This window comes from Diceros bicornis (genome assembly GCF_020826845.1).
Source record: "Diceros bicornis minor isolate mBicDic1 chromosome 13 unlocalized genomic scaffold, mDicBic1.mat.cur SUPER_13_unloc_1, whole genome shotgun sequence".
Taxonomy (NCBI): domain Eukaryota; kingdom Metazoa; phylum Chordata; class Mammalia; order Perissodactyla; family Rhinocerotidae; genus Diceros; species Diceros bicornis.
The window spans coordinates 16159243-16231331 of record NW_026690866.1 but is presented as its reverse complement, the minus strand read 5'-3'; the positions used below and the strand labels follow the sequence as shown (position 1 = coordinate 16231331).

The 72089-nt window shown below is 38.4% G+C and overlaps 1 protein-coding gene across 1 annotated transcript; it reads right to left on the bottom strand.

Moving 5' to 3' along the window:
• Nucleotides 1–25810: 25810 nt before the first annotated feature.
• LOC131401661 (centromere-associated protein E-like) lies at nt 25811–60374 on the bottom strand. The gene is made up of 12 exons (XM_058536907.1): nt 60371–60374; nt 58801–58890; nt 58564–58682; nt 57811–57930; nt 57291–57372; nt 57063–57130; nt 56920–56985; nt 46195–46246; nt 44614–44701; nt 44131–44236; nt 31199–31285; nt 25811–26143 (listed from the first exon to the last, which is right to left on the bottom strand). Exons 1-12 carry the CDS (start codon nt 60372–60374, stop codon nt 25811–25813), a joined length of 1215 nt encoding a protein of 404 aa, XP_058392890.1.
• Nucleotides 60375–72089: the final 11715 nt, after the last annotated feature.

Genomic DNA, 72089 nt, shown 5'->3' with positions numbered 1-72089 from the left:
AGGACAGGAATGAGGCATGGCTGCCCACTCTCACCACTCCTGTTCAACATAGTACTGGCGGGTTTGGCCAGAGCAATTAGGCAAGAAAAAGGAATAAAAGGAATCCAAATAGATAACAACGAAGTGAAACTCTCACTATTTGCAGATGACCTGATTTTATATGTAGATAACCCTAAAGAATCCGTTGGAAAACTATTAGAAATAATCAACAACTACACCAAAGTTGCAGGGTACAAAATCAACCTACAAAAAGCAGTTGCCTTTCTGTATGCTAATAACGAACTAACAGAAAGAGAGCTCAAAAAGATAGTACCATTTACAATTGCATCACAAAGAATAAAATACCTAGGTATAAATCTTACCAAGGAGGTGAAAGACCTATGCAATGAGAACTACAACACATTATTGAAAGAAATCCATGATGACATAAAGAAATGGAAAGATGTCCCATGCATGTGGATTGGAAGAATAAAACTAGTTAAAATGTCTATATTACCTAAAGCAATCTAGAGATTCAACGCAATCCCAATCAGAATCCCAATGACATTCTTCATGGAAATAGAAAAAAGAATACTAAAATTCATATGGGGCAGCAAAAGACCCCGAATAGCTAAAGCAATCTAAGAAAAAAAACAAAACAGGAGGCATTACAATCCCTGACTTCAAAACATACTACAAAGCAATAGTAATCAAAACAGCATGGTACAGGTACAAAAACAGACACATAGATCAATGGAACAGATTTGAAATCCCAGAAAAAAAACCACACACATAGGGACAGCTAATTTTCGACAAAGGAGCTAAGAACATACAGTGGAGAAAGGAAAGTCTCTTCAATAAATGGTGTTGGGAAAACTGGACAGCCACATGCAAAAGAAAGAAAGTGGACCACCTGCTATCGCCATTCACAAAAATTAACTCAAAATGGATCAAAGACCTGAAGGTGAGACCTGAAACTATAAAACTCATAGATGAAAATATAGGCAACACACTATTTGACATTGCTCATAAAGGAATCTTTTTGGATGACATGCCTACCCAGACTAGGGAAACTAAAGAAAAAATAAACAAGTGGGACTTTATCAGATTAAAGAGCTTCTACAACACAAAGAAAACCAGAATCAAGATGAACAGACAACCAACCAGCTGGAAGAGAATATTTGCCAAACATATATCTGACAAGAGGTTGATCTCCATAAAATATGAAGAACTCACACAACTGGACAACAAATAAACAAACAACCCGATCAAAAAATGGGCAGAGGAAATGAACAGACACTTCTCCAAAGAAGATATACAGATGGCCAATCGGCACATGAAAAGATGTTCAACATCACTAATCATCAGGGAAATGCAAATCAAAACAACACTAAGATATCACCTCAGGCCCGTTAGAATGGCTATAATCACCAAGACAAAAAACAACAAATGTTGGAGAGCATGTGGAGAAACAGGAACCCTCATACACAGCTGGTGGGAATGCAAACTGGTGCAGCCTCTATGGAAAACGGTATGGAGATTTCTTAAAGAATTAAAAATAGAGATGCCCTATGATCCAGCCGTCCCACTACTGGGAATCTGTCCAACGAACCTGAAATCAACAATCCAAAGAGGCTTATGCACCCGTATGTTCATTGCAGCATTATTCACCATAGCCAAGAAGTGGAAGCAACCTAAGCGTCCCTCGACTGACGACTAGATCAAAAATGTGGTATATATACGCAATGGAATACTGCTCAGCCATAAAAAAAGACAAAATCGTCCCATTTGCAATAACATGGATGGGCCTGCAGAGTATTATGTTAAGTGAAGTAAGCCAGAACTAGACAGACAAACACTGTATGATCTCACTCATATGTGGAATATAAACCAACACATGGACAGAGAAAATTGTATTTTGGTTACCAGAGGCAATGGTGGTGGGCACAAGGGGTGAAGGGAGGCATATATATGGTGATGGACAAACAAAAATGTACAACCCAAAATTTCACAATGTTAAAAACTATTAAAACATCAATAAAATATAAATAAATAAATACAAATAAAAAAAACAAAACAGCACTGGAGCTCATGTGTCACTGGATGAGAAAAGAAACTCTGTGTCACAGCATGAAATTCTGAACTATATGATTTTCCTAAAGGTCTTGGACTTCAGGTGAAAGTAAGAGAGTTTGTTCCCTAGGATCCACGTGGTCAAGGTTTCATTATATATAAGGAGCTGATAGACTGAGCTGTGGGATTCAAAAAAGTTGCAGAAAATTCAATCTTGGATTAATTGTTCATCTGCATCACAAGATGGAGACCACATATGAAAACAACGGTGAAATTATTTAACTCATAACAAAATCCCAATTAATTGATATAAGTTTTCTTACTGTCCTAGAGATAGTGAAAGGACACTTTTAATTAAGGAGATATTGCTGAATTTTGAAATTCTTTATATACTATAGGCAGGAAAGTGAGGCTACCAATTTAACAGGATGAGCTGATAAAAAATTGATGATTTAAATTCCCATTTAAACTGAAAAAGTGTCAATCTCATTGCTTGCAAATTTATTGCTCTGCATGCATTGTGCCTCGAAGACATAACAGATGCTGATGATCTAGACTCTTGATGACTTGTAGATACAATTCAAATTGTCTTTGGCCATTTGGTTTTCTTCCAGAAAACAGATTTTATTCTCTTTCACTAGAATCAAAAGAATTGACATTGAGGTTTCTTTTTTAATATTTCAAAATTTTATTAATATTCCTCATATTTCCATCTCTTCATCCCATCTTTATACAATCTTGTAGAAATATTCACCTTCAGAAAAAAAGATTCCTTTTTGCTCTTCCAGGAACTACATTCTTCCTCTTCATCGAATTTCCCTTTAAAACTCAGTCTTGTAAGCCATCTCTCAAGATGCTATATTATATCATTCAAGCCTGTCCATGTGTCTTTGGTGTAGAATCTACCTGACATTAAATATATTACTAAATAAATTCAGTAATTGCAATTTGTACTAATCAAACAATTCTCATGTAAATGTATTGTATGAATTTAAATATTATTTATTATTAAGGTAAATTCTGCTTATAGTTCAAAAAAGTAATCCAGGAATATCATATTCAGAATCACATTTGGCAATAACAAATATGATTCATGTTCAAATGCCCCATTTCCTTAAAACAAACAAGTGTCCTAGTCATTGAGATGGAAAAGGTTTTAAATCACTATGTATCTTCACGTTGGGAACTCTTTTCTGCAGATTGACCTTGATTTTATTTTGCTTTCCCTGGGTGCATATATCATGTCACATCTTAGAGGTGATCTTTAGGATAGTTTGTGAGATAATTTAAACAATATTATCAATTATTCAATATTATAAAATAATAAAATATTATCAAATTTTATAGTATTGTTCAGTATTATCAATAATTCTCTTCTTTCAAACTCCCCCTTATGGGTGTAGGATGTTCTGTCAGCCAGGATTCAGGAAAATCCCTCAGGAAGAGAGCTACCTGCTGCTTTGACTGTGTATTGTGCCCAGAGAGAGAAATATGTAATCAGACAGGCATGAACTGGCAAAATTACATAATTACAATCACTTTCTCTCAGAGCTTCTTTGTCTCCAAATAAAATGTAAAGGGTCTGGGAATAACCTATAGCATCACATTTCTTCTTTATTTTCAACTATTTCATTCACTCATTCAATACATTCATTTAGGTAATCAGTACATCATTTCCATGTTGGGAGTTACCTTGATCTGGCTTCTTTATACTCACATTGTTAGGTTCTCCTGAAGCAGCTCTTCTCAAGGGAATACAGCTCTTAAACTACATGTTGTGTTAAGCAAACACTTAGAGATTCTGTAGCACCATATACTCATCTTGATCACAGAATAACACACATGGAATTATGATGGAAGTAAGTGTGGGTGTCTTAGGACATGACCCCTATTCATATCTTTACACCCAGGTGACGAGCACTATGCCTTACACATAGTAGGTGTGCAAAAACCAGAACTAAAGATTCAATAAATGAATGGATATATTATATTATTATTACTCTAGTAGAAGATATGAACAATGAATTGAACATGCAAACTTGATAAAATAAAGGCCCTGCTTTCCAAGAAATCATAGTAAGTTACATGTGAAAAAAGAATAGCAGGGCAATTTGAAACGTGCCATAGTAAAGGTAGTTAGAGGTTAACAGAGTCAACAAGTGTAGATAGTCTTACTTGGATAAATCAGATAATTCTTCAGGGAAAGCCAATGTTTTGTTGAGTTTTTAAAAATATGTGGGGATTTGTCATTTCAAGATGAAGAGGGAATTCTCGGCAATAGAAGTTTGAACAACAAAGTTTATGCAAGATGAATAAGTTTTGGAGACTTACTCCCCAACATGGGCCTACAGTTAACAATATTATATTGTCAACTTAAAAATTTACTAGGAGGGTAGATTTATGTTGTCTTCCCACCTCAAAAGAAAAAAAGTATTTTAAAAAAGGAAGTTAAATTAAAAAAATAAAGAGGACAGGAGGAAACATTTGGAGATGATGAGTAAGTCTAAGAACTTGATTGTAGTGATGGTTTCACGGGTGTATATTATCTCCAAACACACTAAGTTGTATACATTAAATATGTACAGCTTTTTGTATGTCATTCATACCTCAATTACGTGTTTTTAAAATATTTTATGTGACATATTTAGACATTTGGAATTAGACTAATATGGCTGGAATGAGATGATAAAAGACTTATCATGGATGATGATGGAATAGGTAAATAACGAAAAAAAAAACCATCATATTTAAGTAAAATATTCCAGTCTTACCAAACAAAACAACAAACAATTCATACATACTTATTACCAAAGTGATATCTTGACATTGCTAAATGTTCTGTCCAGTAAAATAATGCGTGAAATAACATATTACAGAATAAAAAATGGGCTGAAGGGCAGAACATGTTTAAAAATTATGTTTGTTGTTAGAACGATTCTGGCTATAAATTAAAAAGAAAACAAACTAAATGTGTCGTTTAAAAAATATTTATTATATCCCATAAAAAAGACCAGACTACTTTACTATAATGATTGTTTGTGCCAGAAAACGTAAAGCACAGTGTTGCATTATAAAGATGGAGAAGGAAATATGTTTTATTCCATCTGTCATTTACTTGATGACTGTTGTCATAAATATCACTTTTTACAAAAAAATAGTGAAACAATTTAACAAAAGAAGGCCAGTGATAGAATGACTCCAGGATTAGAGAATTCACCAGCTCAAAACTATAATCAAGCACACATGATAGTCTCATAATTTGCTCTGTCATCTTTGGTTCTCAGCTTTGTCTACAGGCTGGGCTCCTTATGGTCTCAGAGGCTGAGCTGTTTAAAGTATTATACTATAGCAAGTGAGCAGAAAGGTGAAAATGTGTGGGCATCTATTCCCCCTGACTTTGTAAGAGTCACTCAAAAAACATCCTCCCATTGGGGCCAAATATAATTGATTTAGAGCTGTCAACCTCCCCTCAATCACATGGCCTCATGGAAGAAGTTGAATGTCAAAGCAAAACTGAGCTGCTGGTAGGAAGGGGACAGATGGGTCATGAATACGCAACCAGTGGAATCTGCTTCTGTGTTTACTTACATAATCCAAAAAAATATTTTAAATTAGAATGCAAAAATATCTAATGAATTAGGGGAATCTAAAATAATATAACAGGCCGGCACTGTGGTGTAGTGGTTAAAATTCAGCGTGCTCCACTTTGGTGGCCTGGGTTCATGGGTTCAAATCCTAGGCATAGACCTACACCACTCGGCAGCCATGCTGTGGCGACAACTCACATACAAAATAGGGGAAGACTGACACAGATCATAGCTCAGGGTTAATCTTCCTCAATCAAAAGATAAATAAATAAATAAATACATACATACATAAATACATAAATACGTAAAAGAGAAAATAATGTTTCAATAGTAATGCTTTTCCTACATATCAGTAGGAAAGTGTTTGATAATGCAGTATTAAAATCTCATTTCTCACTCTCAAAAACAGTAAAATGTAATGCACAAAGCACATTAATTAGAATGTGTTCAGCTGAAAGTGATAGAGAACCTCATAGTGGCCTTAAATCATGACATTTGTTATTTGTTACAAGAATTTCAGAAATAGACAGATGCAAAGTTTTCTTTTTTCTATCAACATTTTGATAACAAAGACTCAGGCTCCATATAACTTTTGCTGCAATATGCTTAGTGTGTTGGATTTTATTTTTACAAGTGTCTGCCACTGCTCATCATCCACATGGGAAAGAAAGAGGACGAATCGGCTATAGCATCCTATTTGATGCACGTTTAATTTAGTGCAAGAAAGAGACCATACAATCAGATTGTCATTGATTTATGTCCATGGCGCATAACCCACAAGTGAGGTGGAGCACACTCTGGCAAAAATTAGCTTAGATCTGTCACAATTGGCTTAGTTCACTCAAAATTGGGGTTCTAATAGCTAGGCATAATGGAAGAAGTGTACTGAGTAGGTAGTTACTGTATGCTATGCGAAGTATAGTTTTAATTTTGGCTAAAAATTTGTTTGAGAAATGCAGAAGAAAATGAATAAATTTAGCACCATTAAATTTCCCAAATAGAATGTCTGAATATTACAAAAGTCTGTATCCTTGTCTAAATAAAATTTAGCTTTAACACAATTCAAACCACTTTATCAAATGAATTTACTTTGAAAGTTCAGAATTTTACTACATTTTTTATGAAACAAAAATCGAGTTAGAAATATCGAGAAACAGGATTTATATAGAAAAGTGAGTCAAAAAGAAAAGCTGTAATTACGGTAATTGCACTGTTCTAATATTATTTGTAGAAATAAGGACGAGAAAAGAATGCCCACTTTCAACAATAAGAATGGCTGCTTCATGTTCCGAGGTCAGAGTTGAGTAGTTGTGGCAGAGACCCTATGGCCCACAAAGCCTAAAATATTTGTCCTCTGTCACTTTACAGGAAAAGTTTGCCAAATACAAATTCATAGCCCAGGGTGCAGCCCTTGAATGATGGCTGATGGGCATGCCTGTGTATGTGTTGCAGCTGCCTCATCCTCAGCTAAGATGACTTGTTCCCATGTGTTCTTCTTGTCTCACAGTGCTCCACAGAGCGATTGAACTTTAGTTGAGCACAGTGGTAAAGCACCTGATGTCCCTGATGCTCCGCCGTCCTTTCCCTGCTTCACTTTCCCAGTACCTCACTGGTGTGTTGCAAAATCCCCACCACCGAAAATATTCGCCCCTAAACCCACAAGTTTATGGACACATCCAACTAGCACAAGACCCAAACTTGGAACTTTTGGAGGTGGATTATCATTTACTTGAAGCTAAGAGCATTCTGACATAGGACGGGACTGTTTAATGTGAATATTATTAATGTAAGTCTCTGCAACTTTGTGTCTCACAACCAAATAAGGTGTGGGCTGTGGGACCTATAATGCCAATGAGATTTTGTTTTTTGTCTTGGGAATATGAAAGAGTGGTTGACTGAAACACCAAGACTTTTCTTTCCTTTTCAAATAGAGATCAATGTATAGGGCATCCAGGATATCAGTATGAAAACAATGAAAGAAATTGCATCCTGCTGAAAGTTGTCACATTTCTGGCATTTGAAGATTCTTTAGGGAAAACTCTGGCTTGCACAGCTCCTTGTTTCTCTGTTGTCACAGCAGTGGTCCCTGAGGTCTTTGTGAAGCACCGAGACACTCCTGTAATCAAGGCCAATAATTGGAATCTCAGCAACATCCTGCTCATCTCCCTCACCCTCTGCTTCCTCTGCCCCTTACTCTTCATCGGCTGACCCAACACAACCACCTACATTATTCAACAAATCACATTTAGAGTTGTTTTTACTGTGGCTCGTTCCACTGTCTTGGCAAAAACTATTACTGTGGTTGTGGCCTTCATGGTCACTGCACCAGGGAGAAGGATGTGACAGTGATTGGTATCAGGGACACCTAACTTCATCATTCTCATCTGCTCCTTTATCCAGCTGAGTCTCTGTTGGATCTGGCTGAGAACCTCTTCTTCTTCATTGACACAGATGCACACTCTGAACACAGTCACGTCATCATCGTGTGCAACAAGGACTCAGTCACTGCCTTCTACTGTGTCCTGGGATACCTGTGATCCTTGGCCCTGGGCAGCTTCACTGTGGCTTTCCTGGCCTGGAACCTGCCTGACACCTTTAATTAAACCAAGTTCCTGACGTTCAGCATGCTGGTGTTCTGCAGCATCTGGGTCACTTTCCTCCCCATCTGCCACTACACCAAGGGTAAGATAATGGTGGCCGTGGAGAGCCTGTCCATCTTGTTCTCCAGTGTGGAGCTATTATGCTGCATCTTTGCCCCCAAGTGCTACATTAACTTCCTAAGGCCAGAGAGAAACCAATCAAGAGGGTTAAGGAATATAACTGGTTCAGGTGAAAATAATCAATATATATATTTTTTTTGGCAGAATTTGCCTACACCTGAAAAATAAACTACCAAATTTTTGCAAGCAGACTTTAAGTACCAAGTAAAGGGCCAGCCCCTTGGCTTAGCGGTTAAGTGCATGCGCTCCGCTACTGGAGGCCCGGGTTCCAATGCCGGGTGTGCACCGAAGCACTGCTTGTTTGGCCTTGCTGAGGCTACGTCCCACATACAGCAACCAGAAGCATGTGCAACTATGACATGCAACTATCTACTGGAGCTTTGGGGAAAAAATGGAGGAGGATTGGCAATAGATGCTAGCTCAGAGCCGGTCTTCCCCAGCAAAAAGAGGAGGATTAGCATGGAATGTTAGCTCAAGGTTGATCTTCCTCACACACACACACACACAAAAAAAAAAAATATATCAAGTAAATTTACCTTACATCTCAAATTAATTTATTGCTTTACATATCTTTTGGCTTTGTACAATGATCCTCCGGCATTCAAATGCACAAATACACAAATATGAATATTACTTCAGATTAATTTTTCTCTAAAATTATCTGTGGTATCTTACATAAATGTCCACACATCAGTTCTCTCCCTCCATCTGTGTGTTTTGGTAGAACCCTCCCACTTTGACTCCGTGTGGACTTGGCCTTGTAAATTGCTTTGGTCAATTGGACACTAGTAAATGACAACAACACATCTTTAAGAATATATATTGAGAATAACTTTACTAATTTTATGATCATAGATATTCTCCTGTATTGTCATCCACCGCTGTTATGCACTGAGCATTTCTACTTTTAATTTTAGCCCTTATAATCCATTTGGAGTGATTTACTTGTGAATAATGTTAGTTGATGGTCCAGTGTTATATTTTGCAAAAGGATATCTTATTGTCTATAAAACAATGACTGTATCATTTTAAAAGTTGATTTTAAATACAGTGAATCTGAATGATGTTTGAAAAATGGATATTAATTTCATTCATAATTGTAGTATATCTCTCCATTTCTTCAGACCTTTTATGTCCTTTGGTATATCTTTATAATCTTCTTCATTTATCTTTCATAACTTATAAATTATATAACTACATATGGCATCATGTTGCATAAATCCAATTACTTTAAATATTTTATTTCTCCTAAGATTAGAATAATTACTTATAAGTTTAAAATAGTTCTTGCTAATATAATGATATTTTTATATGGTTATCTAGTGTCTTTTCACATTAGTCAATTTATTTAAAATTCTAATTTTATAAGTTATTTCCCACTAAAATAATAGATTTTTCTCTTCTTCTCTAATATTATTTATCTTATTCTTTCTATTCTCATTTTTAAATGACTAGGCTCTCTGGTGCCACACTGAATCACAATAATGTTTGCCAGGAGCATTTTCCTCTTCTGAAGTGTAGCATAAACACCAGATAAATTCTTTGTCAGGGCAAAGCAATCATCTAAGACAGAGAAAACAAAAACGTGAAGGGGAACCTTTTCTACCTGGAAGTCAACAGACTTCCATCTCTTGGTTATTTAATGCTAGAGATGTTATGACAATGTACCTACTGAGAATTAGAGGATCTCACTCTAGTTCCAGGAATTAATCTTGGTCAAATAGTTTAACCTCTTTAGATTTTCTTCATCTTCATTATGAAGAGCTTGAAAAGTGTTTTTGAGTTTTAATGTCCTATGATTCCAAGGTACCCTTTACCCAGATGCATTTGACAAAGACAAGAGTGAATTTTCAGTTATCTACATCTCCATCAACATTGTTATCCACATTATCACTTAGGGAAGAAGAATGTCCCTGAGCCAACATCTGAGCCAAGTCTCCTCTAATTTTTCTCTGTGGGATGCACCACTCCTCAAGAATGGCTTGAGGAGTGGTGCATTAATTGTCGGGTGGTGCATAGGCCTGTACCCGGGATCAGAACCAGTGAACCCTGGGCCACGAAATCAGAACACAGGGACTTGACTACCAAGCCATGTAGGCAGGCCCCAATATTATTTTTGTCTGAGGAAATGGATGTATGGAAACACTTAACTATGGTTTGTAAATAGATAGTTCATAGGGGAGTTTTGTCTGCAAGAATGCAAAGAGAGGGTACATAGTTGCAATATGTCTTTGTATATAAATATCTAGATGGAAACTTAACGTGGCTGTGCCAAGGAAGGACATGACAACATGATACATCTAGAACTAATACGTCTACACATACAAAGAAGAAAAAAACCCACTATATATTCGATCGGCATACATAGCATTAGGCTAGACTTGTTCAAAGACATTGAAACCCTGAGCCCAAATTCTCACTTCCTCCACCCAACAAGGGATCAGCTTTGGGTTATTCCAGCGATCCAGAAGTCCCAGATCCAGCTGTTGCCCAACCTGGAGGGTTTCCACAAAGTCCCTTGACTTGTCATCATGAGGTTAAGGGTAAGAGTGTGCTAGAATTCAGACGAGGGGGATAGGTAGGGAGACCATGGATCTCAAAATGTTAGCCGCTGTCCTGGCATCTTTTCAGCAGACTAGATGCTGGACTTCCTGCTGGTTCAGCGTCAGGCCATCAATGGAGCACTTGTGACTGCACCAGAAGGGAACCAAGATGTGCACAGGAAGTGGACCGAGATCAGCACTAGAAGCTGAACACAGGCTTGCAAGTGGGATGTGGAACATGGCTCCCACCAGGATGAATTGTGTGGCAAGTGGTACTATCTTAATGTAGAATGTGTGTGTGCCAGCAGTTGGCAGGAAACTGGAGTTGTGTGTTTGCTGTAAGGTCTGAGCGGAGGGGATCTTTGAGGCCTGGGGACCACTGAGTTGTAGTTTGAATGGGTCTGTGTTCTCAATCCTGGTATGGTAAGGTGAGAGGTGAGATTAGCTTTTGTGAATTTTTGTTTGGTTGACTAAGACAAACTCTGTTCTCAGATGGACTGGTAGGTGGACTTGGAGCTAAAACAGGTTCTTACAGATTGTCAGGTGCCCACACTCACCACTCCTATTCAACATAGTACTGGAAGTGTTAGCCAGAGCAATCAGGGAAGAAAAAGAAAATAAAGGACGTCAGAATATGAAAAGTAAAATTAAAATTGTCTCAATTTGCAGATGACGTCATGAATTTTTTTCCAAAAAACTAAGATCTAATCAATGAAATCAGTAAAGGATACAAAATCAACATCAAAATCAGTAGCATTTCTGTTCACTATTGTTACGAGAGGTTCGAGGATTTGATCGGAGACGTAAAAGACACTTTCCACTCCAAACAAATGGACTGAAGGTATATTTTATTATATAGAGGATAGTAAAGGCGATAGTCTGCAAACAGATCCAAATAGGTCAAATATTAAGAGGGAAAAAACATCAGCCCGACTGGAAAGGGAAAACACCCACATCGGCTGAAGAGAAATGACACAAATCAACCAGAAAGAGAAACACCAGGTTAACCGAAAAGAGAACACATCAAATCACTTACTACACATCAAATCAATTACTTCATATCAAATCAATTACTTACAACATCCACGCCCCACTGCCGGGAAAGCCCTGTCAATCAACGCGGCTGGGCAAGGATCACACGTCCTGGGCAAGGTGTCCCTTCCATAGGTGGAACTCTCTCTGGGTCTCAGTTTCCAGCGGTTTTTATACCATCAGTAATTTTCAGAGTAAGCAATTACAGAGTTTGCAGAGCAAGCATTTAGTGTTCCCATGCACAAAATGGTTATCAGTGGCGTACGTGCACTGAGCCCCCTGGCTAACATCCCAGCCCAGTAGTTGTGTACGTGCATTGTTCTCTTTGGTTATCGTCCCAGCCCGGCACAGATGGCCAGTCCATCCTGTGCTACGACGCTCCAAGAGCCTTGAAATGTTACAACTTGCAACTCCCTCTGTGAGAGAAGGGCCAGTTTCCACCACGCAGAAAGCAGCTTTTATATTTCTTTTTGTGCTGGTGGCTGTAGGTCAATGGAGCGGCCAAACATGGCTGTACTCATGTCAAGACAACTATACATGTTTCTGTACATGTTTCTACATTTTGGGGGGGACCAACTCAACCCATAATAGTAGCGTTGTCTCAAGTCAGAGGAGGTGGGTTTCAGTGTGGTAAGTCATAAGTTTATGTGGTGGTTGCAAAATCTAGAAGCCCTTGTCTCAGCCAGAGTCTCATGTCTGTGTGTATTTGATGCATTTTGCAATTCCAAACTCAGTAGTCATGTAACTTTAATATTTTTATCTTAATAATATATTTTACTTAACCCAGTATGTCAAGAAGTATTATGATCTCAATATATAATCAGCATAAACATTATCTTTGAGATGGTCTATATTCACTTTGTCACACAAATTTTTTTAAAATCCATGCATATTTTACATTCATAACATATCTCAATTTGGACTAATCATATTTTAAATGCTAAATAATGACATATGGCCAGTGGCTACCAGATTGGTTAACAAAATTATTAATAGATGTTATGTTTTTAGAGCTGTTTTAGATTTACGGAAAAATTGAGATGAATGTACAAAGTATACTCTGTATACCCATATACTCCTCCTCCCTGCTCACATGGACGGTTTCCATTATTATTAACATCTTGCATTAGCGTGGTATACCAGCTATAATTCAGGAACCAAGATTGATACTGTCGGGGGAAGAGGAAGAATCACCCTCTGCCCTTTTCCTTGAGGTTCTTATGGCTGGCCATATAATTAACAAGACAGGTTAGCAGGAGAAAATAATACCAAGGTTAATAACATGTATACATGGGAGAAACTCAGAAATGAGCAACTCGTCCCTCTGTCTAAGCTGCCCGCTTAAGTATTGCAGCTAAAGACGAGGAACGTGTTGGGGGTGGGTAGTGGTCTGGGACTTCAGAGGCCAGGAAGACAATTCTTTTCAAGGTCATCTATAGATAATGTGGTCAAGGAGAGACAGAGTTTTTGATAAAAGAGGCTTGGTGCCTTTCCTATTGTAACCTCTATCCTACATTATCTTTACAGCCATCATGATAATAACTCCTTCCTGAAGCAGATCTTTCGTTTTAAATACTTTAGGCAGTTTGGGAGGGGAAACTCAAATACTCTTCCAGAGTTCTCTGAGTCCTTATTGTCTTCAGCTGAAAACAATCTGCATACCAGAGTGGTGCCTCCTGTGGTAGCTTGCCCTGAGCACCATCAATACATTATTGTTAACTAAGAACTATAGTTTACGTTAGGGTTCACTCTTTGTCTTGTACATTCTGTGGGTTTTGGGAAATGTATCTTGTGCCCACCGTTACAGTATCATACAGAATAATCATTTTCCTGCCATAAAAGTGCCCTGTACTCCAGGGCCAGATAGATGTATACATGTGGCCCTTGTCATTGATGTTTGGGGTGATGGAAACATAGGTGTGTTCCAGCTTGTATCCTCCAATTTAGGATGAAAAAATAAAGGAATTGCCCACATAACCCCATATTCTCATAACAGCATTAATAGTGCAGGAAACTAATGCTGAAGGTGTAGAAGTAGATGATCACACCATATTGATCTTTGGGATTAACAAGGTTAAAAGAACTGAGGAAGAGGAAAGGAGGAAGATTTTTAAGAATCAAAAATGTAGCTTTATTTTTGCATTGATCTTGAGCTATGGATTTGGAATTTTCTGAATTCAGCCTGACTATTGCTTCTCCAGACAGGGACTCATGGGCTTGTGGTGTTTCTGCACTCATGATTGGTGTGCAGCCCTGCATGGGTGCCACATGGAATGTCCTGTGGCTGTCCTCGGCCCTGGGTGTATGAAGCTGCCCCTGTCTATCTTTGACTTTGGAAGGAGAGATGCTGGAACGTTCTTGGCTGAGCCCTGACAGACATGGATACTTTGTGAACCTTTCACCTTACACTTGATATCACATCCTCTGATGCAGTTATTTTGCAACATCACAAATGACATTCATGTGGATAGCTTGTTGACAAAAGTTTGGGATCCCATCTGTCCAAGAAGAGGTCGTCCCTGGAGCCTTACTATCCATGGACGTGGATGAAATCATAGTGCCTAAGACTGGAGAGGATGTTCCTCAAACATGTTTTCCAACTGGTGTTTTTCAACTGGACGCGAGACCTCAGATGCAGAGCCCCGCAGCAGAGTGGGGTCTGGATCTCACCAGGGGAGAGGAAGAGACTGCTGAAAGGAGTCAGAGGGCATTAGAATTGCTTTTTCAGTCCACAAAAACCACATATGTCTGCGTGTGTGTGTTTGTTACTATACGTGACATGTGTAGATATCTCCTTAGGCTGCATGTTCCACGTCTGCTTCTGCTGTCTCACACCTCACGCAGACACAGGGCTTTGCAGAGGCTTCTAAGATGTTCCTTTTGATTTTCTTCTTCCTGTTGCTGCAGTTTCCTCTCTTTGTGTATCATTTTGCTTATCCTGACAGCTTTTTGAGAATGTAACCCAGTGCATACAGGGATGGAGATGTGGTTATTGGTGGGTTTTTCCCCCTTTATACTTATTTCTTACACAGAGGGATCAAGAAGCCTAGCAAGGATGTCACTTTGCAGTGGTAAGTGCCTCTTTATTATATTCTGCTTGATTATTATGATGAGTGATGCCTATAGGATCTGTGGATGGATACACCAAGGCGCTCTGCATCACCTGTCTTGTCTTTCCCCGGCATCCCCACCTTCCCAGAACTGTCCATTATTATCTCTGTCTCGTCCCACTGACTTTGTTGCTTACTTCAAAGAGAAGAACAGTGTTTTTATATTTTCCAGTTTTCTTCCTTTTAGTGTGCAATTTTTAGTGTTGGGAGCTTATGAGACAGCACTCTCCACCAACATACTCCACTGTCTCTGACCTTCCTTCTGCCTCATCTGCCGCTGTATAGTGCTCTACCTTCAGATCTGTTGGGGGGAGAATCCCAGACTGTACAGAGGAGCCCCTGGGTGTGGGTGATCCTGTGTGCCTGCCCATCACCCGTCTGTAGTTGTGATTTAGTGTCTTTGTTTTAAGCATGGACTCGAGAGGGCTTTGTTTTGGTGTTAGTTATTTTTACAAAAGCATGTTAAGGAAGCGTCCTACAAAAAGAATGTATTTTAGTGAAGTGGATCCTGAATTTTATCAAATGCCTTATATACTTCATGAGCATATTGTGTTTTTTTCCTGGCAGAAAGATGAGGACATTAAATGTGAGGATATTAAAAGTTTATCTAATTTCTAAAGTTTGTTTAAGATGATTCCTTGCTCACATCTTCTTTTTCATGCTGGAACAGGCTCATGTTAACTTCATAAGTAATAGAGATATACCGTCTTATTCTATATTCTGGAATAGTTTCCTGGTAGAGTAAATATCTATTCTTAAGTTTTAGAAACAATTCATCTGTAAATACATCCAACCCACCATATATTTGTAGTTTTCTTTCTTAAAAACTATCTGGAACCCATAAAGAACATTTGTATAACTGTCTATTTTCTATTTGAGCCAGTTTGAGTAATTCCAGTTTCATTTAAAAAGAAGCTTTATCACTGCGATCCCAAAGACATCTCCATGTGCAGATGCACAACATTCTCTCTGACTTCGCTCCTGGTGCCATTTTCTCACCTAATATTGTTGATGTTTGTTTTCCCCAAATAGTTTTTCTTTATCAGACTTGTCTGAATGATGCCTATTTTATTGAGCGTCCCAAAGAATCAGAGTGACTGATTACTTTTCCTCTGGACTTATTTTATATTTATTTTATACTCTTAATTCTGTTTCAGTCTCTTTTCCCAAATTATTTTTTTATGTTTTCTTTCTCCATTCTCCTTGTTTTGAGTTGAGAGTTTAATTCACTTTCATTTTTATTTACTATTCAAGATATTTAATGCTCAGATATTTTCTTTCAGAACAGACAGTTTTCTTCTCTTCTTCCTTTCTCTCTCCTCTCTCTCCAGGGCTCCTTGCTACTCCTTTCTAATCATTGGTTTGATTTCCTGTTTCACCAAAGGGTTATTCATGAGAGTGATTATTGGCTTATAAATTGTCTGATCTGTTTAAGATACGTTGGCAGTTAATGAGCATTTTTGCGTGCAAGTTGGTTAAGGAACTGGATTTCAAATCTGCCTGTTCCTCTGATGAGCTAGTGAGTCAGAATTTCTGTGGTTGGCCATGTATCTCTCTTCTGGTGGCTTCAGGAAATGATTACTATGTAGAAATTGCTTGCTGGACGAGGATAGGACCTAATTTTATAATAATATTATTTCTTTGCTTCAGAGTAGGAAGTTTGAGATTTATATGCAGGCATATGTGTGTGTGTGTGCTCCAAAATAATTAATGATAAATCAAGATTAACAACATATACGATTCCTATATTGACTTTTTTTTAGATAAAGACTGAGATGTTAGTTGAATACTCTTACTATTGTTGTAGTTAGGTTCACTTTACTTCATATATTTAAAATTATTTTTTTTAATATATGATTGAACATATACTTTTTGACTGCTAACCACCTTTTAGTCCCTAAATCTTTTGCCTTCAAATATGTGTACCATTATACACATTCATATATAAAAGTTTCATATTAGTTGTGGCTTTACTTTTGTGAGCACGTGTATGGACTATTACTGACAATCCCCTTTCTTTCAGCATCTATGTTCAGTGTTAGTTTCCTATGTCTTCGTGGAATGTAGAGTAACATTCAATATTGAAAAAGTGATTTAAGTAACTTCAGTATAGTATAACTGATATACGTAGCATTATCTCTGTGATTCCATTTTTTTGTACTTCGCTTTTTTTCCCTAGTTTTGTTCCATTTAAAGTAATTTTTCTTATTAAACTTTTCTTCACTATGTTGGATATATAGACCTTTTCCTATTCTATTTTAGGTTTATTTTATTTTTTTTTTGCTGAGGAAAATTGGCCATGGTCTAACATCCATGCCCATCTTCCTCTACATTATATGAGATACCGTCAGAGCATGGCTTGATGAGCGAAGCATAGGTCCGCGCCAGGGATCCGAACCCATGAACCCTTGACCACCAAAGCAGAGCATGCAAACTTCACCACTACGCCACAAGGCTGGACCCTATTTTACAATATTTTTAATTTGAGAAATAAGAAGAACCCAGAATCTGAAGTCTTGCCTCACTGACTCATCAATGTTAGATGAAAAATTAATTAGTATTTTACTTCTTTTCTTTTTCTCCAAATCCAGTGTCTCTAGGTATAGATTAAGCACTTGTGTCAAGATGGTTTTAAATTTTATGCACATTCTTTAAAGTTGTCTGTATTTTGCATTTTTTATAAATCACATTAACACAAAGTACTTAAACAATTGTTTTACTTTTTCAGTATTCACTTCTTTGGTGTGTTGCTTTTTTTTGAAACCCGTCATCCTCAAACTTGATTAAGGATCTGAATGATCTGCAGGGCTTGTTAAAACACAGAAAGAGTGCTGGACCCCACCCCAGATATTCTGATTCAGTAGGTTTCGGGTGGGGCTGAAGGACTGGCATCTCCATATTGTGATTGGAAGCTCCCCTGCCTAATATTCCTTAATTTTTTTTTTCATTTCACAGGCAGTGTAATCCGTGTCTCAGTGTGAGGGCTGTCCCACTCCAATCCTTTGATTCTTCACAGGTGTTATGCTACAATAAACTTCTTGTAATCCTAACTCCACCTCAACAATTGGAGGCCCCAGTTGACACACAAAAGTTCTTCATTTTTCCTCAGAAAGGGGTGCTTTATTTTCAGAAAACTCACACAATCTGCAATAAGTTTAATATGGATGCTGCTCTCTGCTCTTTAGAGATTGCATTGTATTTTTACAACACCTGCACCATTCTTCCTTGTTCTCAGCATTTACTGCTCTAATATTGGAAGCACATGGGGCTTTTGGACATTCTGGACATTCTCCCTTCTTCAAGTTTAATTGATCATATCACATCTGAACTAAGTTGAACTACATTTGGCCATATCATGGCTTGTCACTTGACCATCAGGTATATGTATCGTATGTGTGCACCTCACAGAAACAGAATGGTCCTCGAGTGTGTCTCTCAATGATTCTTCTCCTAAAGTTTGATTAAATATGTTCTAAATAGAGGTTCTCAGTTTAAGTTTAATGTACCTAATCCATACATACATTATTGGTCTGTAAAATTTTCTATATCATAAACTTATTTTGTTGAATAGCATGTAAATTATTTCTATGCCTCAAGCTCACACATTTGATTTTATCATTTATTTTCTTTTCAAATGAAAGAATGAATTTCTATTAAAAGAAAGGAATCCAAAGGAGTACATAAAAGAATGAAATACTATGAGTATGGAGGACTAGATACCTTGAAGAGGTTTCCCTCCATATAACTATATCTTCCATAAAATATAATTTTATTGCATTCTTGAGTTCACATGAAGTAAGCAAAATCTCAAAGGACAGAAGAAGGAAACTGTAAGCACTAGACAAATTTGGATTCACCCAGTGGTCAAAGATCAGTACGCTCCTCTAATGAAAGGATTTGTCTTTTTGTCACAAGTGACTTGAGTGAATGAACCTGGGAGTCACAGATTAGTTGTGAGTCACACAAAAATGTCACTTAGCTTTGTGTCAGCTCACACTACTGTGAGCCAAAACCAGTGACATTCTTCTCTGGAGGAAAAGATGTAAACTAAAGCCTTACATTCTGTACACATTAAAATCATACAAAAATGAGCTCCTAATCAAAGTTCACCAAACAAATATGGAATACATGCCATTGTCGATGTGTCATCCACACATAAGAAAATTAAAAATAAAACAATAAATTTAAACAGTGAAACTTCATATATTAGATTTACCAACTTCAATTTATAAAATAACTGTGTATAAACTGTTTATAGAAAATGGAACCAGAAAAATTGGAATAACAAAATCAAACAGGAGACTCTAGTAATGATCTGACATATTTGACAAAGGACTTTATAGAACTTTTAGAGATGAAAAAGACATAACTGTTGAGTTTTAAAGCTCCATAGATAGGTTCTAAAACAGAAGAGAGAATACAAAGCTAAATTTGAATTCTGAAGGAAACAGAATGCAGCAGAGAAAGACAAGGAACTAGAAAACATGACAGATAAGGTAGATATGGAGATGATGAAAGAGAGTAAATAAAAAGGAGAAATAAAATACTGTACAACAAAAACGAGTCGTGAGGGTAAAACTGAAAGTTAAAGGGTCTATAAATTTCTCAGGAGATGAGAAACTATATCCACTTCAGGCAATCTGGGCTGGTGGTAAAATAGAAGTAGAGAATATAACTCTCACCCAAATAGAGGAGACACAATAGAATATGGAAAAGAAGTATAAATCAATAAATTCTAAAGGGAAATAACATAATAAAACTTGTGGAAAAAATAGAAGGAAAACATATAGATAGTGGTGGCAAAACAAGGACATAAATAATCACAACATATGTAAATGGAATAAATTCTCTAGTTAAATACCGATTGTTAAATTTGATGGGACAATGACTAATGTAGCTGTGTCATGTTTACAGGACTTGTGAAGACTAAAAAACATGGAAAACTAGAAATTCAAAATAGAATAGAAGATATAAAGATATGCTAGGAAAATACCAATCAAAAATCAACGCAGGGTCGCTATAATAATATGAGATAAAACAGATGAGGAAAAAAGCATGATTAGGAATTAAGTGTTTAATTCTCACTGGTATATAAGTTCAAATGATCATGAAGATATGGTCGTTGTTATACTACACACGATGTCATGAGAAGATAATATAACCTCAACTAGGAAAGGGAGGAGGAGAAGGAAGAGGAGGAGAAGGAGAAGGAGGAGAAGACAAGAAGAAAAAGAAGGAGGAGGAGGGGTAAGTATAGGAGAAGGAGGCAGAGGAAGGGGAGAAGTAGAAATAATATATCTTTATAGTGAAGAATTTGAACTTTCCTCTGAGACAAAGAATAACATATATCTATAAATAGAGTATTTGAAAACAAATTAGCAAGTTTGATTTAGTGGATACACATCGAACCCTATACCCAACAAGTGAAGAACACCTATTCTTCACAAGCACACGGGGAGCATTACCAAGCAGTGAGCATGAACTAGGGTACTGATCAATCCTCAAATAATAGAACACTTGAAATAAGTACAAGTGACTGCTCTGTTTATTCTTGATGGTCTTACAGACCCCAGGCAATAGAAATGCAAAGAATTTTCATACTCTTAGGAGTTATTTGTGTGTAGAAAGTCTGTAGAAAAGATGAAGACAATATGGGCTATCAGGAATAGGTACCGCTAAAGATGTTAATGATTAATTTTAATTTAATATTTTTTAAGTAAGAAATGAATGAAAAGCTTTCTAAACTTTACAATTCTGTGTCTCTCAGATTCTTAAGTGTTTCTAGTCCTTTGATTCCATCTAGATTCTTTCAATTGTTCCTGCCTGTAGGTGATTCCTCCTTCATTGGATCTCTGAAGTTCACCTTAGTTTCCTGGTTTTTGATGGTGGCAGATGCACAGGTTTGAGGAGGCAGAGGCTTAGGCAATTTGATTGACAGCTTTCTGTTGCACCATTCTCAATCTGCACATGTCATGCGTCTATGCCTGTCACGTGTATTTCAGTTGCAATTATTCTTCCTACACAGGGCTATCTCCAATCTCATGCTAATATTGTTGCTCTTCTAAGAAGGAGTTAATGGTGTGCTCATAAAAACAAGCATTTTGCCTCCTGAACCAAAGAGCCATTTACAAATCTACTCTGAATGTGATCTGTTTTTCCATTCATTGTACTTTCTTTTGTGTACTTAACCAGTTTCCTTCACGAGTGTGGAATTCACTAAGGACCTTCCACAGCTAGAGTCAGGTTATTTTCTTTAGTTATAAATTATAAGGCTTCAGGAAAGCCATCAATTGCCACAGATGTTCGAGTCAATAGCAAATTCCTTTTAATGAAGTCATTGTATTGCATTTGAAGGAAATCATTTTGAGTATTTTCCCTAAGGATCCCTACCCCTCTATGCAGGTTTCAGTACAAGAACTACCAGTATGTTCTGGCCTTGGTTTTTGCCATTGAGAAAATCAACGGGAACCCTCATAATTTGCCCAACATGTCTCTGGGATTTGATCTCTATAATGCTCTGCCCAGTGAACTGAGGACATTGGAGAGTTCCCTGATTTGGCTCTCAGGGTTGGGCAAGGACATCCCTAATTAAGACTGCAGGAGAGAGAGCAAGTCTCTAGAGGTCCTTACAGGAACCACATTGGCAATTTCTGCCCAGATTGGAACACTGTTGTAACTGTACAAATTTCCACAGGTAAGGCTGGGTGGGATGGGGAAAGATGAAACCATGTCTCCTTTGGTGCCATTCTCAGGTGTCTAAATAGGAGGAGAGGAGGAGACTGGGTTTGTGCATGTCTCAAAGTATATGATCTCAAAAGGTATGTGTACAGGAACTTGGTGGGGTATGACATTTCCTTTCTTTGGACTAGAGAGAAGGTTGAGGGGGATGGAGACAAAGCAGTTTCCTGGAAATCTACTGATCTTATTTTCTAGAAAGCTTTCAGGGAGTGGAAAATGATTAGAAAATGAAATGACCAATTGTCCCCTTCTACCACTTCCAGGTGTTGCTGAACAGCATTCAGGACTGAGAATGTGGTTTTTGCCAATCCTCGTCCTCATATTGCTTCCAATTGTCTTTCATTTTAGCTTACATATGGTCCTTTTGATCTTATCTTGAATGATGATGAGCAATTTCCATGTATCTATCAGTTGGCCCCCAGGGACACATCTCTAGCCATTGGCATGGACTCTTTGCTGCTTCATTTCTGTTGGACCTGGGTGGGGCTGGTCATCTCGGAAGACAAGAAAGGTGTTGAGTTTCTCTCAGACTTGAGAGAAGAGATGGACCGGAATGGAATCAGTGAAGCCTTTGTGGAAATGATCCCTGTCACTGAAAGATCATACTCCTCAAGGACCTGGCCATATGATTGCAAGTAAAGGAAACAGAAGGGAATGTGGTTATCATTTACGGTGATGCCAACTCTCTCGTAAGCTTGAGCTTGTCTAATTGGGAGTATTTAGTTATATGGAAAGTCTGGGTCACGACATCACAGTGGGATTTTATCCACAGTGAGAGAGATTTCATGCTTGACTCATTCCATGGGACTCTCATTTTTTGACACCACCGTAGTGAGGTTCCTGGCTTTGAAAATTTTATCCAGAAAGTTAACCCTTCCAAATATCCAGAAGACATTTACCTCACTAGGTTGCGGTACCCCTTTATTCTTTGCACCATTTCTGAGCCTGACTATAAAACACTGGAGAATTGTCTACCCAATGCCTCCTTGGGATAGTTGCCTTGGCAGATTTTTGACACGATCATGACTGAATGGAGTTACAATTTGTACAATGCTGTGTATGCTGTGGCCTGGAGACTTCATGAGATGTTCTTCAACGTGCAGTAATTCAGGCAATGGGAAGCGGGTAAGATCTGGTCATTTCTCCCTGGCAGTTAAAGTCTCTTCTGCATAACAGCATGTACACTCTTAAAGTGACGTTCTTATGGGGTTCCACAGGTGTTCAAACCAAGCAGTTAGGATTCTTTCTCCAAGAAAAGCACAGGAGTTTCTGTACTTGTTTCACTCCCTAGGAGGTAAATCTAGTCTTGGGTTGTAAGTCATCAACAAGAAGGTTCTAGTGGTAAGGAGGAAGTGGGCTATGAGTCAATATCAATGCTTTGTGTTACAAAGGATCCCAACATACTGCATGCCTAATGTTTCAATAGGGATTATCCAGCCTTCTCCCATGCAGCTCCTTAATGACAAGAAGACAATTTGTCCTTTCCGTGCCTATCTGGTGCTGAACATGATGGTGAATAATTTACATAAATGATCTCATTTAATTCTGCAACAACTTTAGGTATTGTTAACATGATTTTGCAGATTGATGGTCTGGGAAAATTGAGAGAGTGCATGAGCTTGGCTAGATTGGACTTTGTACTTGAGATTTGTCTGAATCCTATCACCACTGATCATCTTGATATTCTTGTCTTTAGGCATTTTCTCTTGAAACTAACTGATGTATTGGAAACATTATGATATTGTAGTTCTCCATATGCTTTCATTTGCTTTACTTCATTGGATACTTGTAATAAAGTTACATTATGTAACAAGGATTACAGACAACGAAAGGTTTTCCCCAATTCAGGGTTTTTCTCTTTAACACCCAGGCCCACTTCCCCACAGGATGATATGTCTCTTTTAGCTGCACCCCTTTCTGAGGAACATGGAATTTAACATCCTTGCTGGTGACTCAGTGAATTTTGCCAAAGAAGGAAAATCAGATTCAGATTACACCTTTCTCAACTTTTGGAATTTTCCAGAAGGTTTTGGACTGAAGGTGAAAGGAGGAGAATATTCCCAACATGCTCCACGTGATCAGGAATTGTTTTTATCTGAGGAGGTGATTGAGTGGGCCACAGGAATTACTGAGATGTGTGGAACCCAATCACAATTACTCACGCCACACATGAATAACCAAAATCTTGTTGGGGTTTTCTGCCCGCTCAGAGCTTCATAGAGGGCCACATATGGGAGTTTAACAATTCACTTCCAACTGAAGTAATTTTTTCTTTTACAAATAATCCAAGATCGAAGCAAGACCTTCACAAGCAAAAAGATTGCAAGTTGCTGAATGTTCAGAAGGTGGTTAGTAATTTTTAGGAATAATTTTTTTTAAAAAATTAAGTTATGTACATGTTTTTTAGAGATAATGTTTTGCACATTTAGTACACTATAGTGTAAACATAACTTCTTTATGCACTAGGAAATCAAAAAATTGTTGTGACTCGCTTTATTGCAATATTTGATTTTTTGCTATGCTCTGGAAACAAACCCACAATATGTCTGAGGTTTACCAGTTTTTTATATCATACGGTAAGCATGGCATCCAACCTATGAATTGGATTTAGATATTTCAAGCTTCAGTTTGTTAAGGCACAGTACTCTTAAACACTCTAGTTACTGGAAAATTAGGTAAAAGTCACAGCTGTTACCAAGTGGTATCTGATTTTTTCCAGACTCCACACTCTGTATGCAGTGAGAGTTGCAGTCTGGGATTCAGGTAGAGCCCTCAGGAGAGCAAGGCTGCCTGTTGTTTTGACTGCATTCCCTGCCCAGAGAATGAGATTTCCAATGAGATAGGGGAGTATATGCCTTGCAGCGATTTTCTCCACTTCTATTTTTTTTGAAGTGAATCATTTGTCCTGAGCTAACTAACATCTGTTGCCAATCTTCCTCTTTTATTATTGTCCCGAAAACTCTAGTACATAGTTGTATATCCTAGTTGTAAATCATTCTATTTCTTCTATGTGAGCTACCACCACAGCATGGCAATTCACAAAGAGATGGTGTGGTTCCATTGCCAGGAAACCAACCTGGGCCACCGAAGTGGTGAGCACTGAACTTTCACAACTAGGCAATCAGGGCTGGCTCTCCACCTCTGTTTTGTATGCACCGTTCTCCCAAAGAAACGGAAACCTCTGGATGAGGACTGCAGAGTCCAAATGTATCCTTCCTCCACTTAGTAATTTAACTTTTATAGCCAAAAAAGTCAACTTTTTTTTATCATTTCCACCCAAAATGATACACTCTCTCTCTACCTTGAACTAGCTTGCTTGACTCATTTTAGCATCATTGCAGGCATTATCATCTCAAGGAAACCCTTTCTGACCACTCTACAGTAACCTAACTTAAATCTCTCGCATGGATTCTAACACATGGTATTGTAAGTCCTTACTTTTCAGCTTCTTTAAAGCTACGTTTAGATCACATTGAACAAATCCTTATTTTTGCAGTGTCTGGTGCTGTTCTTGGCACAGAGCAGGAGCTCAGAAAGGTTGTGTTTGATTTAAGAAGTAAGCATTTTCGTGGTATGCAATGTGCTTACGGTACAGCTTCCTTCAATGAGTAAATACATCTTGTTCTCTGATGTCGTAGAGTTCACAGGTGTGTAGAGGAGACAACAGGCAGTGATTAGAATTCAAGGTGGTGACAGAGGGCTGCAATATAGGTACGCAGAGCCCCATGGGATGAAATAAGTGATAGTATATATGTTTGTGGGCCCACTTAGCCAGTGCCTTATGGCAGACACTTGGATTGCTTCTAGAGTCTGTTCACCATAAACAGTATTGCAGAGAATGCTGCTGTATTTCTGCCCAAATGTGTGAATATATTGGTAGGATAAGTTGCTAAAGTGTAAGTGCCTTAACAAATGTATATGCTGAAACATTTTTAATAAGATATTGTCAAACTGTCTCCCTAAAAGGTTATAACTTACATTTTCACCAACAGTACCATTGATTTAAAAGAGAAGGAGGCTTCTTGTATTTAAAACATGTTCACTGGATAGGAAGAAAGAGCATAACTCACTCTAACTATGGTTTCTTGTAGGTTTGCCTTGAGTTGGTCTCTCTCCAGTTTGAGATTCTCTTCTACTACTCTTAGACTATCTCTTTCTTTCATTACAGATTTCATTTCTTCAAGGTTTTCATGAAGTTTCTGAGCCAGCTCTGAGTTCTCCATTTCCATTTTATCCAGAGTTAAACTTTGGGTCTTGAATTGTTTCTTCAATTTCTCTATTTCAGACATTTTTTTCTGTGTCTCACTGACATCTTCTTTTAACTTAAAAAGTTGATGTTCATTTGTCTTAAGTTCTTGGATCTTAAGATCATCATAAAATAACATGTTAGGATACAGATGGTTTTTAAGGGAAGTATCAAGAATAGTTTCTAAATTGATTAAAACAATAGGCTTCCATGTGACTCAATATTCTGCATAATTCCAACAGAATTTACTTTCTTTTGAGGTATAATATACATAAGCACACTAACCTCAAGTGTATAGCTCAATTATTCCTGACATACGTATACGTCTATGTAATTACAGCCCAGATTAAAATACAGAATATTTCTAGCACCCCATGAGGTTCCTGGGTGCCCCCTTACTCCAGCCAACCACTATTCTGACCTTGATCATCCTAGATGAGTTTGCCTGTTTTTGAACTTACAAATCACAATGTATGTATCCGTTCTCCTGTTGATAGGCATTTGAGTTGTTTTCAGTTTTTCACTATTATGATTAGAGCTGATATGAACATTCTTGTACATATCTTTATGTGGAAGTATGCATTCTTTTCTCTTAGGTACATACTCGTATATGCTGGGCCACAGGCTGGTATACGTTCAGTGTGAGTAAACACGGCCAAGCTGTTTTCCAATGTGGCTAAACTGTTTTACATCCCCAAAGGATTTTAGGCACAAATAAGTCAGATATCCAATCAAATAAGCCTCCCTTCCCCCAATACCTTTTCTTGTAATTTAGCATTTGAATTTTCTAAATCCATCTGCATATTTGATATTTCATCTCTCTTCTCAGAAACAATCCCTCTGAGTTGATCAATAATTTCCTGGTGCTCTTTAAGATGCATGTGAGCAATTCTTAGTTCCTCTTGTTTTTCCAGATTCTTAATCATTAGAGAATTTTAAAAACAGTGATATATCTTAATTTTAACTAGTATTTTCTTAATGAAAATGATATATTTTCTTAGTATAAATAATAAAACTATTACTTCTTAATCTACATCTTTGTTGTTAGAAAATTACAAACTTATCCCCCCGTCCCTACCTCCCCACAACCAACTCCTAATTCCCAAAGGCAAACATATTACATACGTACTATTCTATAGCTTGCTTTTCCCCCTAAGGGTTATTTTGGGCTTCCATATTAGGACGTGCAAATCTATTCCATGGTTTTATTATGTGCTGCATAGTATTCTGACATAGTGCTTGTGTTTACCCAGTTTCCTTCTGATGGACATTTAGATTGTTTCCCATTTTTTAGTACAAATTGCTACAATGAACAACCTTGTGGTGTGTATTTCTGTATGTGTGTATAAACATAAATATATATTTATCTTAACAATTGATTAAGTGTACATATAGGATAAAGTCTATAAAGGAAATAATGGTTGCAGAATTTAAAATTTTCAAGAATACCAAACTATGTGTCTAAAAGTTATATCAGTTCACGCACACTAATAGTACCCCTCATTTCAAAGAAGGCTCACTACTGTCAGAAAACCCCATGTCTCCTCACTAGGGTGGGGAATGAGTGTAACTTACTTTAGCTTTCAGCTCTCTCAGGCTTTCACTGAGCTGGTCTCGCTCCATTTTGAGGGTTTCCTCCACTCTTCTGAGGCCATCTCTTTCCTTAGTAACAAGTTTTATTTCTTCAAGGTTTTCAAGATATTTCTGAGTCAACCTGAACTTCTCTGCTTCTATACTTTCCAGGGTTGAATTCTGGACCTCTAATTGCTTCCTAAATTGCTCTGTTTGATGCGCATTTTCCCTGAGATCATTTTTTGCCTTAAGAAGTTGATGTTCTTTCTCCTGAAGTTCTTGGATCTTGAGATAATCATACAATAAATTATGATATAGACAGATATTGATAGAAAGCTAAATAATAGTTTCTAAATTAATTAAGGCAAGTAAAGACAAATCTTTGCTTGTCTTCAATTTTAGGCTAATTCATATACTGTTTCTTTACACAAACGACCCGATTCAAACTGTCAGTTACTCAGATAACAACCGAATGTGATCTTATTTGGAAATAGGGTTTTTGCAGATGTAATTAGTTAAGGAATGAGAGGCTCTTCTAACTGGACTAGGGTGGGCCCTAAATCCAATGAGAGTGTCCTTATAAGAGATAGGAAAGGACACGCAGAGACACAGAGAAGATCATGTGAAGATGGAGACAGAGATGGGAGTGATGCAGCTACAAGCCAAGGAATACCGAGGATAGCTGGGAGCCAAGGATAACAAGAGGCCAAGAAGGACCCTTCTCTAGAGCCTTCGGAGGCAGCATGGTCTTCTGACATCTTGGTTTTTGACTTCCAGGATCCAGAAATGTGGCAGAATAAATTTCTGCTGTTTTTAAGCCACCGAATTTATGGTAATTTGACACAGAAGTCCTAAGAAACTAGCATAGAGTCACTAGGTAAATCAAGGAGGCAAAGTGAATATGAGAAAAATTTAAAAAGAAACTGACTAAATATACAGATGTAGCTGTCAAACTGTAATTCCTCATCTCTTAAAATCTTTTTGGATAATTTATTTTTACTTCCAACAAGGTCTTTAGGGGGTGGCCCACACAAACATTGAAGCATTAACTTTTACATAAGGCTATTGATTTTACTTCTTTAGGAGGAGAATGAAATAGACAGGAGGTTTCAGTAAATTCAGTTAGGTTATAGTCAAAGGGATGAGAATTACGAGAACACATGTTAAGAAAGCATCATTCAACAGAAGCACAATGGAAACAGCAATGTATTATTTATAATGCAAGTGGTACTGTTCTTAGAAGAAATAGAAAGTTCTCAGTGGGTGCCTTTTAGAATTACTGGAGCAGTACAATTGTTACAAGAGTCTTAGCTCTTATGCAAATATACTATGACAGCACCTTACTTCCATTAAGGAAATGATTCAGGAAATTGTAAACATCTAAGGGATGGCAATAGTGACAAATCTTACATTTTAGAGAATGCCTAATACAGGTCTATAAGGGCAGGGGCTTTGTTTTATTGACTAATGTATCTCAAGCACCCAGAGCAGAGCCTGGCCCATGGCATTGCTCAATAAATATCTGATGAGTGAATATATCATGAGTAGTTTAGATGAACCAAGGCCCCCCTCTCATCTCAAGACTCCAGGATAATGTAATCCTCACAAAGGACAACAGCAACATCTTCGTGTGAGCTGAAACTGTCCAAAACATTAGCAGTGAGATCTGACCATCTGGGAGGCATATTCTATTTCTGAAATTTAGGTCTACTGGGATAAAAAATTATTACCAAAAAAAGTTTAGTCAGGAAATATGGCCAGGAAGGTAACTTTAAAAATTCACCTTTTCCTTTAGCTTTTCTTCAGCTTCTGCCAGTTTCTCACAGGTCCTATAAAGCACTTCCTCTTTCTTTATGGTATGGTTCTTTTCTTGTACAACTATCTCTTGTTGTTTTTTAAGCTCACCTCCAAGAATTCTTAATTCTTCCTGGTTTTCAGTGGCCTAAATTTTTTTAAAGTTGACATTAAAATAAATACTAGGTTACATTTAAGAAATCAGATAAAAATCAGCATTTACCTCAGCCTGAAAATGGAGGAATCATGGCAAAGTATATTGGAAAAGACCTATTGAAAAAGAACATAAGTCTTTATTTTAATCATGTAAATGCCAAGAATCTGCTTTCTTATGTTGTTTCTTTATTGCTCAATGTACATTCGCAGCATGAGAATTAGAACTGGATCTAACATTCTATCATGAGAGGTTTGCTTGTTTTCTACCCCTAAGCCAAAAGAGACCATCTCTACACTTTCATCAACTGATGATGAGACTCTAATTATGGGCTTTTCATACACTGGGATGGCTTGTTTTGGGGCATTGATTTTGAGCAAGCTCGAAATAGCAACTGTCCTTTGCTAGCACGACTTGGGCTAATCTTACTTATTATCTTTAAAAAGTGACATTCTCCAGTATCAAGACCAAAAAACATTACAATCCAGAGACTGAGAAGAGAATATGACCTTTGTCTGTATTCTTATTTACATTCAGATATTTTGAGCAAACAGACAATCCCAAGAAACATGAAAAATTACACAAAAGGTCAGGTTCTACCGTGATCCACAGCAAACTTTTCAAAATATTAATTTCTATCTATTACACATTATATTGCCCCTAAATATAAAAATAAAGCCTAAAGTAGGTTTGAAGATACTGGCAAATATTAACAACAAGCAAACATGAAATTAGAGAAAACTACAACAGCATAAATACAAGAGAAACATTTAGGAACAAATTAACAAAATACGTACAAGATCCGTACACTGAAATCTACACAACACATCACTGAGAGAACAGAGAGTTTATAGAAAGATACACAATAAGCACATGAATGATGCCCAATATCTTTAGTCATTGGGGAAAGGCAATTTAAAACAATGAGGTTACACCCAATAGAAATGGTTAGAATTAAAAACACCAATAATATGAAGCTTTAGTGAGGATGTGGAGCCATCAGAATTCTCTTAATTTGCTGATGAGAATTAAACTGGTACAACTACTTTGGAATTGAGTCTAGTAAACTCTCATCAAGTTAAATATACATGTCCCTATGACACAGCTATTCCATTCAGATACTTACCCTAGAGAAATAAAAAACATACGTTCATAAAAAGATTAGTATAAGAATGTTTACAGCAGCTTTATTCAAGAGTCAAATAGCGTCAATGACTCAAATTTCCAACAATAGGAGAAAAACTAAGCAAACTGTGGCCCATTCATACCATGGAATAGTACCCAGCAATAAAAAGACATGTAGAAAGAAGTGAGACACAGAAGAGCACATGCTGTGTGGTTCTATTTGTGTGAAGTTCTAGAAGAGACATGGTGATCTGAGGTGGAGAAACATCAGGATAGTGACTCTACGGGGCAGAGGGTGAGGTGAGGATTGACAAGTGGATGTGTGAGGGAACTTCTTGTGGGTGGAAGTGTTCTGTATCTTGACTGGGGTGGACAGTACACAAGGGGACACATTTGTCAAAAGTCATCAGACTGGACACTTGCAGCAGATACATTTATTGCGTGTAAACGATACCTCAATAAAGTTGTAAAAACCGGAGACACAAAGATAAAAACACACTACCAAGTACCCGGTGCTGAACTCACCCTGTCAGTACTCTCCCTCAGGTCAGTCTTCAGTTGCTCCTTTTCTGCGGTAACACACTCTAACATTTGTCGCAGCTTTTTTTTCTCCTGTATCAAAGAAAATATCATTCTCTGTTGTTCAATCAGCTCATTATCAACATCTGCAATCAACACTTGGGTTTTTTTGGCTTCCAAATTCTGCTTTCTATCTATGTCAACCATCTCATATATAAATACAATAGAGAAGAATTTCTTAGTTTTAATAATAACAAAATAGCCAACACATATTACTTATTATGTACCAGGCACTATTTTCATATATTGATACATTTAATCTTCACTATAACCTTATGAGGTAGGTACTATTATTATCTCCATTTGACAGGTGAGGAGACTGAATCCGAGAGAGGACAGGTCATTTGCCCACAGTCACTCAGAGACGTAGAGTCATGCTGTGAGCCCAGTGCTCTGGCTCCAGAGTTTGTGCTCTTGTGCCTGTGTACTGAGAAGAGCTACCTGGACAGCTACAGATGACCCACACTCACCTTCACGTCTGACAGGTTAACCTGACTTTGTGAAGGAGTGAGCCACCTTAAACTCTCCCCCTCTTTCTTTCCTTCAAAAGCTGGAAATTGTAACCTCTTCCCTACTCCCAACAAATCTTTATTTTCAGAGTTTTATGTTATATAAGAAGGCAAAAGAGTTTTATTAGAAACATATTTCATATCATAGCATAATACATGTTTTCTTAATTTACACTTTCCACACACTGCTTAAGAAAAGCACCTCATGTCAACTCATTTATCCATAAATAAGGCTGAAGCAGAGGTAACAGAATACGTGGACTGCTTGGTAAAAGGAGACAAAACTGACATTACAAGCATAGGTATGAAATTACGGTATCACCATATAATCCTACACTACCCCAGTAAAAATACTCAGCTCCATGTTGGCCACAGATGTTTGAAAAAGTTGTTATAATAATCTATATTTTCATTAGAAAAAAAAAGAAAAAGAAGAAAAATAATCCAATGACACTAACTTCACACAATCACTATTAGAATTCTGGAATACTTCCTTCCAGATTTTTTTCCATTAAATTTTTTTTTTACATTGCAATTATGATTCATTTATTTATACATAACATCCTTTTTTAGGTTCACTTTTCCACTTAGATTAGATGATATGCATTTTCCCAAGCTGTTACATCATCTTCAAATTATAATTTTTAGTAGCTGCTCGATTCTCTAGACTGGATATGGACAAAACATATTTTACTTACCTACCCCCTTACTGTTGACAATAGGCACGAGTTTCTGACAAAGATGAGCACAGAGCTAACTACTAAGTACATGAGAAATTAACATTTGTAACACACAATCTTGGGGACTAGTCTGTCAGATACTATAATTCAGAATCTTGCATCTTTATTCCTATATATCGGAATATACACAGAAACAAAGCAGAGTGAGACAAAGTTCAAAACTGAACTCAGCCTAGAAAGTATTTCAGCTACCAAGGTTATGAGCAAATCTAATAGCTCTAATCATTAAAGAAAAAAAATTGTGTTCTTTATATGAGAATAAGACAACTAATCACAAAGTTTGAAATTTCTGTTGAGATACACTAGAGAATCTCACTTGCAGAGAGAGACACATCAAGCTGGACTGAAAACGGGCACTCGAAGTGGATTCATGATAGACCTATTAGTGCAGCCCTCTGGTGCCCTGAAAAACAGAGGGACGACGGAAATGCCCAGACCCACTTCTTTATCCACATGGGTGATTCCAGCATGAACATATCACAAGACCAAGCTGATCGCGGCCTCTCATCCCAGATTTCAGAAACCTGGATGAACAAAATGGCCCCAGAGAATGCCCAGTCAGACCCTTTTATCAACACAGATGATTCCAGCATGAACATAATACCACAGATCGGCTCGTCACAGTGAGTGTAACTCTCCTTTCCCCTCACTCCTCCTCTACTGCCCTTTCTCAGGGGGCCCTGTGCCTGCATTTTACATTTGTTTAAAAGCAGCTACTGATTGTTATATCTTATTTTCAAAAGTCTATTTAAAGAAACATTCCCCTCATAAAAGTGGAAATTATAAATTTTAAACCAAGGTTAAGTGTCTTTGGCCCATGGTTGACCTAAATTATAGATAAGCTGAGAACACAAGATACAAAGCAAGTGAAAATGCTTCCTAGGAGAAAATGACTGAAGCATAGGCATAGAGGAGGAGAAAGCTCCTTTTCCAAGGAAAGAATAATGTACCCCAGGGTAAATGGGGAAAAAAAGAAGATCATTATATACAGGAATAGTATATAAATGTATATATAAGTTTATTTACATAAGTTGGATCTCACTGAATTATTCTGTAGTATGCATTTGCTTTTATTTAACAGTGCGTCCTGGAGACGTTTCCATCTGTATATAATGTCTACTTTAAAAATTTACATGACTGTACAAAATTCAGTTATATTTCTATACATTAACAATAAACAATTAAAAAGGAAATTGAGAAAACAATCCATTTACAATAGCACTAAAAATAATAAAATATAAAGGAATAAAATTATCCAAGAAGGCAAAGACGTGTACAATGAAAACTACAAAATGTATCTGAAATAAATTAAAGCAGCAACAAATACACAGAAAGACATCTATGTTCATGGATAGGAAGACTTTGTATTGTAAAGATGTCAACACCACCCAAAGTGATCTCCAAATTTAATGCAATTCTTATAAAATCCTAACAGTGTTTGCAGAGATAGAAGAATCCACCCTGAAATCCACATGGAATCTCAAGGGGCTCCAAACAGCCAAGACAATCTTGAAAAAGAACAGAGCTGAGGCCTAAAACTTCTTGATTTAAAAACTTATGACAAAGCTGTATTAATCAAAACAGTGCAGTACTGGCATAAAGACAGACATACAGGCCAATGAAATAGAATATAGAGCCCCGAAATAAACTTTTGCATATATGGTCAAATAATCTTTCACAAGGATGTCAAGCCCACTCAATAGGAAAGGACAGTCTCTTCAACAAATGGTGTTGGACAAACTGGCTATGTCACACAGAAGAATGAAGTTGGGCCCTTACTTTACATCATATAAAAAATTAACTGAAAATGGATCAAAAGCCTAATCATAAGAACTAAAACTATAAGACTCTTAGAAGAAAACATGAGAGGAAAACATCGTCACACGTGTCTTGTCAATGATTTCTTGGATATGAAACCAAAAGCAAGGCAACAAAAACCAAAATAGATAAGTGGACTATATAAAAATTAAAAACTTATGTGCATCAAAGGACACAATCAACAGAGTAAAAAGGCAAGCTATGGAATGGGTGGAAAGATTTGCAAGTCATACAACTGATAAAGGGTTAATATCCAGACTGTATAAAGAAATTCTACAACTCAACAACAAAAGACAAAAAACCCAATTTAGGGCCTGGCCCGATGGCTGAGTGGTTAAAGTTCTGTGTGCTCTGCTTTTGTGGCCCGGGTTGATGGGCTCATATCCAAGGCGCACAACTAATCCGCTCACCAACTATGCTGTGGGGGTGTCCCGCATCCAAAAACATAAAGGACGATTGGCGTAGATGTTATCTCAGGGTTAATCTTCCTCAAGCATAAAAAGTAGAATGGGCAACAGATGTCAGCTCAGGGAGAATCTTGCTCAGGAAAAAAAAAAAATCCCATTTAAAATTGTAAAAAATAAATAAATAAAGCACTTAGGGATAAATGTAGAACTCTAAAAAAAAAAACCAATTTAAAAATGGGCAAAAGGGGAGTGACATCAGCATCATGGCAGAGTTAACTCTTTCTCCGATAGGATACAATAAAAGAGACAGTCACAGACCAAGAAGGGTCACTCACACAGCACAAAGGGACATTGGAGAGTCCCACACTGCTGCATATCTGAGAGTGGACATGCTGGGGCCCCCCAAGGAGGTGGGGAGAGGTAAGGAGAAATCCCCCCCCATCAGATCGGTGACTCTGGTCTGTGAGGCTCACAAAGGGGGGTGTGGCTGCCTTCTGCAGGGAAACTGTAGCCCGTCAAGCTCTCTCAGCCAGTGGGAAACTCCCACACAGAGGACTCAGAACTGCTGCAGGGGTGTATCAACATTTGAGGACCCCAAGAGAGAAGATAATGAGGGGCGAGTGAGAAGCCCCCCCAGGGACTGGGAGCACAAAAGAGAGAACCCTTCCCAACCACATGCCCGATGCTGCAGCTCCACTGATCAGTCAGAGCAGCCACAGCGCAGGCAGCCAGGGAGCACCAGCAGCCGCGGAGCACAGGGCGCTCAGATTACATAGCCCTTGACCCTTACCGAGTGGCAGGAGGGGGAAAATGCAACCAGATATTTCCAGGGTGAGGAAAAACACGGTGAATACAGCAACCACGTTGCAAAAGTACATTAAATCGCCATACCAGAAGGAAAATGACAAGCACCCAGAAATCAACCCTGAAGGCACAGAAATTCATAACCTAAATGACAGAGAATTCAAAATACCTATCATAAAAAAGCTCAACGAAATACATGAAAACACAGAAAAGCAATTCAACAAGATAAGGTGTTTCTTCACAAAAGAGATTGAAATCATAAAGAAAAACCAATCTGTATTGATAGAGATGAAGAACACAACGGAGGACATAAAGGAGAGTCTGAGATCTTTAAAGAACAGAGCTGACAATACGGAGGAAAGAATTAGCATTATCGAGGATAGGAATACAGATATGCTCCGGATGGAGGAGGAGAGAGAACTAAGACTAAAAAGAAATGAAGAAAGTCTCCAAGAAATATCCTACTCAATTAGAAAATGTAACATAAGAATTATAGGCATTCCTGAGGGAGAAGAGACGGAAAAAGGAACAGAGAGACTATTCAAGGAAATAATAGCTGAGAACTTCCCAAATCTGGGGAAAGAGCAGGAAATACCAGTAAGTGAAGCCAATATGTCTCCTAAATATGTCAACAGGCAAATGCCCTCTCCAAGGCATATAGTAGTATAGCTGGCAAAAGTTAATGACAAAGAAACAATATTAAGGGCAGCTAGACCAAAACAAAAATTAATGTACAGAGGAATTCCCATCAGGCTCTCAGCAGATTTCTAAACAGAAGCTTTACTGGCTAGGAGAGACTGGAATGATATATTCAAAATCCTAAAAGACAATATCTTTCAGCCAAGAATACTCTATCCAGTGAAAATACCCTTCAAAGATGGTGGAGAAATAATAATTTTCCCAGATAAACAAAAACTAAGGGAGTTCACGGCCATGAGACACCCACTGCAAGAAATGCTCAAGAAGGCCCTCATGCCTGAATAAAAGAAGAAAAAGGGAACACAGAGCTTGGAGCAAGGAGAAAAATAGGTAGACAAAATCAGAAAAAACAGTAGATCTTTATCAGAATAGGTTAGCAACCACTTAAATACCACAATGAAAGATCAAAGGAAGGATAACACCACAAAGAAATGTAACCTCATCACTTTAAACACACATCCACACTACAAGATGGAATAAGTTGTGACAAGAATAACTTAGAATGGGAAGAGGAAACAGATCAAATGGACTTAGTCTAAGGAAATAAGAGGCCATCAGATAATGGACTATCTCATTCACAAGATTTTTTATACAAATCTCAAGGTAACCACTAAACAAATAATCAGAACAAAATCACATATGATAATAAAGAGAAAACAAAAAATGTCATAAGACAGAACTATCAAACTGAATTGGCAGTCCAAAACACACGGGGCAAGAAACAAAGGAAATTCAAAAGAACCAGAAAATAAGCAATAAAAATGCAACATTAAGCCCTCATATTTCAATAATTACCCTAAATGTAAATGGATTGAACTCTCAAATCAAAAGACACAGAGTGGCAGGATGGTTTGAAAAGCAAGATCCAACAATATTCTGCCTCCAGAAAACATCTCAGCTCTAAAGACAAACAGAGGCCCAGAGGGAAAGGATGGAAGACAATACTCCAAGCTAATGGCAAAGAAAAAAAAGCAGGTGTTGCCATACTCATATCAGACAAAGTAGACTTCAAGATAAAACAGGTTCAGAGAGACAAAGAGGGCCACTATATAATGATAAAAGGGACCCTCTGCCAGGAAGATATATCAATTATAAGTATATATGCACCCAACATAGGAGCACCAAAGTACATAAAGCAACTATTAACAAACATAAAGGAGATATTAACAACAACACGATAATAGTAGGGGATCTTAATACCCACTTACATCAGTGGATAGATCATCCAGACAAAATGTCAATAAGGAAATAGTTGACTTAAATGAAAAACTGGATGAAATGCACTTAGTAGACATATAAAGAGCACTTCACCCAAAAACAACTGACTACACATTCTTCTCAAGCGTGCACAGAACACTCTGAAGGATAGACCTTATGCTGGGAAACAAGGCAAGCCTCAATAAATTTAAGAAAAATTAAAATAATAACAAGTATCTTTTCAGACCATAATGATATGAAACTGGAAATAAACTATAAGAAAACAACTAGGAAAGTGACAAAGATGTAGAGATTAAACAACATGCTACTGAACAACCAATGGATCATTGATGAAATCAAGAGAAATCAAACAATACCTAGAAACAAACACAAATGAAAATATGCCATACCAACTCACATGGGATGCAGCAAAAGCGTTCCTGAGAGAGAAATTCATAGCACTACAAGCCCACCTCAACAAACACTAAAAAGCCTAAATCAGCAACCTTGAATTACTCCTAACAGAACTAGAAAAAGTAAAACAAGCAAAGCCCAAAGTCAGCAGAAGGAGAGAAATAATAAAAATTAGAACAGAAACAAATGACATTGAGACTAAAAATACAGTAGAAAGGATTAATGAAACAAAGAGTTGCTTCTTTGAGAAGATCAATAAAATTGACAAATCCTTAGCCAGACTTACTAAGAAAAAGAAAGAAAAGGTTCAAATAAATAAAATTAGAAATGAAAGAGGCAAAATTACAACAGATACCATGGAAATACAAAGGATTATAAGAGAATACTATGAAAAACTATATGCCAACAAATTGGACAATTGAGAAGAAATGGATAAATTCTTAGACTCACACAACATCCCACAACTGAACCATGAGGAAATAGACAATCTGAATAGATGCATCGCAAGTAAAGAGATTGAAATAGTAATCGAAAACCTCCCAAAAAATAAAAGTCCAGGACCAGATAGCTTCTCCAGTGAATTTTTCCAAACATTCAAAGAAGATTTAATACCCATCTTTCTCAAACTATTCCAAAAGATAGAGGAAGATGGAACACTTCTTAACACATTCTGTGAAGCCATCACCCTGACACCAAAGCGAGGCAAAGACAATACAAAGAAGGAAAATTATAGGCCAATATCACTGATGAACATAGGTACAAAAATCATCAATAAAATATCAGCAAACTGAATACAGCAATACATTAAAAAGATTATACACCATGATCAAGTGGGATTCATACCAGGAATGCAGGGTTGGTACCAACTTAATACACCACATCAACGAAACAAAGAACAAAAACCACATGGTCATCTCAATAGACCCAGATAAGGCATTTGACAAGATCCCACATCCATTTATGCTAAAAACTCTCCACAAAATGTGTATAGAAGGAAAGTGCCTCAACATAATAAAGGCGATTTGTGACAAACACACAGCCAGCATCATACTCAATGGGGAATGTCTGAAAGCCATTCCTCTGAGAACAGAAACAAGACAAGGCTGCCCACTCTCACCACTCTTATTCAACATAGTACTGGAGGTTTTGGCGAGAGCAATTAGACAAGACAAAGGGATAAAAGGAATCCAAATAAGCAACGAAGAAGTGAAACTCTCACTATTTGCAGATGACATGATCTTATATACAGAAAACCCTGAAGAATCCATTGGAAAACTATTACAAATAATCAACTACAGCAAAGTCGCAGGGTACAAAATCAACCTGCAAAAATCAGTTACACTTCTGTATGCTAATAACAAACTAACAGAAAGAGCGCTCAAAAAGATAATACAATTTTACAATTGATTCAAAAAGAATAAAATATCCAGGAATAAATCTTACTATGCGGTGAAAGACCTATACAATGAAAACCACAAGACATTACTGAAAGAAATCGATAACGACATAAGGAAATGGAAAGAGACCCTATGCACATGGATTCGAAGAATAAACATGGTTAAAAAGTCTATATAACCTAATGCAATCTACAAATTCATCACAATCCCAATCAGAATCCCAATGACATTCTTCACGGAAATAGTACAAAGAATACTAAAATTCATATGAGGCAACAGAAGACCCCCAATAGCTAAAGCAATCCTAAGAAAAAAGAACAAAGCTGGAGGCATCACAATCTCTGACTTCAAAACATACTACAAAGCCATAGTAATCAAAACAGCATGGTACTGGTGCAAAAACAGACACATAGATCAATGGAACACAATTGAAAGCCCAGAAATAAAGCCACACATATACGGACAGCTAATCTTCAACAAAGGAGCAAAGAACATATAATAGAGAAAGGAAAATTTCTTCAATAAATGGTGCTGGGAAAAGTGGACAGCCACGTGAAAAGAATGAAAGTGGACCATCTGCTATCACCATTCACAAAAATTAACTCAAAATGGATCAAAGACCTGAAGGTGAGACCTGAAACTATAAAACTCATAGAAGAAAATATAGGCAATAAACTATTTGACATTGGTCAGAAAGGAATCATTTTGAATGCCATGTCTAATCGGACTAGGGAAACTAAAGAAAAATTAGGCAAGGAAGACTTCATCAGATTAAAAAGCTTCTACAAGACAAATGAAACCAGGATCAAAATGATTAGACAACCCACCAGCTGGGAGAAAATATTTGCAAAACATATATCTGACAAGTGGTTAATCTTCGTAATATATGGGGAACTCACACCATTGAACAACAAAAAACAAACAACCCGATCAGAAAATCGGCAGAGGAAATGAACAGACACTTCTCCAAAGAAGATATACAGATGGCAAATAGGCAAATGAAAAAATGTTCAACATCACTAATCATCAGGGAAATGTAAATCAAAACTACACTAAGATATCACTTTACACCCATTAGAATGGCTATAATCACCAAGACAAGAAAACAACAAATGTTGGAGAGGTAGTGGAGAAACAGGAACACTTATACACAGCTGGTGGGAACGCAAACTGGTGCAGCCTCTATGAAAAACAGTATGGAGATTCCTCAAAAAATTAAAAATAGAAATACCCTATGATCCAGCCACCCCACTACTGAGAATCGATCCAACGAACCAGAAATCAACTATCCAAAGAGGCTTATGCACCTTTGTGTTCATCACAGCATTATTCACTACAGCCAAGACATGGAAGCAACCCAACTGTCCATCGACTGATGATTGGATCAAGAGGATGTATATATATATATATACACAACAGAATACTAGTAAGCCCTAAAAAGGACAAAATAGTCCCATTTGAAACAACATGGTTCGACCTAGAGGGTATTATGTTAAGTGAAATAAGCCAGAGAGAGAAAGACAAATGCCACATGCTCTCACTCATATGTGGAATATAAACCAACACACAAACAGAGAAAACTGTATAGTGGTTAGCAGGGGCAGGGGGGTGGGGGAGTGGGCACAAGGGGTGAAGGGAGACATGTATATAGTGATTGACAAACAATAATGTACAACCGAAATTTCACGATGCTATAAACTATTAAGACATCAAAAAACAGAGTAAGTTAGTATGCACCACTAGGAGGAAATGAAGTGGTAAACTCGTAAAAGACATTCTTTGATAATCTTTTGTATTTCTGAGACATGTGCTGTAATTTCTCCACTTTCATTTCTGATTTTACTTATTTGTGCCTTCTCTCCTTTTTTCGTGGCGAGTCTAGCTAAAAGTTTGTCAATTTTGTTTATTTTTTCAAAGAACCAGCTCTTGGTTTTATTAATTTTTCCATTGGTTTTTAGTCTCTATTTCATTTATTTCTGCTCTGATTTTTATTATTTCCCTTCTTCTACTGAATTTTGGCTTTGTTTGTTCTTCTTTTTCCAGTTCTTTTAGGTGCATTGTTAGATTGTTTATTTGAGATTTTTCTTGTTTGATGAAATAGGCCTGTATTGCTACAAACTTATGCGTAAAGATACATGCACCCCTGTGATCATTGCAGCGATATTCACAATAGCCAAGACTTGCAAGCAACCTAAGTGCCCATAAAGGGATTAATGGATAAAGAGGATGTGGTATATACACAATGGAATACTACTCAGCCATAAGAAATGATGAAATCCAGCCATTGTGAAAGCATGGATGGACATTGAGGGTATTACGCAAAGTGAAATAAGTCAGAGGGAGAAGGTCAAATACCATATGATTTCCTTCATTAAGTAGTAGATAATAACAACAACAAACAAACACATAGAGACAGAGACTGGATTGGTGGTTACCAGAGGGGAAAGGGGGAGGGAGGAGGGCGAAAGGGATAATTCGGCACATGTGTGTGGTGATGGGTTGTAATTAGTATTTGGGTGGTGAACATGATGTAATCTATGCAGAAATAGAAGTATAATGATGTACACCTGAAATTTATACAATGTTATAAACCAATGTTACTGCAATAAACAAAAAATTAAAAAAAAATATATATATATAAATTTGTTTGTGAGCTATGAGAAGTTTAATTTTATTGAGGTAAAATATGCCCTACCTACAGAACACCTACATGCAGTTACCATAATCAATAATTTCTCAAACTTGAAGTAAAATATACATTTCTTCTCATATCACTATTCTATATGTCATCTATAAGATATCAATGCTGTTACAGCAACTTTATTAATTGACTGAAAATATATAAATAATAGGCAGAGAATTCTTAAAGCAGAGACTTGAATAACTATAGCAAAAGAAGTGCTATCATAAGACCGCCATTTGATATTTTAGCTCATTTTTAAAAAGATGACTAAAATGTAAGATTTTTACAGAATAGGGGACCGTGACGGTTAAAACAAACAATGACAAGCAATTACACTATCTTATTAGCTTGCTATCTTAGGACTAGAAGAGGAATTCAAGATAATTAAAATGAAACAAAGTAGTTTTAAAAACTATTGATAGAGACTCTTTTTAACCTAACTCTCTATGTATTTGTGACAATTTTTAAAAATTATCTCTAAAAAAAAAGCATCTCTACTTGGCCCATTTGAAAAATCTCAAATTTTGCCCTTTGGAAATGAAAAACAATATCTAAAATAATTTCAAGAGACCATACCTTTCAGTTTATAGTAAACTAAAATTTTTATGAGTTGATTTCTCCTTATTAAAAACTATTTGTTTTAAATTTAGGTTGTAGAACTCAGATAGATGATTTAAGAGGCTCTGGGCATTTAGGCAGTTCTCAATTCTAAATCTCTCTATATTCTTTACTGAAATACATGGCTCATACATACCTCCTCTAACTGTTTTTTAAGATCAATTATTTCTTTTCTATATCTTTCCAGGAGAGCTTCATCACTTGATACCTCATTAACTTAAGGGGTATTCTTCATAGACTGAGCAGTTCCGGCAAACTGGGAAAAAATACAAGAGAGTTAAGTGTTTGACACTGAAAAGTTAATTTACTTAATATTTAGATTCCTCGTAACTAAGTTTTGTAAAGAAAAATCAATACTCTTCCCAGGTGGCTTAATGCTTGTGAACACAGAGCATTCTATGTCCCTGTGACAATGCTCGTAATTTATCCTAGCTGCTAGTCTTCAGGAGAGTCAAAGAAATATCTTGATGACAGGTGCTGACAAAGAAACTACAAACACTGGCTCACTGGAATCCCATCTACACCTCAAAATCCTGTGCAAAGGTTCCTTCTACTCTAAAGATTTGCCTCCAGTCAAAAGACTCTCTCCTTCCTTTGATCTCTGTCCTACTTATTAGCCACTTAACTCTTAATCCATGGCAAGCATGTTGGAAGACAGGTCTTTTCTTCCCTATAAGACTATAAATTCTATGAAGCCAGGGACTCTATCTTCTATCTGCTTCTCTGGCAGGATTTTGATCCAGTGCTCAATAGCTACTTCAAGCAATGTTTCTTCACATATGAGTGTCAGAAGGAACTTTTATTTTGGTTAGGAAGCTTGGCCCTGAGCTAACATTTATTACCGATCCTACCCTTGTTTTGCTGAAGAAGATTGGCCCTGGGCTAACACCTGTGTCCATCTTCCTCTATTATTTTGTATGTTGGATTCCACCACAGCATGTCTTGATGAGCGGTATGTCAATCTGTGCCCAGGATTAGAACCTGTGAACCCCGGGCCACTGAAGTGGATCACGCAAACTTAACCACTATGCCACCGGGCTGGTCCCCAGAAGTAACTTTAAGAGGATATGTGTGGGGGACCATTAAATGACACTGAATCCTTCATTGAGATAGATAGTCTACTGACATTCCTCACTTTTCCTGTTTTAAAAAAACAGAAAATGCAGGCCTTAGGCTCAGAGAAATTTCAGACAATAATTCACTAACAGGAATTTAAGAATTATTTTGTTATAAATACACACCCACCAGTTTTTTGGGTCACCTTCTGTTTGTTGCAAGTGATAACCAGTTTTTCATTTATGGGATTGATATATAGTTTCCTTTTATAATAAGTTAAATTTAAAAAGTGAGTTATTTAAAGAAAAAATCAAGTCAATTTCAGTAAAATACTGAAGAACAAAATTGTGTAGGTGGCATATGAATGACTGAAGTTTGGGAAAATTAAGGAATGTTCTTTAGTAGACAACACATCAACTTTATTTTAACAGGTATATTATATCAATTAAAAAAACTGTACCTAATTTTAGTAGGTAATTTTTTCTTCTGAAAGATAATTTCCCCCCATAGTAAGTTGAGATAAAAATCAAACTCACTTGAAGAGTAGTCAGGGTTTCATTCAAAGACACTGGAATAATTGTGCAGATAATACATGTTTTTGCATTTCCTCCCAAGGAATTCTGGAGAATTCGTGTTAATTTGCTGTCTCGATAATTTATGAAAGCACTGAGTGAGGAACGAGTTTGGGAAGAAAAAAGAGTAAAACTTTTTATATAACAAACGTGGTTGGTTTTTAATGCAGAACCTTCAATTAACTACAGTTAAAAAATTGATTCTTTACAGGTTACACGAGGCCAAGCAAAACTACTAACTAAAAATATTCCATTTAATTTAGAAAGTAAACTTAGTAGGTCACAGTCATACATACAAGAAGCAATTCATGCTCATGGAATCACAGCAGCTTTTGAATATATGGGAGAAATCAGTACATTTGTTTGAGTGTCACTGAAATATCATAATTTTCCACCTAATGAAAAACGTTAATATTAATAGGTAAATGTACAATGGGATAAACTTACCCATCTTGTCCATCACTAAGTTTCTTGATCACTTGTCGCAAAACAAATAAGCTACGATTTATATTACAGCCTTCCTTGAGTTTCACACCTGCATTTATTAAATAAATAAATGAAACTAAAATTTTCCCCTGTACTAGATTATGAACTTACTTATCAGTAGGTTATGAGAGAAATTAGAAACTGCAGGGTCAGATGCTACAGTCTGGGCTTCAGATTAGATCTGCGCCCACCTTTATTACCACAGGTAGCAGGCGCTCTCTCTCTCTCTCTCCCACCTGTTACGTGAATCAGAAAGGCTCTCACCAGAGAAACAGCAAGAAGAAAAAGATGACTAAGAAAAGATTAAGGAGAGAAAGCCATGTCCTAAAAGAGGCCTGCTAACTCCTCAATTCAAATCTATTTTTCCAAACCCCCAAATATACGCAACTAATGACTTACAACCAAATTAGTTCATAGCAGCTCACAACCAAACACATTCTTATTTTTAAACTATTAATATGCCCACATGGCTCAAACAAAAACACACGGAAAAAGCCCTCTCTCACTTTTATGCTCCTTTCATTCAGTTCCTGTCCCTCTACCGGGAAACCACTGTTATTAGCTTATTCTTCTGGAGATTTTTAGAAATACAAGTTCATATATATTAAGTTTTCCCCTTTCTTTTTTAAACAAATAGTAGCATACCATACACACTATTTTGCACTTTGCTTTTTTCACTTGGCAACATACCATATATCTTATTGGTAAACACTGGTCTTTCTCATTCTTTTTTATAGAATGGAATATCATTGTATGGGTCTACCAGAATGTATTCACCCAGCAGCCTGCTGAGGGACACGCAGGTGTTCAGTCTACCCTGTACACAAAAAATACTGCAAGAATCATTCCGAATAGCGATTATCTCACAGGTGCCTTAGTCAGCTATTGCTGTAATATTGCTGTTACCAAGCCAGCTTAAAACAACAGGCCTGAGGAGCCACTGCTTTGGTGAGTACATGCCATGCTCAGCTGAGTGTCTCTATGTCAGGCTGCAGAAAATTAACACAGAGAGAGGCTTGACACATTTACGGTTCTGAAGCTTCCTATCCAAGTATGCTTTTCCATTTGTTTAAGTGTTCGGTTATGTCCTTCAGGTCTGTTTAAAGTTTTCTTTATTTTGATCTTGTGCAATTTTTGCTGAGTTTCTTCTCAGGTATTACATCTTCTAAGTCATTATTGTAAATGGGATCTTTTTGTACATTAAATATTCCAACAGGTTGTTCTATTATGAGTTATTCATGTCTGTACATTAATTTTGTACCCTGCCACCTTTCTGAATTTCCTTACTGATAATGGTGTCCATGGTACTCTCAGGAGCTTTCCAGCTATAAATCTCATACAGAGTTTTAGCATTTTAACTGATGCTATAGCAGCCCAAAGAATATAATTAACCAGATAAGGAAGCTGCTCTTTATGTTAAAGACTTTTTATCACAAAATTATCACCATTACCTTATTAGTTTCTAAAATGCCTGCTGCCATTTGTATTCTGTAAAAGAACAGCAGGACATTCAGACCAACATATTTCATGAGTTTTCATTACCTTCAGCACCTGTTTTTTCAGCTCTTTCCCAGCCTGCAAGATCAACCAAATTCTGTAAGAGAGGAAAATAAAACATTAGGAAGGGTAACTTGAAAATAATAAAATCCAAACTACCGAAAGAACGTTTTTAATCCATGGCTTATCTGAATACCCCGTGTTTCCTAGTCTCTCACCCCACTCTTTAGGCCTTCCCTTGTCTGAGTCAAACTAACCTCTACACCTTGTTCCTTCTTTATAACGCATCCTCTATAATGTTGCCAGAATAGTTTCACTTTCTTGCACCAAGTTCAAAATCTTACCATGGTGAACACAGTTCTCCACAATCTGGTACTTGTGTTGCTCTAGCCTTATTCCTGGCCATCTCTTACTCTTAACTCTGGATGAGCTCCTGACTATGCGCTCCACAACTCATGTACTGTTACACTTTGCCATTCCCTTTGTTTAGCTAGTTCTGACCTTCTAGTCCACCCCTACTCTCTATTCAGCACCAAAGGCACATGTTACCTTCTCAGTGCAGCTTTGCCAACTTTATCTTTTTTCCCCCACACCTTGAATGAACTGCTCTTTCAACTGTGTACCCAGAGATCTTTACAGATATGACTTATTATTATAGCCCTTACTGTGTTGTGCTGGGTCATTTATGTCTCTGACTACACTGTAGCATCTTTAAAAGCATGGGCCTCTCTTTAATTTCACAAATTTTGCCGAAACAAGTGACCTCCTGTCCTGTTCCAGGCAGCATGTCAGGTGCTGGGACATGGCAGTGAGCCAGACAAAGAAGGACCCTGCGCTCAGAGAGCTCACATTCTGCATGGGGTGGGATGGGGGAGAAAGTCAGTGAGAGGAGAGAAAAAGACAAATAAGCAACATATCACCATGAGGGTAATACAGACAATTTAAACAGAGTGCCAGAGGAGGGAAGAGGAGAGGTCAGAGTATGTTCTTAGGATTGAGTGGCAGGAGAAGGCTTCCTATTTAGCTAAAATCTGCAGTGACAGAGAAGAGGAAGCCAGCCAAGCAAAGACCAAGGGACCCAGACTCCCAAATAAAGAACAGCCAGCACACACAGTCACAAAGCAGAAATGAGCTTTGTGTGTTCAAGAAAGAGAAAGGGCAGCATGGCAGCGTTGGTGAAGCAGAGATGGGACAAGACAGGGTAAGAGAAGTAGGAAGGGCTCAGATTATGTAGGGCTTTGTAGGCAAGAGTAAGAACTGGATTTTCTAAATGCAATGGGAAGCCATTAGAAGGATTGAACAAGAGAGTGACATATCTTGATTTAACTTTCTGAAGGGTCACCTGTGGGCCCTGGGTGGAGAACAGATTGCAGAGGGGCAAGAGTGGCAGCAGGAGCCCAGTCAGGCGGCTTGTGCAGAAATCTGAGTGGAGATGACCGTGGCTTGTGCTGGGGAGTGTGCAGTGGAGACGGTAAGTATGGAGGGATATCTTCTCTATTCTTTTCATCTCAGAGCTCAGCACTGTGCTCAGAACAGGGCAAAGGCTCAGTAAATATTCTTACTGCATTAAAAGGAAGTCAGAGATTTAAATTACTTCTCTCTGTGGAGACTTCCAGGGATAAGCAGGTCATTATACACTTCTGCTTTATAGTCCTATCTCAGATACTTCTTTCCTCAAAATATTCAAAGAAATTTGATGTTTCTTGTACAGTATCTACCACAGATGACCTAGATACATAATAAAGGGGTGAAGTGGTGGTGAAGGCAGCATGAACTAAGGTATAAATATGGGAACAATCATTAGTGTTCAAAGATACCAAGAGGTCCAATCTACCTTTAAGGGAGGAGCTCAGGTGGAGCAGAAGGATGTCAACTTAGACTGGTTAAGACTGGACAGATCTTGTTAAGGAAGTGATGCAACAGAAGTTTAGCCACATTAGAATTCTGTATATTGGACTGAAAAAGGAAAACCAGGTCGTGGAGGCCAGGTCCAGTGGAATGATACAGTAATTCAAGTGAGATGAGGACTTGGGTATGACACCCATGGAAAGCTAAAGGGTGGAATCAATAAGAAATGGCGATGATGGGAAAAAAGGGAAGGCAGAAAAAGATGAGGCAAAGCTGACTTGGGTTTCCAGCCTAGATGACCAGGATAATGCTGAAACTACTGGAAAAAAGGAATATTCACCATGGTAACAAAAAATAACTTGGTTTTAGTAACACTAAAGTTTGAGCTAACAGTGGGACACAGTTATAATCTTTAGGAAGATGTGAATGAGAACTCAGAGATCTAGATACAATAAAAACTCGGCTGTCATCAAAAGAGAAATGCTAACATAAAGTCAGAGGGCAAGCATGGGAAGTAAGAAAGGCCACAGAACACTCCTGTGTTGTTGTTAGGAGGGTAGGAAAAAGAAGCCACAGAAGCGAACAGGGAAGGATCAGAGCTAAGAGAACCTGGATATTATTCTCCCAGAAAGGCCAGGAGACATTCAAACCAAGGCCCCCTCCAAAGAGCCAGAAAACGACTCTCTGGGAAGACTGCATTCCAAGAAGATACCTAGAGTGAATGGGAGTCTGGAGGGTTGGACTTGATGGTATCTAAAGTCCCTAGATAATAGAGCATCAAAGAACATGAGAAAAGTCCAAAAATGGATCACTGAATAGGTCAAGAGTATTAAAGCTAAATTATTAAAAGTTAAAATTTCACTGAAATATCACAGGCCAGGTTTGGGAAACAAAACAGAAGTTAGGTTTTGTAGCATTTTTTGTTGTTAAATTAAAGCAGGACTAGACTATTGAAATAAATATTATACTGCGTAATAAAATAACTGAGGTGAACTAGAATTAGATATTTAATTAAGACTCTGACTTTTCAAAATCTAAAAGTGAATAAACATATTATAGATTTATTACTTTTTTCCCTGAAGTTTTCAAATCAAACAGAATAATCTTAAATCATATCCCACATCAAGCTAAAGAATTTAGTCCCTGAAGACAGAGAATAAAGCAATAATGGTAAGGAATAGGAAGGAAACACAAAAATGAGAGATAATTGATACAGTGCAGCAAAAAGGAAATGGGGGTTTACTTATATGGAAAGAAGGAATATTTGTATAATGCTTATATTCACTTATTCAACAAACAAGTATTGAAGATAAACTAGGTACAATGTGCTGAGGCTACAAAGATGAATGAGATATCACCCTTCTCTGACGGATTTACAGCATAAACATTGTGTTTATAATCTAAAATTTATTTTCTTATTGTACCTAAAAATGAACTTGAACATGTGATTTATTTATAACCATCCACGTAGGTATTTGTTGATTTCCCAAGTCTCAATTCTATTGGCTGAAACTAAATAAATAATAAAAAATATCCGGAGAGAAGTCAAGATGGTGGCATAAGCAGACTCTGAACTCAACTCCTCCTGGGGACACAGACAATTTACAACTACTCATGGAAATATTACCCCTGAGAGAGAACTGAAAACTAGATAAGAGGAACTCCTGCAACAAAGGACAATCGTAATTGAGGTGGAAGAGGCAGAAACTCCCTTCTGGAGAGAAAAAAATGCCACCTTCACGAGCTGCAATGCTTCACAGCCACCCGGGAGCAGCCCAAAGGTACACAGCTCTCCCTGGAGGAGCGGGGCCCTGAGCCGGGGAGCGCCCCTGCTCTAGGCACTTCGTGGACCCAGCACAATCGAGGTGAGTGGCATAATATCTGACTTTGCCTCCTACTAAAACATTGGGGAGTACCCCCATAAAAGCTGGTTCACGAAGAAATTAAAACCGACGTTTAGAGGGCCCACGCGCAAACACACCCGTTTCAGAAATCAACATAAAATCACCAGAAAGAAAGGTGCACAGTGCTTTGGTGAAAACAGACTCACCTGATAGGCTTTGAGTGCATCTTAGTGAGAGGTGAGACCTCTCCAGGAACTGGGACATTGCCGGCGGCCATTGTTGTGGCCTGGTGTGGGCGTGCTGACACAGACACCATTGGAGTTCTCCCTGGGGCCTGCTAGCCCAGGGTCTGTCCCCCTACTAGAGCACCAGTTTAATCCAGCTCAGCCAGGGCAGGCAGCCCACCCTGTTGTTGGCCCCACCCAGCAACAAGCCCTCAGGCAACTTGTGGGCCTGCATACATTGGTGACTGGATTCTCTGCAGCCTGGTGACCGAGCCCACTTCTATGGGGCAGGGCGTTCACAAGGAGTAGGTGGAGAGTGTGGGGCAGTGGTGGAGTGTGTGGTGCGCCCACCATGGAGAGACTGGGTCCACTTCAGGAGGTTGCGCACATGGGCCAGGACTGTGTTGACTGTGTGTGTGGACCTGTGGGCGGTGGGGCTTGTCAGCTGCAGAAGACTTGTGCTTCCCAAAGACCCATATAGGGGTTTTGCCCCACTTTCCGAAGCCTGAAACAATTGGGTGCTCCCATGCCTGAGGCCAACCCCACCCAGCTGCAATCCTCAGAGAGCTGACAAGAGACTTAAAAGCTGGAGGCTTGTAGCAATTGTGAGCCCCTGAGCCTAACAAACTGCCATGCTGGGGGCCTACTCACTTAAAAGAAATACTGCAAACTAAATGTGGTGTTAGAACTTGCAGCCAACTGTGCTGGGGCTTCCCACACCTGATAAAGAGACTGAAGTGCCCACAACAACTACATAACTCAGCCTCTCTGGGCGCCTACAGGGAGAACAAACATACCACAACAGAAGGACACACGTAGCCCACATAGCGGTCACTCCTGGAACATTGAGAACTGAGGGAAGCACACTGCAGGCCTGCTAAGGCATCACTTATATAAGGTCACCTATCCAAGTGCAGGGCATGTAGCTGACCTAGCTAATACACAGACACGAGCACAGGAAAAGTGGAAAAATGAGAAGGCAAAGGAATACCTTCCAAGTAAGGGAACAGGACAAAACCGCAGAAAAGGAACTAAGTGAAACAGAAATGAGCAAGCTACACGACAGAGAGTTCAAACAAAGAGTGTTAAGGATGCTCACTGATCTGGGGAGAAGAATGGATGAACTCAGTGAGAATGTCAAGAAAGAAATGGAAGATATAAAAATGAACCAATCAGAAATGAAAAATACAATACTAGAAATGAAAAATTCACTAGAGGGACTCAAAAGCAGAGTTGAGGAAACAGATGAACGGATCTGCGAGCTGGACGAAAGACTAGAAGAAATTACCCAAGCTGAACAGTTAAAAAAAAAACAGAATTAACAAGAGTGAGGACAGTCTAAGGGACCTCTAGGACAACGTCAAGTGCACTAGCATCCGAGTTATAGGTGTCCCAGAAGGAGAAGAGCGAGACAAAGTGGCAGAGGATCTATTTGATGAAATAATAGATGAAAACTTCCCTAACCTAAGGAAGGAAACAGACATCCAGGTACAGGAAGCACAGAGAGCACCAAAGAAAATAAATCCAAAGAGGTTCACACAAAGACACGTCATAATTAAAATGTCCAGAATTAAAGATAGAGAGAGAATCCTAAAAGCCCCAAGAGAAAGACAAGTTACGTACAAAGGCAACCCCATAAGTCTATCAGCTGACTTCTCAGCAGAAACCTTACAGGCTAGAAGAGAGTGGCACCACATATTTAAAGTGCTAAAAGGGAAAAACTTACAGCCAAGAATACTCTAGCCAGCAAGGTTATCATTCAAAATGGAAGGAGAGATAAAAAGTTTCCAGACAAAAAAATTAAAGGAGTTTGTCACCTAAAAGCCAGTGCTAGAAGAAATGTTAAAGGGGCTGATTTGAGGGGAAAAGAGAAGACCACAAATAGGAAAAATTATCTATTTCCATGATAAGAGAGTAATGGATACAAATGCACAAAAAAGAGGTTAGATATGATACCAAAAACATAAAATGAGGGAGGAACGGAGTTAAAGAGTAGAGCTTTCAGACAGAGGTCAAACTAAAGAGACCATCAATTCTGTATAGAGGTCTACTAAAACACTGAGAAAAAAAGTTAAAAAATGGCAGTAAGTACATACTTATCAATAGCTACTTTAAACGTCAATGGACTAAATACTCCAATTAAAAGGCGTAAGGTGGCTGTTTGGATAATAAAACAAGACCCATATACATGCTGCATACAAGAGACACACTTCAGACTTAAAGACACTCACAAACTGAAAGTGAAAGGATGGAAAATGATACTCCACGCAAATGGCAATGAAAAGAGCGCTGGGGTTGCAATACTCATATCAGACAAAATAGACTTGAAAACAAAAACTGTAAAAAGAGACAAAGACGGTCAATACATAATGATCAAGGGAATGATCCAACAAGAGGATATAACACTTGTAAATATTGACGCACACAACATAGGAAAAGCTAAATATATAAAGCAATTATTAACAGACATAAGAGGAAAAATAGACAGTAACACAATAATAGTAGGGGACTTTACCACTCCACTTACACAAACGGATAGATCATCCAAACAGAAGACCAATAAGGACACACTGGCCTTTAATGACACACTAGAACAGATGGACCTAGTAGATATACACAGAGCATTCCATCCAAAAACCGAAGAATACACGTTCTTTTGAAATGCACATGGAACATCCTCCAGGGTTGATCACATATTATGTCACAATACAAGTCTACATAAATTTAAGAAGATTGAAATAATACCAAGCATCTTTTCCGACCACAATGGTATGAAACTAGAAATCAACTATAGGAAGAAAATCAGAAAAGCCACAAATAGGTGAAGATGAAACAAAATGCTACTGAACAACGATTGGGTCAACGAAGAAATCAAAGAAGAAATCAAAAAATACCTGGGGACGAATGAAAATGAAAATAAGACATGCCAGAATTTATGGGATACAGCAAAAGCAGTACTAAGAGGGAAGTTTATAGCAATACAGGCCTAGCTCAACAAGCAAGGAAAATCTCAAATAAACAATCTAAAAATGCACCTAAAGGAACTGGAAAAAGAAGAACAAACAAAGCCCCAAATCAGTAGAAGAAGGGAAAAAATAATAATCATTGCAGAAATAAATGAAATAGTAACTACTAAAACAGTAGAAAAAATAATAAAACCGAGAGCTGGTTCTTTGAAAAGATAAACAAAATTGACAAAACTTTAGCTAGACTCACCAAGAAAAAAGAGAGAAGGTTCAAATAAGTAAAATCAGAAATGAAAGAGGAGAAATTACAACAGACACCTCAGAAATACAAAAGAATAAGAGGACAATATGCAAAGCTATATGCCAACAGATTCAACAATCTGGAAGAAATGGATAAATTCTTACAATCATACAACCTTCCAAAACTGGATCAAGAAGAAATAGAGAATTTGAATAGATCAATCACCAGTAAAGAGATCGAAACAGTAATCAAAAAATCTCCCCCAAAATAAAAGTCCAGGACCAGACGGCTTCCGTGGTGAATTCTACCAAACATTCAAAGAAGACTTAATACCTATCCTTCTCAAACTCTTCCAAAAATTTGAGGAGAGGGGGAAGCTCCCTAACTCCTTCTACGAAGCTGACATTACCCTGATACCAAAACGAGACAAGGAAAACACAAAAAATGAAAATTACAGGCCAATATCAGTGAGGAACATCGACACAAAAATCCTCAACAAAGGAGCAAATCGCATACAACAATACTTTAAAAAGATTATACACCATGATCAAGTTGGATATATTCCAGGGATGCAGGGATGGTTCAACATTTCCAAATCAATCTATGTAATATACCACATTAATAAAATGAAGAATAAAAATCACATGATCATCTCAATAGATGCGGAGAAAGCATTTGACAAGATACAGCACCCACATATGATAAAATCTCTGAATAACATGGGTACAGAAGGAAAGTACCTCAACATAATAAAGGCCATACACGACAAACCCATAGCTAATATCATCCTGAATGGTGAAAAACTGAAAGCTATCCCTCTAAGAACAGGAACCAGACAAGGATGCCCACTCTCACCACTCCAATTTAACATAGTACTGGAAGTCCTAGCCAGAGCAATCAGGCAATATAAAGAAATAACAGGGATCCAAACTGAAAGGAAGAAGTGACACTCTCACTATTTGCAGATGACATGATTTTATATATAGAAAACACTAAATAATCCACCAAAAAACTTTTCGAAGTAATAAACGAATATGGTAAACTTGCAAGATACAAAATCATCATAAAAAATCAGTTGCATTTCTATACACCGACAACAAAGTAGCAGAAAGAGAAATGAAGAAGTCAATCCCATTTGCAGCAAAAAGAATAAAATACCTAGGAATAAACTTAATCAAAGAGGTGAAAGATCTAGTACACCGAAAACTATAAAACATTGCTGAAAGAAGTTGAAGAAGACACAAAAAAAGGGAAAGATATTCCCTGCTCTTGGATTGGAAGAATTAACATAGTTAAGATGTCCATACTTCCTAAAGCAATCTATAGATTCAATGCAATCCCTGTCAAAGACAGGGACAACATTTTTCACAGAAATAGAACAAAGAATCCTAAAATTTATACGGAACGACAAGAGACCCTGAATAGCCAAAGGAATCCTGAAAGAAAAGAACAAAGCTGGAGGTATCACACTCCCTGATTTCAAAATATACTACAAAGCTATAGTAACCAAAAGAGCATGGTACTGGCACAAAAACAGACACACAGATAAACAGAATAGAATCAAAAGCCCAGAAATAAAACCACACATCTATGGATAGCTAAACTTCAACAAAGGAGCCAAGAACATACAATGGAGAAAAGAAAGCTTCTTCAACAAATGGTGTTGAGAAAACTGGACAGCCACATGCAACAAAATGAAAGTAGACCCTTACCCTACACCATACACAAAAATTAACTCAAAATGGATTAAAGACTTGAATGTAAGACCTGAAACTGTGAAACTTCTAGAAGAAAACATAGGCAGTACGCTCTTCAATATCAGTCTTTGCAACATATTGTCAAGCACCATGTCTAACCGGGCAAGAGAAAAAATAGAAAAAATAAACAAATGGGACTACATCAGACTAAAAAGCTTCTGCACAGCAAAGGAAACCATCAGCAAAACGAAAAGACACCCTAAAAATTGGGAGAAAATATTTGCAAACTATACATCTGATAAGGGGTTAATCTCCAAAATATATAAAGAACTCATGCATCTCAACAACAAAAAAAAATGAACAACCTATTTAAAAAATGGGCACTCATATGATATTTGACCTTCTCCCTCTGACTTATTGGACATTGCGGGTATTATGGAAAGTGAAATAAGTCAGAGGGAGAAGGTCAAATACCGTATGATTTCCCTCATTAAGTAGTAGATAATAACAACAACAAACAAACACATAGAAACAGAGTTTGGATTGGTGGTTACCAGAGGGGAAGGGGGGAGGGAAGAGGGTGAAATGGATAATTCGGCACAAGTGTGTGGTGATGGGTGGCAGTTGGTATTTGGGTGGTGAACATGATGTAATCTATGCAGAAATAAAAGTAGAATGATGTACACCTCAAATTTATACAATGTTATAAACCCATGTAACTGCAATAAACAAAAAATTTAAAAACATAAAAATAAATTTAAAAAAATGGGCAAAAGACCTGAACAGATATCTCTCCAAAGAAGATATACAGATGGCCAACAGGCACATGAAAAGATGTTCACCATCATTAACTATCAGGGAAATGCAAATCAAAACAACAATGAGATTTCACCTCATGCCCGTCAGAATGGCTATAATTAACAAGACAGGAAACAACAAGTGTTGGAGAGGATGTGGAGAGAAGGGAACTCTCATACACTGCTGGTGGGAGTGAAAACTGGTGCAGCCACTATGGAAAACAGTATGGAGAGTCCTCAAAAAATTAAGGCTAGAACTACCATACGATCCAGCTATTCCACTGCTGGGTATTTATCCAAAGGACTTGGAAACTCCAATGCATAAAGATACATGCACCCCTGTGTTCATTGCAACGTTATTCACAATAGGAAAGACCTGGAAGCAACCTAAGTGCCCATCAAGGGACGAATGGATAGGAAGATGTGGTATATATACACAATGGAATACTACTCAGCCATAAGAAACGATGAAATCCAGCCATGTGTGACAACATGGATTGGCATGGAGGGTACTATGCAAAGTGAAATAAGTCAGAGGCAGAAGGTCAAATAGCATATGATCTCACTCATTATGTAGTAGATAATAACGACGACAAACAAACACACAGAGACAGAGATTGGATTGGTGGTTACCCTAGGGGAAGGGGGGAGGGAGGAGGGCAAAAGGGATAATTAGGCACATGTGCGAGGTGATGGGTTGTAATTAGTATTTGGGTGGTGAATGTGATGTAATCTATGCAGAAATAGAAGTATAATGATGTACACCTGAAATTTACACAATGTTATAAACCAGTGTTACTGAAATAAACAAAAGTATCCCCATATTCCATCACCACTTTAACTTTCAAATGTGAATAAAAAAAAAAAACCCAAACCCATTTGCTTACTGGTTAGGAAAGGCCTCAACTCCTACAGTCCTTACATCTAAATTGTAGGAGAAGGCAGCCATAAAAGAACAGGAAGAAAGATCTCTTGAATTCTTCCTACATGTTAACTAGTCATCTCGTGCTACAGATGAGAATAAACTACCAATTCATAGATGTTTTTGCCTATTTAGTTCAGTTAACAGTTCTTATGAAACCAAAGATCCAGCAGCTGAATTAAACTTTGCTTTGGTCTGTAGAGTACATCATCATGGTTCATCAACACTCACCAAATGGGACACCTTGACAGATCCTTCACAATTAGAGGGTTCATCTTTCTCTCTACTTTCCAAAATCTAGACAGAAATGGCAACTTGTAGAAAAATTAGTGTATTCTTAATTGGAAAGACCAAGTAGAGAGAAAATTACCTACCATCCTAAAAATAGCATGAGAACGACTGCTTCTCTGATTCGTTTTCGTAACTCTATAATGTCTGTTCTCTGTAAAAATGAGTCACATTTCAGCTGCATACATTAAAATGCAAAGAAAAACATTAACTTTTATTTTAACTTAAGAAAGAAAAGTGTGGTTTGAAGCCTAAATACATTCAACTGAATAGTTTTTACAAATGTTTTGAAGAAACACAGCATAAAGTCTTACTTTCTCCCTTTGTGATCCACTTCAAAGCCATTTCTGGTGTATAAACAACTTCCTCTGTGAGATCACCCACATACGGATTCCTCTGAAACAAGGTTAATGATTGGAAGAGTAGAGAAATAGAAGTCACTTAAAAGTTTGCATCTCAAAAAGAAGGTGCAAACTATTACAGCATTCATTTGTGGAAGGTAAAAGTGGGCAATGGGGACCATTACTCTGTAAAAAAAATAACAAGTAAGCCTATGATATTTACAATTTATTTCCTATACCAAAGCACACCAAATTCTAACTTCATCTTATTCTTTTTAGACACTTACACAAAGGTATTACAGCTGTCAATATTTAAAAACGATACATATCCCTTAAAAGATGAGCTCTATGAACACAAGTAAGAAGACAAAAAACAAATCACAGAAACAGGAGACACTTTAAAAAATATGGAAATTAAAGGTAAACGTTCATGAACAATAATCTCATTAAGTCAGTCTATTTGTTGAGCCACTCTCTTAACTCTGTTACTCACACTGAAGTCTTCTCGAATTATTAAAGGTTTCATTTTTTGAGTGTCACAGAGTAAGTCTGTAATGGTTTCATTGTATATCTCCATGTAAGACACACGTAAGAGAAATTCCCTATCAGGAAACTAGAATAAAAAATATGTAAAAACGTCAGAGATCATCCAATTACGAAAACCTATTACTGAATGCTTATGTGCTCTTATTAAACATTAAAATATTCTTTGAGAAGTTATCTTTGTAAAATAAACAAAAAACAAAACAAAAAAAGCCCCTATGGTTCTACATTGAGAAAAATAAACACAAATATAAATGCATTGTTTTGGAAATAATGAAAATATAGTATTATAGCATTAGAAGAGGAGAGTGCCTAGCCCAACTCTTTAAGCTTAAAATAAAACCCTACCAATAGATGTTCAAATAAGAACCTTAAAAATCATCAGGTTGCCTATCCTGGTCTCCTAACCATATCGACCCTCTCCTGCTCCTTAATGATCACTGGCAGCTATTCAAAGGCAGTGATAAGACTTCTTGTTTCTCAATGCCCACTTTTTAGCAGGCGTATTACTGCTTCAGGATGCAAGGGAAAGAATGAAAGAAGTTTAAGCTCTATAAAGTCAGTTTGTGGGGAAAAGTGAATCTATGCTCTGCCTTTCTTCTTTCCCTGTGGATAACCAAGAGAGAACTGTAAGCATACTTCCTTTCACCATGAGAAGACATTACTACTTTTACCTGTATGTACTAGAAATTTAGCTACTTACCTTCTTAACTTTGTTGAAAATGTCATGAATTGCCCTGGGGATTATTCCTAAATCATCTTTGGAACCGATCATGGTATATGTTTTGCCTGAAGCAGTCTGCCCATAGGCAAATATAGTACCTGCAGAAACAAAACAGACACACGCAAGAATAAAAATGAATCTAGAGTGTGTAAAACTATCAATACTGTTGAACAGACACCCAAGACTAAATAAAGCATTTCTGCAGTGAATACAAACCATTGTAGCTTTGCATGGCAGAGTCTATGATTGGTACTGCTATTTCTTCATACACATTTTCAGTCGATTCATTATTGAGAATGACACGATCTAAAAAAAACAAAAACACAGAAGTTAAAGCAAACAAATCAACTATGCATTCATTCTGAATTAGTAGTTGCCCAAAGAAATAAAATTGTCAGAATATGGTATGATAAAATATTTGTCGCAATATTTTCTTCAACTTAGTAGTCCTCTGAAAATACACTTCTCTATAAGGTAAAATGTGTTGGTTCTCACACACAAAAAAACACAAGTCAGTTATACTATGTGCTTTCAAGAGGGAGTAAGGCACAGTGGCTGAATGTGGGGGTCTGGAATCTGACTTTCTGCGAATCTTGGTTCTGCAAGTAAGTACAAGCTGTGTAACTTTGGGCAAGGTGGTTGATGTCTCAGTGCCTAAATTCCCTAACCTGTAAAATGAATACATATTATCTTCCTTATAGAATTACTGTGAGCCTATGGTTAATACTCGGGAAATGTGAACTATTACTAGTCTTTGAGAAATTTTAGTGTTTATACCATGTCTAGCAAGAAGGCCTGGCTCAAACTAAACCAGGAAATGCAGACATTTGGAAGAAAAGTACTGAACGAAGCTGAGGGGTTACAGAGAATGGCCGGTTGGCTGGCTGCTGAAGGCTGGGTTTAGGGCAGCATTTGCACTGATGAATCCACTAGTCCAGGATGCAGTTTCTGTTTTTGTAAGTGCATCAGGAATGGACCACTCTTTCAGTGGTGGCCTCACATTAGAAAGCTTACAAGAATGGATTTGTAAATCAGGAGGGAAATGTACAGACCATCTTGAGAAACTCAGTGATGACACTGCTCGCACCATGACCACATATCTGCCCTTGTAGGTGGAACCATATGGAGAGCCAAAGTGCCATTGGAAAGCTGTTGGGGTCCTGATTTCAGAGCAAGGACAGATGGCAGGATTATTCAGATCTCAACGCCAACAGCTTCAGACAGGTGGGTGAGTCCAAATCCTTTGTGAGCATGCACGGCCACTGACAACCTATAGTACTTGAGTCTGAATGCCTGTGTATCCCTTGTTCTTGTTTTTCTAATCTCTAGCACACACTGTTTTACCTTTTTAAAAATTATGTTGATACTATCAAATAGTCTTTTAGCAGGAATCATTTTTTAACCTATACATCTTTGCTCCAAAGCCTTATATGCTGGGTTTCTAGTGTAACACTAACTCGACAACCTAAGCACTCGTACTCCTAAGGTTGTTGAGAGGACCTCACTGTCCTCTACGGTGCCTAAGTGGAAACATGGTAGTGTGGCTGGAACATAGATCTGACTCCCCCATCTGCTGGCTGTGTGACTTGCGTATCAGTTCCTCATTAAAATGGGAAGGTACATACTGCACAGGCTGGTTAGGAGAAATAAATGAGTTAATATACATGAAGTGCTTAGAATGGTGTCTGGCACATTGTCAGCACATATATGTGTGGGAAATCAATACACAAATCAGCCTAGCCAATGTTGAGGGCCTCCAAGTCCCTTTCTCCCAGCTGGTTCTCACTCATCCTGCAGGCTCCAGGGTAAGTGGTACCATTTCAGACACCTAGACTAGTTAGACCCCCTGCTACAAACTCCCACAAAGCTATGTCATCACGAGTGTAATTAGTTGTTGAAAGCCTTTCTTCCCACCATATGATAAGCTCCACAAAAGTGGTGGTAGGTCCCTGCTGTATTCTAGCAAAGAAGGAATATCTTCACTATTTATTCTGTCAAGAGTTTTCCTGAAAATAATTGTGGAAAGAATATACTAAACTGAAACATCTTAAAGATGACTCGACATTAAGCAACAAATTTTGGGCTTACAGAGTCTTAGGCCACAAATACACTAACAAATAAGAGGAACAGTGTTAGTTTCAGTCATAAGGCACTATGACTATAATCGTGTTTTAAATATCAATTTATTACCTTACTTATCATATGTGATAAACAATTTTTTAAAATTTCCACTGAAGGAGTTTACGGAAGGCTTAGTCTGATCTTTAATGACAAATGCAGTATTATTGAAAAGCCTTTTGTACTCAATAGAAAAGAATAATACGTTACCGTTTGATGCTATTATAAGCTTACCAAAATTGAAGGATATACTTCCATCAACTTGATAAATAGTATTATTGTCAGTTTTCCAGTGATCTTGCATAGCCCCTCCAAGAGCTTCTTTCCTAAAAGAATAAAAACAGTGCATTTTAATACAACTGGTTTTGAAGTCATGTTACATGAAAGAGAATTTAAAAGATTTCATATTCTGAAGAATATTTCAAAAGATCTTAATGACCTATACTATATACAAGAGCCATGTGGAAAGTCCCCCGTTGAGGGGTCAGCACTTTTAAGTGGGGTTTCAGCGACCTCCTGCCCTGTCATGGGCCTTTCCTTGGGAAGCTCTCCACTCCCCTCCCCCTACCCAGTACTGGCCACTGAAGAGAGACATTCAAATCCAACTCCAATTATGTCCTTCCTGCTTAACATCTTTGAAAACCATCTGAAATCCTTAATATGGCACATGAGACTGGGATCATGTTTATTTCTCTCTTCAACCTTATCTTCCTCTAACTTCCTATATACCCCCTAACTCCATACAAATCAACTATCTGAAGGTTCCCCCAAGATAACAGATTCAATCCCTCTGTGCCTGGAATACCCTGGCTTACCTTTCCAACAAATAACTTAACTATTCTTTCAGGAGTTTCCTGACACCAGCCCTGCCCCTTTCCCCACATTGTTATCTAAGGGAAGCACTAATGAGCCCTCAGCAAACACTCTCCACCTGCCTGTCATAGCACTTGTCACAATGTATTGTAATGGTTTCTTTATGTAGCTGTCTTCTAATGCATTAGATAATGAGCTCCTAAAAAATAGGAAATTCCTCATCTGGATATGCTCATTTATTAAACACTCTAATATTTACCACATAATTCTCAAACAGAAAAATGTGTTTGTATTCTTGGGGAGGGGCAGAGATTAGAGAAGCAAAAAGCCTTCATTTCTTCCCGTTCCCCAGGGCAACAACGGTAGTACCTACACTGTACCCCCCCAAAAAAAAATGGACTTCAATACTGATAAATCTCAGTCATTCAACATTCTGCTTGCTGAATTCAGCCATTGACTGTGAAGTCTTGAGCGCCGTCTGAACCCAGTGCAACAAGAGAGACTCGGCCTTGCTGTCAAGGACACAGTAGAGGGGGAGACAGCCTAGTGCACCAGGACCACCTGTGAGGAGCGGCAGAAGCTCTTTCCCACAGGCGTCCCTGACTGGGGGGGGTGGGCAAGCGGGGGCAGGGTCAAGGGGGTGGGGGCCTGAGTTACAGCGGAGTCAAGCGAATCCCACAGCGGGACCCTCCAACCCCTCCTTGTCACTGTACCAAGAAGGAAACCGTGCAAGGCTGTGCGGGAACGGGTGGCGAGGAGCAACTCCTCAGCTCCGGGCTGCCTCGGGGACCTGGCCGGGTCGTGCCGCCTACCTGCTGAGGGGCCGCAGGCGCACGCAGACGGTGATGGCCTTCTCCTCCGCCATCCTGCTGGCCATCCTGCCTTGAACGGGAACTGGTCCAGATGCCGCGCTGCAGCTGCGGAGCGCCAGGCCTCCCCGCTTAAAGCTTTCAATTTCCCCAATGCCGCGTTTGAATGGGCTGCCGCCTCCTGATGCTTCTCACCTGCAGCGCATGCTCAGCTAAAGGGGGCAGGGGGGTTAAAGGGTCTGGAGATAGCGCTCTAGGGGAATGCAGAGAGCCGCTATCCCAGTAATAGCAGAAATTGCTGTCACCTGCTGAAAGCCACTGAGGGGCAGGCAGCCATTTACAAACACATCCTCCACCGCACCCTTCAAGAGTTTGCAATCTGTAGAAAAAACAACGCAGAAAAAGTTTTTCACTAACAAAAGAGAATTATGACATTTAAACAATCACACTTTATTTTTTAATTAAAATGAGTCAAACGACGAGTTGCAAGTCACTACCCAGCCCAGAAACATAAGAAACTTGTGCTGTTTAGAAACTCTGAGATTTAGGTTTCTCCTCTTGCTTTCTTTTTCTTGAAACTCCTGTTTCCATTGGCTGTCAGTTCCTGAAAGGTTGACTTAGGAAAAGAATTACCGAAGAATGGAAAAACTCACTTAGTAATGAGCTGAAACTTTTATTAGCGGAAGTGGGAAAGTGATTCTAAATTCTTTCCCAGAAACAGTGCTTGATTTTCCTTTGTTTTAAAAATTTATTTATTTATTTATTTTGCCCCCCAAAGCCCCAGTAGATAGTTGTATGTCATAGTTACACATCCTTCTAGTTGCTTTATGTGGGACTCGGCCTCAGGATGGACGGAGAAGTGGTGCCTCGGTGCACGCCCGGGATCCGAACCTGGGCCGCCAACATCGGAGCGCGTGCACTTAACGGCTAAGCCACGGGGCTGGCCCTTCCTTTGCTTTAAATATGCATCACAGTAAAGTATTACATATTCTGTAGGAGATTTCATTTTCTTTCAGTCCTTTTCTTAGTTGATTTAAGATGCATCAAGAATTAACTCCTTTCAGGGTCCGCCCGGTGGTGCAGCAGTTAAGTGTGCGTGCTTCACTTCGGTGGCCAGCGTTCGCATGCTTGGAACCCCGGGCAGGCACCAATGAACCGCTTGTCAAGCCATGCTGTGTCAGTGTCCCTTATAAAGTAGAGAAGATGGGCACAGATGTTATCTCGGGGCCAGTATTCCTCAGCAGAAAGAGGTAGACTGGCATCGGATGTTTGCTCAGGGCCAGTCTTCCTCACAGACAAACGTTTTAAAAAAGAATTCTCTCCTTTCCCTCACCAAAAACATGACCTGCAGTTACTAATAACGGTTCATTATTTAGAGGAGTAGAAAAGTCTATTGATTCAATAAAACTATTTTGGAGGGTAATTTTGCAATATCAATAAAATATGAAAGGCACGTGTATGCCAGCAATTCTAAGACTTTATTTATAGATCTATTTGAAGTGATGAAATCCCGCCATTTGTGACAACATGGATGGGCATTGAGGGTATTATGCAAAGTGAAATAAGTCCGAGGGAAAAAGTCAAATACCATATGATCTCACTCATTAAGTAGTAGATAATAACAACAACAAACAAACACATAGTGACAGAGTTTGGATTGGGGGTTGCCAGAGGGGAAGGGGGGAGGGAGGAGGGGGAAATGGATAATTTGGCACATGTGTGTGGTGATGGGTTGTAATTAGTATTTGGGTGGTGAACATGATGTAATCTATGCAGAAATAGAAGTATAATGATGTATACCTGAAATTTATACAATGTTATAAACGAATGTTACTGCAATAAACAAAAAATTAAAAAAAAATGAAAAGCAAATAAATAAATATATAGATAGATAGATTTGAATGACTGTGCAAGGACATACATATGAGGCTATTACTTGCAGCGTTGTTTACAGTAGCAAATGGCCGAAAACACATTAAATTCCAATAAATATGGCACTAATTAAGTGGATGGCATTTTATCAATACAATGAAACACTATGTAGCCAGTAAAAAGAATGATATTGCTCTTTATGTGTACTTTAGAAAGCCATCCCAGATGTTTCATTAGCTGAAAGAAATCTAAAGTGAAGGACTGTATGCACAGTGTGGTCCTATTTGATATTTTCAAAGGATATTTGTATGTCTCGATATGCATACATGATTTCTAGAATGGTACACAGAATATGCCTAGTTTCTTTGGAGAGGGAGGACTCAGTTAGATAATGGATCAGCCTTTCATTGTCCAGTAGTTCCCCCTTATCTGTGGTTTTGCTTTCTGTGATTTCAGTTACCTGAAGTCACCTGCAAACTGAAAATATTAAATGGAAAATTCCAGAAATAAATAGTTCCTGAGTTTTAAATTGTATGCCACTCTGAGTGTCATGTTGAAATCTCGAGCCATTCTACTCTGTCCTGCCCTGGACGTGACTCATTCCTTTGTGCAGGAGATCCACCTTGTGTCCACTACCCACCCATCAGTCACAGTAGCAATATTGGTTATCAGATCGACCATCGGTATTGCAGTGCTCGTGCTCAAGTCACCCTTATTTTACTTAATACTAGCAGAAAAGCACAGGAGGAGTGATGCTGGCCATTTGGATATGCCAAAGAGAAGCCACAGAGCAGCTGCTCTCATAGAGCTACGATTCTCTGAGGGCTGATGGATAGTGCACAAACTTCCCTCTCTATTCCTATCTCTGTCTCTCTCTCTACTGCTATTGGGTGGTTGTGAGAAGAGGAGTACAGCCAGATCAAGGGAGAGATTGATAAGGTGGGGGGTGGGGGCGCTAGTTTCTTATGAAACACATTCTTGTGGGTAGAAGCAGAAAATACAGAATAAACATGTAAGTAAAATAAGATGATGAGAGGAGGGGCCACTTTAGATGGGGTGTTCAATGAAGGCCAAAGGAGGGGACCTTTGAGGTGAGACATACATGATAATAATTAGCCAGACTTGGGAGGTAGGAGAGAGGGCTTACCAGACAGAGGGACAAGTAAGTCAAAGAATCAAAGGTTCGTATGTTAGCCACGTGTCTGAGGCACAGAAGGAAGGCCACTGTAGTTAGAGCATTTGGGGCAATGGAGAGAGGTAGGTGGGGCCAGGTCCTGTGGGGCTTTGTGGACCATGATGAAAAGTTTGGATGTTATTTAATAGTGAGGAGAAGCCTATGGGAGACTTTAAGCAAGAGAGTGAAAGGGGATTCACTAATTCCTCCAAAGAAGATTTTCGTTTCTATTTCACTATGAAAGTAGGAGCAGGCAGAATAAACTTTGCAATGACTCCTGTCAGCCTGTCTACCCACCCACTTGTCTGTGCCCATTTCCACAGTCTTCCAGATTGTAATAAGATGAACAACTGTCTTCCACTCTGACAATCTCCCCACCTGTGCACTGGATCCTACCCCTTCCTGCCTACTCTTCTCTCTCTTGCATCGTCATTTCCCCTGCTCATTTAAACCAATCTCCTCAGCAAACACATGCCTTAGTTTCTCCCATCTTGGACATCTGATAGATACTGCAAACTTAAAATACTGATACCAAATTCATGATCTTCCCTCAAAATCTGCTCAAACCAGTTTTCCACATCTCAGTTGATGGCAAATCCACCCTTCCAGTTACCCAGGCCACAAACGGTGGAGTCCTGATGCTTGACTTCTTTCTCCCAAAGTTGACATTCAATGTGCCTGAGAACTATGTTGGGGCTACCTTGAGAATATTCCAGAATATGATCAGTTATCACAACTTCTGCTATCCATCAGATCCAAAACAGCATCATCTCTCACGGAACTCATCTCCATGTTTCTACCTTTGCCCACCCCCACTGCCAGTCTATTCTCAACACAGCAATTTCAGTGATCCTTTTACAATGTAAGTCAGGTCATGTTAATCCTTTCTGAAGACCCCCAGGGCCACTGATCCTGATTTTTCTCAGGATAAACCTACAGTCTAACTGTCTCCCGAGCCGTACACGACTCTGCCCCTTCTTACCCTCTGGCCTTACCCCCTGCACTCCCTTTTTCCCTCTCCATTCAAGCCACACTGGTCTCTTCACAGTTTCTTGAATACTAGACAGGCTCTGTCTCTCTCTCTCTCTCTCTTTTTTATTTTTTTGCTAAGGAAGACTCACCATGAACTAAAATCTGTTGTTAATCTTCCTCTTTTTTTTATGTGAGCTGCCACCGCAGCATGGCCACTGACAGATGAGTGGTGTGGTTCCATGCCTGGGAACTGAACCCAGACTGCTGAAGTGGAGCACGCTGAGCTTTAACCACTAGGCCATCGGGGCTGGCTCGACAGGCTCCCTCTTGATTAAAGCCTTTGCACTGGCTGTTCTTTGCCTGTTAGGCCCTTACCCAAGCTATCTAAGTTTTTCTTCTTCCATTTAATTCTGCGATCTACTCAGATGTCACCTTCTCAGAACTCTGTCTGTATAAAACAGCAACTTTCTTGTCTGCTCCCTCTGTTTCTTTACTCCTCTTCTTCTTTTAAAATATTATAAATTTCAGATATAATATCTGTGTGTTAATTTGTGTATATATTATTTGTCTTCTCTCACTAAAGTGTCATCTCTATGAGGCTAGAGGCCTAGTTTTTATTTACTCATTATTCCTTGCACCTAGAAAGATTCTTGGAGTATGGTAAACATTCAGTTAAAAAAATTTCTTATTCAATCACTCAATATATACATATTGGTGTAATATCTGGAAAGATACATGGAATATCCTTAGTCTCCTTTGGAGGGGAGGACTAAGCTACAAGATAGACCTAACTATGGTGGTGGCACCTGTGACCCCAGCCCACTCAGAAGTGGTGATGATGCCCACAAACATGGTACCACCAGCAGTGTTGGTGACAGCAACCCCAGAAAAGCCAGGAACAGCAGCAGAGGCAGTATGAGCGACTCCAGTCCCCCTAGTCACAGCAGCACCTGAGGCTGCAAAGAGCGAGTTAGCAAGGGCAGTAGAGCCTGTGACCCCAGTCCCCCCAGCTAGAACAGTGCCTGCAACCCTGGCCCACCACCTGTGGCAGTAGCACCTCTGGACCAAACATCCTCGCATGTGGCAGGGTGCCCATGTCCTTGGATCCTGCCCCACCCTCTCCCTCCTCCCACTGTAGTGGGGGAACCCATGACCCAGGTGACCCTGGAATCAGCGGAGGGACTAGACAGCCTGGGGAGCTCAGTGGTGATGCCTGAGATTGCAGTGACACCAGCAGCAGCAAAGCACCAGCAACCTTGGAGGCACAAGCGGCACAACAAGGGCACCAGGAACACCACTGAAAGAGGCAGTGGAGGGTGGAAAGCACAGCCATTCAAATACAACCAGAAGCATCTCAGAATCAAAGTACACAAAGCCCTACCTAAATAAGAACGGTACTCACTACTAGAAATGCACCAGCAGAAGAACAACTCATCAAGCACCATGGAAAAATATGGTAACACGTTATCACAAAAAGAAAACAACAATTCTCCAGAAACCAAACTTGAAGTTATGGAAGATTGCAGTCTAGCCAATACAGAATTCTAAATAGCTGTCATCAAGAAACTCAATGAGCTACAAGAAAACTCAGCAAGACAGCTCCTTGAGCTCACGAATAAAATCAATAAACAGAAGGAGTACTTTATCAAAGAGATTGAAATTCCAAAAAAAGAACCAAACAGAAATTCTGTAGCAGAACTCAAAAAATGAGATGAACAAGACAGTAGAAAACATTGGAAATAAAGCACACCATATGGAAGTGAAAATTAGCGAACTCAAAGATAGAAACTTAGAAATGATAGAGGTAGAAGACAAGAGAGAAATAAGATTTAAATAAAAATGAAAAATTAACAAATTCTGTGAGAAATATCCAACTCCATTAGCACAATACCCTCAAGCTTTATCCATGTTGCAAAGGGCAAGATTTCATCTTTTTTATGGCTGAGTAGTATTCCATTGTGTACATATACCACATCCTCTTTATCCATTTGTCCCTTGATGGGCACTAGGGTTATTTCCAGGTCTTGGCTATTGTGAATAATACCACAATGAACATAGGTGTGTATATATCTGTACCTATTCGTGTTTTCATGATCCTTGGATAAATACCCAACAGTGGGATAGCTGGATGATATTGTTGTTCTATTCTCAGTTTTTTGAGGAATCTCTATACTGTTTTCCGTAGTGGCTACGTCGGTTTGCATTCCCACCAGAGTGTTTGACACTTTCCTTCTCTCCACATCCTGTCTGACGCTTGGTGTTTCCTCTTTTGTTAATTACAGCCATTCTGGTGGGAGTAAGGTGATAGCTCATTGTAGTGTTGATTTGCATTTCCCTGATAGGTAATAATGCTAAACATCTTTTCATGTGCCTGTTAGCCATGTGTATCTCTTCTTTGGATAAATGTCTGTACAGATCTTTTGTCCATTTTTTAATTGGGCTGTTAGCTTTTTTGTCATATCATTCTTTGAGAATATTATATGGCAACCCTCATACTTGACCACCATTATTTCTGAACACCTTCATAACTGATCACCCCTTTATCAGACCAGCCTCATGTCTGACAACCCTCATAACTGATCACCCTCATATCTCACCAACTTCATATCTGTTCACACTCATATCAGAGCACCCTCATGTCTTACCACCCTCATATCTGGTCTCCATTATATCTGGCCACTATCACATCAGGTCACCCTCATATCTGATCACCCTCAGTATATGATCCCCCTTATATAAGACCAACCTCATAAGTGGACCCCCTCATATATGTTCACCCTTATATCTGACAACTCTTGTATCAGACTACCCTCATATCTTCTCACATTAATATCTGATTGCCCTCATAACTGTTCCTTCTAACACATGACGATGCTAATATCTGACCATCTTCAGACCTGATCACCCATATATCTGAATCCCCTCATATTTCATCACCCCCATATGTACCCAACATCCTATCAGATCACCCTCATATACGATAGTCCTTAATATCTGATCAGCCTTGTATCTGATTACCATCATATCTGACTACCTCATATCTGGCCACCTCGATTGCTGACCAACAATATTTGTGACAAACCTCACATCTGACCACCCAGATATTAGATCACCCTCATATCTGTCCGCCATCATGTCTGTCCACTGTCAAAACTGATCATCCTCCTATTCCACCACACTCCTAAATTATCACTCTCACATATGACCACCCACATATATGACTACTCTCATATATAACCACTCTCATACCTGGCATCCTTAATATACAACGACTCTCGTATCTGACCACCTTCATATCTGCCCACCCACATATCTGGCCACCCTGATATCTGACCATCCTCATATATGGCCATCATCATATCTGATCACCTTTATCTGACCAACAACATATCTGACCATCCTCGTATCTGGCCACTCTCAATTCTGACAATCCCTTTATCTGCCAACCCTCATATTTTACCACTCTCATGTCTGATCACACTCATCTGATCACCCTCTTATCTGACTACACTCATATCATATCATCCTCATTTCTGATCAACCTCGTATCTGTCCACCCTCATGTCTGGCCAACCTCATATTTGGAAAGTCAGATATCTGACAAGCCTCACATCTGATCAACCTGATATCTGACCACTCTTAAATGTGATCACCCTCATATCTGAAAACGCTGATATATGAACACCTGCATATCTGTTTGCTCTCATATAAGATCGTCCTCAATATTGGACCACCCTCATATCTGGTCCCATTCATATGTGACAAACTTCATATCTTATCACCCTTATATCTGACCAACCTCACATTTGACAACCCTCATATCTCATCACCCTCAATTCTTTTCTTTTTTTTTTTTAATTTTTGGTTTATTGTAGCAGCATTGGTTTATAACATTGTATAAATTTCATGTGTGCATCATTATACTTCTATTTCTGAGTAGATTACATAATGTTCACCACCCAAGTACTAATTACAACCCATCACCACACACATGTGTCTAATTATCCCTTTCGCCCTCCTCGCTCCCCCGTTAAACTCTGTTAAACAACAATCCAATCTCTATCACTATGTGTTTGTTGCTGTTATTATCTACTACTTCATGAGTGAGATCATATGATATTTGACCTTCTCCCTCTGACTTATTTCACTTTGCTTAATACCCTCAATGTCCATCCATCTTGTCACAAATGCTGGATTTCATCGTTTGTTATGGCTGAGTAGTAGTCCGTCGTGTGTATATACCACATCTTCTTTATCCATTCGTCCCTTGATGGGCACTTAGGTTGCTTTCAAGTCTTGGTTATTGCGAATAAAGCTGCAATGAACACAGGGTTGCATGTATCTTTACACGTTGTTGTTTTCAAGTTCTTTGGATAAATACCCAGCGGTGGAATAGCTGGATCATATGGTAGTTCTATCCTTAATTTTTTGAGGACTCTCCATACTGTTTTCCATAGTGGCTGCATCAGTTTTCACTCCCACCAGCAATGTATGAGAGTTCCCTTCTCTCTACATCCTCTCCAACATATCTGACCACCCTCATATCTGATCACCCTCTTCTCTGACCACCCTCTTATCTGATCACTCTTGTAGATGACCACCCTCATATAAGATCACTCTCATATATGATGTCCCTCAATATCTGATCACACTCCTCTTGGACCACTCTCATATCTGTTCACTCTTATATCTGACCCTACTCATATCAGACCACCCTCCTATCTTCCCATGGTAATATCTGACCACCCTCATATCTGTTCTCACTAATATCTCATGATGCTCATATCTGGCCATCTTCAGATCTGATCACCTATATATCTGAAAACCCTCATATCTGACCACACCCATATCAGTCCTCCATCAAAGCAGATCACATCGTATACAATTGTCCTGAATATCTGATCACCCTCATGTCTAATCCCAGTCAGATATGGCCACCCTCCTATCTGATCACTATTACTGACCACTCTCCTATCAAACCACCCACATACTTTGCCAACCTCATATTTCATAACGCTTTTCTCTGAACAAATTTATATCTGACCACATTCACATCTGACCACCATCATAACTGATCACCCTCACATATGATCACCTTCAAATCAGAACACAATCACTTCTGATCACCCTCATATATGACCACACTTATATCTGGCAACTCACTTACCTGATCACCCTGATTTCTGATAGGTCATATCTTATTACAGTCATATCTCATCACACTCATATCTGTCCACTCTGATATCCTTCTAACCTCATATCAGGAATCACTGATTCCTGAATACCGTCTTATCTGATTGCTCTCATAGCTAAACATCAATATTTATGCACCCTTATATGTAATCTCCCTCATATGTGGAAACACTAATATCTGTTCACACATACATATGACCAACCTCCTATCTGACCAACCTCATATCTTCTCACAATCATATCAGATCACTCGTATATCTGATCACCCTCATATCTGGCAACCGTCATATCTGGCCACCTTTGTCTCTGATCACCATTATATCTGACAGCCCTCATATCTGACTACCCAGTTATCGGGTCACCATCGTATCAGACCAACATCACTTCTGACCACCATCTTATCTGATGACCATCATATTTGAGCACCTTCCTATAGGACCACCCTCATATATGACCACCCACATATATGATCACACTCATATCTGGCCACCCTCATACCTGACCACCCTAATATACAATCCCTCTCATATCTGATCACCCTCATATCTGACCAC

Coding starts and splice junctions, on each gene's coding strand:
- LOC131401661 (XM_058536907.1), bottom strand. Junction 58,683..58,800: donor TGCCATGCAAAGCTACAATG/GTTTGTATTCAC, acceptor TTGTTTCTGCAG/GTACTATATTTGCCTATGGG. Junction 44,702..46,194: donor TGAAAAAACAGGTGCTGAAG/GTAATGAAAACT, acceptor TAATAAATGCAG/GTGTGAAACTCAAGGAAGGC.